This window comes from Anser anser, assembly GCF_964211835.1.
Source record: "Anser anser genome assembly, chromosome: 5".
Lineage (NCBI taxonomy): Eukaryota > Metazoa > Chordata > Aves > Anseriformes > Anatidae > Anser > Anser anser.
In genome coordinates, this window is record NC_139725.1 from 66,079,148 (window position 1) to 66,149,970 (window position 70,823).

The 70,823-nt window shown below is 48.4% G+C and overlaps 3 long non-coding RNA genes across 7 annotated transcripts; 2 read left to right on the forward strand and 1 right to left on the reverse strand.

Moving 5' to 3' along the window:
• Window positions 1–17,530: 17,530 nt before the first annotated feature.
• LOC310900162 lies at window positions 17,531–22,717 on the forward strand. Its single transcript, XR_014584880.1, has 3 exons — window positions 17,531–18,427; window positions 19,524–19,640; window positions 20,051–22,717. It is a non-coding gene; the product is annotated as an uncharacterized lncRNA (long non-coding RNA).
• A 4,360-nt stretch (window positions 22,718–27,077) lies between these two features.
• On the reverse strand, window positions 27,078–35,219 carry LOC310900332. The gene is made up of 2 exons (XR_014585026.1): window positions 32,720–35,219; window positions 27,078–29,262 (listed from the first exon to the last, which is right to left on the reverse strand). It is a non-coding gene; the product is annotated as an uncharacterized lncRNA (long non-coding RNA).
• Window positions 35,220–35,402: 183 nt separating this feature from the next.
• LOC310899827 lies at window positions 35,403–51,265 on the forward strand. 5 transcript variants are annotated; one of them, XR_014584693.1, is made up of 7 exons: window positions 35,403–35,614; window positions 41,760–41,970; window positions 42,538–42,632; window positions 44,787–44,908; window positions 45,626–45,682; window positions 49,006–49,161; window positions 49,787–51,265. It is a non-coding gene; the product is annotated as an uncharacterized lncRNA (long non-coding RNA). The 5 variants fall into 5 exon arrangements; XR_014584694.1 differs by having other exon boundaries at window positions 35,403–35,546; window positions 42,538–43,236; XR_014584695.1 differs by having other exon boundaries at window positions 35,403–35,546.
• The last annotated feature ends 19,558 nt before the right edge of the window (window positions 51,266–70,823 follow it).

Below are 70,823 nucleotides of genomic sequence, written 5' to 3' on the forward strand. Positions count from 1 at the left end.
CTGGGGCTCTCCAAGTTCATCACTTCCAGAGTTAGGCTCTCCGGACAGCTCCCTGCAGACAGCTTTCTTCGGGAAGGAAGTCTGCTAGTTTTCTCTGTGGTCACTGGAAAACATTTTAATAGGACCACTTAGTTGTTATCAGCTTACTGCTCTGTGCCTTATCTCATACGCACAATGACTTTGATCAGTCTTTAGGAAGGCTTTTATCTAGGTAAGTCGCCAGAACTCTAGGTCAATCTCCCACACGGTTTCAGGTAGACTTAGGAAAATGCACGCTAACAGCAATTTCATATCAAAGCAGCTCGGGGATTTTGTCAATGAAGTGCTGCAAAGGTTGCTGTGGATCAATTTTCTTTGGACTTCTGTCATGTTTTGTGCTGTGAAAATGGGATTTGGGGGAACGGCTCGCTACTGGCAGGGGAGGCTGAAATGCCTGAGCCACGAGGAGCTCCCGCAGCAGCTGCAGGCGAGGGGCAGGGAGAAAGAGGCTGGGGAGCCGGGGGCTCGCGCTGCTGGCTCTCGCTGCCGCGCTGGTGCTGGGGAGGCGGCGGTGCTGCGGGGGCACCGGGCTCTGCGGGGGCACCGGGCTCTGCGGGGGCACTGGGCTCTGCTGCCCACCTTCCTCGTGCCCTCGGAGGAGCAGGCGTGTGGGGCTGGTGTCATTGCTTCCTGGGGGGATAGGGAGAGGTTTGGCCGTCCTCTGGGAGGCACACAGCGTTCTGTGGGGGAGAAAACAGCTCTGCAGGTGCTTTCTAGACTCAGAATAAGAGGAAATAGTCTGACCAGCCGTCGCCGAGAGCGATGAACATGCGGCGTTGCCTGCTGGAAAGGAGCTGGAGGCAGCACAGCCTGCCCTCCTGGGCCTCCCCAGCGCCAGTTCGCTCCTGGCCCTGCTAAACTCTGACCTCAAACCAGGGCTGAGTTGCAAAGTCTCTTGAAATGGGGAGCCAGGACGGATGAGAGGTTTGTTTGTTATTGTGTGAAGTCTACTCTTACCTAGGAGACAAACAAAAGGTGGCTTAGCTTCATATTTTTGAGAATGTGAAGTGGTTCGTGTGGCTGTCATTACGACGCGCTTTGAAACGCTCACGTGGGGGATGCCGGGGAAGAGCTTCTGTTCCTCCTCAGCTGCTGAAGCAACGCGGTACAAATGCTGAGGTCTGTGTTCACCAGAATTCATACCTTTGTTATGGACGTCCAGTTTTATTTCTCTGTTGTGGCTCACAAAGCAGATTGAGGAAGGTTTCCAAAGGCACAGTGACGAGGCAGCTGCTGTTTCTGCTCCCCCAGCCCCTCCTGATGGCAGCGCTATCTCCGTGCTTCGGCACGCTCAGCCCCTTCGCCTCCTGCCCCTGCGTGAAGTTGCCTTCGGATGGGGACGTTCTGCTGTGTGCAAGCACATTTGTGCAGACGTGACTACCCCACAGCCTAGACAATGAGAGGAAACAGCCACGGGATATATCAGGAGGGCTGCAGCTTTAGGTAAGAGCAGCACCGACTGCCGTCTGTTTACTGACAGATCTCTCGTTTTATAAATAACTGAAAAATTTTAAACTAAACTTCTTTGAAAACATCATTTTTAACATCCCCATTTCATAGGTTTCAGCTCTCAAGTTGCTCTGAAACAAAGGCACCAGCTGCCCTCGGGTGGCACGGCAGGGTGACAGCCAGCGTGGCACAGCTCGCACGTGTCCCGTGCCCTCCTGCGGGCAGCCGTGTGAGCAGGGAGCTGCGAGTGCTCAGACTCCTGCTGGGTTGGCCACATACATGAAATATAAAAAATTGCTCCTAAGCAGCAAAGGGAGCCATGAGCTGGCTCTGGCTCTGAAAAATGTCCTACATTTGTCTGGGATGAGGAGGGGACGCAGCCTGTGCTGGGAGGGGACTGATCGGTGGCAGCTGAGCGGCCGCGTGCTGCAAAGAGCCCCTGCTCCCCGGCTGGGATGTCTCCTGCTGGCAGTCAGAGCAAGGAGCTCAGGCTGAACCAAGTAAGGAGTGATGGATTAAAGTATCCACGGAATTAGTGCTTTGCACCTGGCAGCTGAAATGTGTTATTTGGCAATGCGGCAGCCTTTGCTTGGAGGGCCCTCTTGCAGCTGAAATCTAGGCACACTCCAGCTTCTGTTGACATGGCAGTGGGAGTCACAGAGTTATTTACTGGGATTTTTACAAAAGTAAGAAGGCTGCATCGCGTCAGCTGGGTATCACAGGGACAAAACACACAGGATGGCAGACCCTGCTCCCCTCTCTGCCTACAAGCACCATTTGAAAACACCCTGCCTTTTTTGAGCATCCCTGCCGTTCCCTCTGCAGACCTGAGCCACGCGTCTAACACGGGTGAGGAGAGGTGGCTGCTGGAGCATGCTCCAAGTTCTCTGGCACCGGGCTGTTTCTCAGCTGCTCCTCCTGCTGAGAGTGAGAGCTGTGTGCTCGATGAGCCCCGAGCTGAGCCCTAACACTGGCATGGATGGAGTGCACGTGCACTCAGGCTTCAGAAGGGTGCACCTGGTAATTCTGCTGGTAAGCGCCCGGGTTAGTGTGAGGAGTGGTGTTTAAGTGGCTCGATATGGTTAGACTGGCATGATAGTACCCCTGCGGAATGGCTTTTTGAAAATTCCCTTTTAATTTTCTGAAATTGCAACGGTTAAATGTTTCTGGAGGGCTGCTCATTTTATTAAATACAGCTGCTGTAATAGCCAATGGTCTTGTACCAAACAACGTGAACAAAAAAAAGCAACCTACATGCTAGTGATTAGAGCAGAAATTCTGCGCTTGTTCTTCTCCTTACTCGTGCTCAGGAGAATGTTGCTTGACAAGAGGTAACAAGCTGTGTGTGAAAGCAGGCGTGACGGGCCCTTGGAAGCGCGTGCTGCAGGGAGGCGCCTCGGAGCCCTGTCCTGCGGAACGGGGAGCTCAGTGTGGCTTCTCGGTGGCCTGCAGGTAAATGAATGCAGAAACCACTCCTGCTGCAGGTGAAGGGGTTACCTGTGCAGGTGGGGGCAAAACGTGCAGCAAGGGGATGCAGCCTGGAAGAAGAGGGTGCGGGTAAGAAAGAGCGGGGGGGGGTAAAATCTCTCTCCCTTCAGGTCTCAAGTTGTAATTTCTATTTTGGAGATGAATGGAGTAGGACTGGGGCACAGGGAAAGGTGGGAGTACCTGCACGTGGGCAGAGTGCTGTGGCTCATGGAAAACAGGTGCCCTTAGAGAGGGAAAGCCACAGGAGGGTGGTTTGAGTCTGTAGCTCTTGCATTTGTCTGTGTAAATCCATCTGGGGATCTAATTCACAGGATACCAAGAAGGTGAAATAGATATCTTACTGGTCTGCTACGGTTACTTAAATTAAAGAATAAGAATTTAGCACTGTTTTGGTGGGGCAACTGTTTTTTTTTTTTTTTATTTTTCTCCATCATACGTTCACCGGATATTCAAAGGGATGGGAGCAATCTCTTCATGTTTCCTTGGACAACGAGGCTCATTTCACTGCTAGGCAAAGCTTCCCATGTTTGTAGGAAAATAACAAACAATTTGTTTCGCAGAGCAAGGTTTTATAGTTGTTTGTTGTAATTGGCACGTGAAGATGTGACAGAAAGGCATCCAACTTTTGCCAATTTGTCTGGCTCTGGCAATTTCTCCTGCGAACTGATTGCTGGCAAAGTGCAGTGTTGCTTTCATTAGCTACCTCTGAACTTTTCTGGATGGAAGTGAGAAAGCAATCACTGTGTGTGCTGGGGGCAGGGCAAGGCAGGAGTTTTGTTTTCTTTTCATAATATTTCATGTGATAGCCCAGACGTGAGGGTGGGAATTACTTTTTTCCCCTCCTATTTCTGAACACAGACTGAATGCAAGATCCCGGAGGCACAGCGGCCCCTAAGCCAGCACAGCCTCTTGCGCTGCAACGAGGTTGGGGAAAGGCCTCAGCTCCCGGGGATGCTGGGCAAGGCTCTGGCGCAGTGGGAAGAAGGACTGTGATGCTCCTAGGAGACAGCCCACGAGCTGTCCAACCGAGGGGTGGTGTCGCCGTGCCAAGGGCTGCGCGTTGGGCACAGGAGGTCCCACGGCATGAACCCCCTGAGGAGCGGCACGCGAAGCCCCGGGAGCTGCGTGTCCCCCGGCTGGAGCCCTCTGTCCCTGTCGTGTCCCCCTGCGACACGATGATTTGCTGTTTGTAAGACCTGGCTTTGGGGCGTGCATGTGAAATGCTCAGCGGAGAGGCGAAAGGATGTCTGTCATGGGCAGGTTCGTGGAGCTGTGCCCGTGGCCAGGGGCTGGAGGTGCGGCTGGCCCCATCGCTCCGAGGATCTTCTGCAGGGGCAGCTACTGCTGGGCTCTTCCCATCCCTGCTGTTGATCCTCCACCTCTAGAAGATGTCAGCCTGGATTAATAAAAAGCACAGCCTGAAACCGAGGTGGGAACCCTTTCTTTGGTTTACAGTAGCTCTTCCAGACTGTATTTTTCATACACTGATTTTGGTCCCCCATGAGCTGCAGATTGCTGCCTGCCGTCAGCCTGTGCTCGATGCCTGCCTGGCCCCTTCCTGCCCTCGCCCTCTTCCCCCTGCACCCTCCAGCACAGCCTCTGTTTTTGGGCCAGGTTGGACCTTCTGCACGGCAGGCTTTGAGGAAAGGGGACAGGAGAGGTCTGGAGCTCCGTGCTGATGGTTGCAGGCTGCCGGGAGCGCTCCCACTCCTTGTGCAGTAATTAGTTCAGCATTTCCTTATGCTCACAACTGTGAACCATATGCTCGGCACTGCTGTATAACGAGCAGCATTCCCAGCTCAGCAAACCGCTGCAGAGCTTCAGAAGGGTGGATGCAGTGCCCGACCCCAGCGCGCTGCTGCCTGCGTGGGCACTGCAGCGAGCGGTGCCCCTCAGTCCCTCTGTCCCAGCCCCTCCGGCCATCCCGGCGGGGCTCTGCCCCAGCTGCTGCTCCTCCTGCGCTCCCTGGGGCTCCCGGGGCGATGTACTGCTGCCGAGTGCCCGGGGCACAGCAGCTCAGGTGCTGAGCGAGGGGCAGAGCTCGAGGACTGGCGGCAGGGGCTGGGAAGAAAAGCTGCACCTGAATCCTGTGACCCGGAACCCAGAAGTCTGCTGCCGAGCTTCAACAACGTGATGCTTACAGCCTTCTTACTGATGTGCCAGCGAAAAACGTTTTGTCTACGACTCGCTGCTCTGCAGATCGTGCTGCCTTGCTCAGGACCCCCGCTCCCACGGGTGGCACTGCCGTGCGAGCGGTGCACAGCAAGTGGCTGGGCACGGGTGCCAGGGGCTTGTAGGCAAAGTGCTGCCCCTGGGCTGGGGCTCGTGCCAAAGGCACCCACCTCTCGCTGCCCGAATCATGTTGTCTGCAGCCGTCAGTGCCTCACCCTGTGCTGTGTGACAGCCACTGCGTGCTGCACGCACGCTTATCGCTTGTCTGGTGATTGCCATCACGCTGTGCAGACCCAGGGGTGGTTCTGTGGGTCTGAGCGGCCACAGCTCTGTGCAGCCACATACTGTCCTGTGGCAGAAAGCTGGGCTGCCCCTGGGAGGCTGGGGAGAGCTCTCAAAGGGAAAAAACATCCTTTTGAAATCACATTTTGAATCCAGAAAGAGCTAGGGAACTGAAAGCACGTGGTGGAAGCTGCTTTGCCCTGGCTGCCATGTGGGTGCAGATAACCCAGCTGTGCCTGCCGCCAGCATCACGAAGGATGTCGTTGCGTGGGGACGAGGTGCTGCAGCGGCTTTGCTGGAGTATCAGGCACAAACACGCTATCCGGCACACAGCGTGAGTGCTTTTGAATATATTTTTGTCTTGAAAAGATGACTGGTTGTGGTCTCTGCTGTAAGAATCTCTGAGCTCTTTAAAAATAAAAAGCCATTACATAATGTTTTATTAAGAGCGCATCAAAGTGTTTGGCAAGTAATAAATTACATGTCACGGTGCTGCCATGATGCAGTCACTGAGATAAAGGTTCACAGATAGCTTCAGCTGCCTTCAAAGCTTTGTTTTCCATCGGCCCCTTGGAGCTGCAGGTCCCCTGGCTCTGCTGCACAACATTTTGCTAGCAGGAGAGGGTAAGCTAGTAAGAAGCAGGATGAAATTCACTGTTCTGAGTGCAGTCTGGGGGTCACTTCACTGAAGTTTTTTCAGAAAAGTGATGGTTTCAGGAAAGGCCTTGTTGCTTTTTAGAAGCTGGATAGGGTTGTGCTCGCTAGTTCATGCTGGTCATCCTACCAGGGCTGTGTTCTTCTGTAGTAAAATTTATTACTAACACAAACACCTGATGGCTGGGCTCTGCTCCACTGAGCAAGCGTGGGTGGTGGGAAAACAGCGGCTGCTCCCACAGGGGGACTGGCAGACACATCTGTCACTCTTCCACTTGGGAGGTTCTTTGAGGAATACTTTGCTTATCTGGGTTATAACTGCCTGTAATTACGGGTGCGTACAAGTGTTAGATAATAAATACCCATTAACCTCCTCCTTGGGAAGATACAAATGCAGCTGGCAGGCAGGGGCAGGCTGAAAGGCAGCGGTCTCCCTGAAGTCTCGTGGTGGGACCCAAACTGGTGGGATCGCTGCTTCAGTGCTGCTGTGATGAACTGTCCTTCCCCCGAGCTTTCTTTCCAGATAGCAAAGCTAACAAAAATCCCGAAAGCTTACAAGGGACAGATATGTAAATATCTTTATCAGTTGCTTCTGACCCCATATTCCTAGGGGTGAGGACAAGCAGAGCCGTACCCGCTCCCTCCGTGCTGTGCCGTGGGTGCCGTTTGTTGTCATCGTGGCAAATTCAGCTGCAGTCTCATCTGCAATAACTGGCTGAATGCTGAAGGGAAAAGGAAGCTGAGTGTCTTTGGCATTTTAGAATAATGTGCCTTTTTTCATCTTGCCTAATTTAATGTGTGGTTCAGATGTTCCTGTCTGAGAGCTGTGATAGATCTTGCCTGTAGTGTGTAAGTGCTATACGGTCTGCGTTGCTCAGAGAGTAGCTTGTAGCTATTCATGCCTTGAAATAAAATATGAGGATGTTTAAATTCTCCCCTTTACATTTTGCACAGCAGTTATTAGTGAAACCAATGTATTTTTTGGCAGTCTTTGCTATTACTTTGTGACTATTTGTGTTTAACTAATAGCCTTTCTTTTCCCCCAAATTTCTCCTCGTATTCGGAGGCTTCAACAATACTCAAAACAGCAGTTTGCTGTAATGGCATGGCCTCATTAGGTTGATACATTTGAACATACATACTAATAAGGCTGTCATAAGGAGAAGGATACTTTATTTTGTTCTTCCCTGGGGTTGCCACTTGAAATAAGACCAATTGCCAATGGTGTGCGGTGCATTTCACCACAAGGAAGAAGGAGGCAAAGGCACCGAGGGCTTCATCGGGCTCTGGAGAAGCTGCATGCTTGCATGAGCAACGCTTCTCCCCCGTCTACCTATCTCACCATTTGCTCTGCATAGAAATGAATTTCACAGGTAGCACTTCTAAATTCATAATTAACTCCAAGTCCATAATTTCCAAGTGTGGGTAGATGAACTGCTGCTCAGCTCAGTGAGCACTAAAAATAGAGCTGCAGAGAAACCCCATGCCAGCTCACGAGCTTGGTTACATTAAATGTTTAATTAACAAAATTTTACTGCATTACTTATGGCTGTTTCTTCAATATATTGCTGTGTTTCATGAATGATACTGAGAAGTCTGCACTTGTTTTGTCATGTTTGTCATAAAGCTTAAATGAGTTTTTTTTTTTTTTTGTAGAACAGACGACATTGAGGGTTTTCTTTCCCTTTTTTTAGTAATGGGCTCTGGAGAAGGTTTTTCTTTCTTTCTCATTATAATGGAGCCTTCTATTTCTTTTGAGGCATTGGCTGTATAAATCTAAAAGCTCTCATAATGCCTCATTTCAGCTTTAATAGTCATCCCGATTTTTTTGTTTGGAAAATACAAGCAACGTGGAATTGCAATTACAGTACAGACGCGTGAGCAGCGTACCAAGCCGCCCATCCCTCGGGAAGCCGCCGGGCTGCACGGCGCAGAGCCCGGCCGGGGGCTCCTGCCCGGGTCACAGCTCCTCACCCCCGCAGAGCCCCACGCGGCGCTGGCTCGGACATCAGCTGCAGCCCTTTTCCTTCCCAAGGCAGGCTTTGGGTTGCTCTTTTGGATATGTGCAGAGCCAAACGAGAGGAAAAAATGCAGTTTGGTTGTGTTCGGGTGAACTCTAGAACTCTATCTGTGTGAGCCTTTTGAAGTCTTGTCCTCTGATTTTTTTATTTTTGTATTTTTTTTCCCCTGAAGCTGTAGAGGACTCCTGCTTATACCTGAAGGACAATTCTTCATTAACAGTAGATATGCCCTCAAGAAAGGCTGACCCTAACAAATAAGAAGCAGTCTGCAGCAGGTCTGTCAGTTTTGGCTTCTTCTCCATTTGTTTCCCAAGCTTTTCGGTGGCTGCCTGCTCCCTGCCGACAGCCCCAGCTACGAGGCTGGCAACCAAGCAGGGCGTTTTGTACAAAAAGAAGTTCTGCCACTGCTGTTGATCCTTCCTCTAATGGGTTTTCATTTGCAGGTAAGAGCTTGAAATTCCCTGCATGACAGGCTAAGAGCTGTGTTCATTGTTGAAGACAGAGATGCATTTCTGCCTTCTCTATGCATTCCCCACGGACGGGAATTTTTCTCCCTATGGCAACAATTTCAGCTCAACGCACCCGCTGAGTGGTTTGGGGGCACTCTGAAGCACCCATTCCATTACTCATTCTGCAGAATTCAATTCAAAGCATTTGTTTTAATTAGATCTTTTTTATTTAATTATTTTTTTTTAATTAGATCAATTGGCATAAGAAATGGAAGAAATAGGAACATTCTTGGCATCAGTGAAATAGATGACGTCCTTCTGCAGCCCGCCTCTCCTGTATGATAAAAATGACTATGTGCTCTGCTTTCCATGGGACTTTGACCTCAAATGCAGTGCAGCTTCAGTGGGGAATTACCTTGACGCACAACAATCAATGTACATATATTTTAGTTACTTAATTTCTGGCAGCATTATGTACTGTTACAAACCTGCTTTGGCCACGTTATTTTCCTTCTGATAGGCGTTGTGATATTGATCTTCACCCTGAGCCGAAGCCGCTCTTTGCTCAGCCACGAGGCTGGCTGCTCCTGTGATGGGGCAGGCCGGGCAGTGGTGCTCAGGGGGCAACCCCGTGCTCCCGCCCCTGCCGTGCTGCAGGCCTGCTTGCCCCACACTGCTCGTGCAGTGCCTGGGGGATGTGGCCGGGACTGGGCTCATCCCGACCCACTCGTCCCTGCCGGTGCTCCCGGGGTGCCGACAAGCAGGACCCCTGTCCCCAAGCAGCTTGCGGGTGCTGCGCTTGCAGCCGGACCTGTCCCCAGTCTGTGTACAGCCATAAACTGCTCACAATAAGCCCACTAACACAGTTTTGCCATTTGTAAGCGGCGTTTCCAAAACCAGCTCCAACCCAGCCCTAAGGCATGGCATGCCACCTTGCCACGGCACTCCCTCGTCGTGCGGGAGGGAGACGGGGCCCTGGGGGTGCACAGGAGTGCCCACCGTGACTCCCCTAGGGGCACTCAGGTGCTTTGTAGGTGATGTGCAGAGCCTGCTTTTCTGGCGAGCCTTCAAACAGCTGTTAGCTTTAACAGGGCTAAAACCTGCTGCAGTTTGGAGCCGTCTCTCCCAGCCGCAGAGGCTGCGAGGAGCGGGGAGCCAGGCTGCCGGCTCCTGCTGCGGCGGGCAGGTAAGCTCGGGGCCGGGAGAAAACACATCGAGCTCATTAATCACTGCTCTGAAAGGTGAACCTGGTTCTGGTGTGCTGTTCAGTCCTGCTGCTGTTTAGGAATACAAATCATGATGGTTAGCAGTTTCCATCTTCAAAACCCTTTATGGACATGAACAAATCCATCCTCATGGCACGGCCTGAGCAGTGCCCGGAGCACTCCCAGGTGCTGGCGAGGTGGTGGCAGCCGCGCTCCCCTTCCTGTCAGGAAACCAGCCCTGGTCTCTGAATTAACTGCAGGTGGCAGGAGTGTGACAAACTCGGTTTTAGGGTGAGTTTCTGATTGCTTTCTGTGGCCAAGGAGGTAAATATTGCTGAAGCAGTTGCTCACAGAAATGCCAGATGCAATGTTTCACCTCAAACCACGAGGACTACAGGGGCAGCAGTGCTTGGCCTCTAAAGATGTGCTGCTTTTCGCCACAATACTGCCAAATACGCGATGTGCTGTCTGTCCGTGCCAGGATGGTGTCGGACTGCCCAGCACACAGCGCGGGGCAGCTGCGGGGCACTGAGACCCCCGGTTCCCGTTGCCCCTTTGGCTGGGCACCGAGCAGGGCGCGGGGGGGAATCACCACCCGCAGCCCCCCGCGCCTGAAGGAGTCCTCCAGACACAGGGGCACAGCAGCTCTCGTGTGAGAGGCACTTGGGTGGTGCGGGTGTTGATGAAAAACATTTTTAAAAAAATTATATTAAAAACTATTATCTCACGTTGCTCATTTTAAGGTAGATGTTGCCTTACACTAGCACGCCGCATTATAATGTGCGGCAGGTATTGCAAGTTGTGTGACAGATGCATTTTGCAACAGGGTTGATTCCTACAAGCTCGCAAAACCATTAATCCATCATCGCTACAAGGGAGCTGAGATATGCTCTCCTTTCTCTGTGCTCAGAGGATCAGAGGATGCTGATTTATTTATTTTTGGCCTTTTTCCAGCTGCTTTAAATCCCTGTGGTATGAAGAGAAAATCTACTTCGTTCTCTTCCTACTTGTGCAGCATGTTCGGAAGGAAGTGGCGCGCAGGGGTCTTATTTCCCGGTGCTGAGACCACCACACACAAGTGCCCCTGTCCCGGTGGCTGTTCCGTGGCTCGGACAGCTTTCTGCCCCGAGGACCAGCAAAGCCCTTGGGCCAGGAACCCATGGAGATGGGTGAGTGCCTGATCACAGGCAGAAACACCTCGTCTAGAATGTCGGTCCTAGGCTGTATTTTTATCCACTTTATAGAAACTGCAAGGGTTTTTTTGAGCTATCTGACGATTAGAGGCTGATCTCAGCAGCTGGGCTCCTGCCTGGGCTCCTGGCCATCCCACCAGGTGCTGGGCGAGGTGCAGCCACACACCTCTAGGTGCATGCGGCGAGCTGGTCCCTCTGCCTGACAGGGGTGGGCAGAGTAATTCACATCTCTAATCTCTTGTTAACCTCTTGAAAAATGAGTGATGAGGGAAAACTGAAAGATGGGGGAAGCAAGGAGAGTCAGCAGCCGATTCCATTTTATTTATTTATTTATTTTCCTGGAGCATCCCTGAATGTTCTTGCCATAAAAGCAGCCCTGAGCAGTGATGCTGTGTACTTAGAGGAATCACCCCGTCTGCCCATGTCACCCCTTCCCAGCCCCGTTGTGCCGGCAGGACAGGGCATGGTGAGTCCTGCTCTCACCCCCGGGGACACGAGCCCCTCGGGCTGTGCGTGAGCGCCGGGTGCCACCCGTCACACCGCTCCCTGATAACGCGCTGCAAGGCAACAGGGGCGTGGGAGAGACAAACAGAAGGTTACAGAAGTCCAGGTAGGTGACATTCGTTGGTCTTTCCTTGTCAAGCAATGCAGTGACTCTATCACAGAAGGCCACCAGGTTGGTCAGGCACGACTTGCCCTTGGTGAAGCCATGCTGGCTGTCTCGGACCCTGGCTTGTCCTGCATGTGCCTTGACATTGCTTCCAGGAGGATCTGTTCCATGATCTTCACAGGCACAGAGGTGAGGCTCACTGGTCTGTAGCTCCTGGGTCCTCCTTTCCACCTCTTTTAAAGATGGGAGTGACGTTTCCCTTTTTCCAGCCACAGGTACCTCACCCGACTGCCAGGACTCTTCAAACAGGATGGAGAGAGGCTTGGCAACTCCGTCGGCTCCCCCAGGACCGTGGGATGCATGGCATCAGGCCCCATGGACTCGTACCTGTTCGGTTTCATCGGGTGGTCTCGAACTTGCTCCTCGCTTACAGTGGGAAGGACTTTGCCCCCTCAGCCCCTGCCTGGAGGTTCTGGACTCAAGAGACGTGGCAAGCCTGGCTGGCAGCGAACAACTTGTTGAGCACCTCAGCCCTCTCCGTGTCTGTTTTATTTACTGCCCTGTTCTGCGCTCTCTTGTTACAGCAGGCGCGAGGACCAACGCCTCCAGCCCCCGCTGCCTCCCTCCTGGGCCCCCAGGCACAGGGGCGGCCTTGGTGCTGGGTCCCTTTTCCCGGGGCTGGCAGTGGGGGCTCTCAGCCTGGGGCAGCTTCTTTTCTATGATAGTATTTTTTTTCTGTGATTTGGTGTGGGTTTTATTCAAGGCTTGCTTTGGTAATATGTTTACAGATTACTATTTTAAAGACTCTCAGCTTGGCTCCTTGTACTTATTTTGTTTTATACACACATGTATTCTGCAGATAACACAGAGGAATTCAGCTCGTTTCATTAAAAGTGAAGGGAAGGAGCCTCGGAGAGGCACAATCTGCACTCAGAAGTAATGAACTTGCTGCGAGCGAGGACAGCTTGTTCTCTCCCCAGTTATTTATTTACTTGCTTGTTTGCACGACGGCAGATGGATATCGGTGTGCGCTGGGCTTGCTTTGCAGAGGAGGTGCAGAAGCTAAACCGCTGCTAAACTATCTGAAAGCAGTTCAAATGAAGAACTTCTCCCCTGATAAGAGGCTAAAAGTATGGCTTAATTAGATGAGCAAAGTAGGAACTGGAGGAGGAGGATGTGGCTGCCTCAGAGAAATGCACTGAGGGCTAAACCCCAGGGAGAGAAAAGCAATATTTAACCTAAAGGACAGTGCTGGCACAGGGACAAATGGATTTAAAATTTCCATGAATAAGTTTAGGCTGGAAAGTAGAAGAAAGTTTCTGCCATTCAGAAGAATAAATTATAGAATAGCTCCCTATAGAAGAAGAGGAAAAAAAAAAAGTAGTTTCTTTTAAGATAAATTTTATGTCTTTATGAAAATTAGCATATGGTATGATCCCATGGAAATATTAAATGTTCTAGGTAAGTCTTTGCACAGGAGATTGACTAAGCATTTGCCATCAAGGATCGGGGGTCCTAAAGAAATACAATACATCACAATTACCCTATATACTCTAGGTTAACAACATTTTCCCAATATGTTATTTTAGCATGAAATTATTTTCAAAAGTATCTTGGAGTACAGCTAAAGTGTGTTCAGTACTCTTTCTTCTTCCTGTGCTTACTTTCACATACATGTACTTTATTCTTTGATTAATAAATTTACTTTGCTATCCGTACACAGTGAAAGTACCCTATTAAAAAAGACTGAATATTTAACTGAAGTTTAAACTTGTCATTCAATGATCTGATAAAAAATGTCATAAGTTATTCAAATTCCAAATTAAATCCCTGGGCAAACATTTCAAAAGAAGTTGCTGATTTGTCAATGTGTACCACCTTATTTGTTGGAAATTTTCAATAACTAAATCATAGTGCTTCTGCAAAAAACACTAAATCGACAAGTTGATAAGGATGGTCTGATGTCCTGAATATTGAGTTATTTCCCAGTGTTCCATTTTTGTTGGTCTGAAATTGTCTCTACCTACCCTCTAAAAATCCATTTTTATTGTGATGGGATTTTATGTTCATATAATTTTGCAGGTTATTTACTGTGAATGAGAAAAGAATGAGTTTTAAAGAGATGTGATGGATAAATGATGCGTACCTCTCCAGCTTGCTATTTTTCTTTTAGTTATAAGTAATATATTCATTCCTTCTTATAAGGCAAAGAAAATTATACAGTAAGAGACAAACCCCAGGAGCACCTCTCTGGGAACCCCTCCGTGCAGCAGCAGCTACGGGCAGGAGGAACACCGGGGCTTCTGCAGTCATGCCTGGTCCACGCTCATGTCTCCCGCTTGCAATTTCATAGTGGTAAAATATTTGCTTTCCAGCTTAGAGGAAGGGAACGGAGATCCACTGCTGTTATCTGCAGAAGTTAAATAAGGATCTCCTTTTAAGTCAGAGCCAAGTTTTAAAATGCTGCAGAAGCCCAGTAAATGGTGGTGGATTGGCTTTTCTGACCCACCGCTCACCAGCTCCTTTTATCTGCTCAGGCTCACACGTCCTAGATCAAGGAGGCAATTTCCTTTACAACAGCCTGGGATGCACAAGCCTCAATACACCAGCAGTCATCTTAGTTTTCGGGATCAGTGGACTACAAAGAGAAAAGAAAGAGAACAATTTAATAACATTTCTTTTCCATAGGCAGCTAAGTCTGGGCACGCAGTCTCTCCCTCTGCTTTCTCTTCCTTAGCATGCACTGCTTATCCCACCAGATGCAGGAAAGCCCCTGAACTAAAACGTAAGTCCAAATAGGAAAGAAGCGAGAGGAAGTCTAAAAAGAGAAAAACCCTTTTCACCCCCTCTAAAATTCATACGAAATGTGTTCAAAGCAATCCACTGGCATCTAGGTTGCTGTATTGTTAGGAGGCTGCATACCACCCCGGAGTCCCTCTTATTTCTAGTCTGTATGTTACACAGCTAAAAAGGCTCTGCATGACAAAAAAGGAGTGTGAAAAAACTGCTTTCAGGCTTAAAAAAAAAAACAACTCGTTTTCTGTTCAGCTTGCTATGGCACTGAACAGCTTCCCTCCCCCCCCCTCCCCCCCCTTTTTTTTGCTGTGACAGCAAAACCCACCTTGTCGGTACTTTTTCTCTCTGGGAGTTAATATTCCAGTCCTGCAGCTCCCTGCAGCAGGCAAGCCTCACGCATTCCCCACGCCTCGTGGAAGGACCTATCCAGGCGGGGAAGGCACGCGCCGCCTGCCAGCCCTTCGCCCCAGCCCGTGCTGTTAGCTTTCCGCCCCACGTTTCCCTGCCGTGGCCCGGCGGCGGGCACATCTGCAGGGCACAGCTGGAGCGCTGCCCGTCCCCAGGGCTCGGAGCCGAGCTGCTCGTGCCGGCTCTCCTGAGCCTGCTGCCACTGCACGGCTGCGCCCTGGGTGCTGCAGCCGCAGCCGGGCCTCGGGGAGCACCCCCGCGTGTCGCTGCTCCCGGGCATGCAGGATGGCAAGTGCTGAGCAAAGCTCTGGTGGTGTCCCATGGGTGTTATTCTTACCGTGCTTGACGTTTATGCACTTTTCCTCTTTTGATGTTGCTCCTGTACAGGAGGTGCTGCTTTGGGCAGTATGAGAGCTTAAGGAAAGCCTCGTCCTCCTTCCACAGAAGTGGATTCAAAGCACCAGTTTGTGCCTCTTCTCAATACAGGAGATGTATTAACAGATATTTAATTTCCTCTCTTACCAGATAACCTGTGTTTTCCCAGTGTTTGCAGAGGGGTGGTTTAGAAGGGGGACATGGCAAGGACCGCAGCCGCCTGGCTGGCTGCAGGCACCAGCTGCGCTGTGGTGCTGGCGCTGCCGTGTGCCGCCGCTCCTGAGCCGCACCGGCACTCCCACCGGCTCTCCCCGACGTGCAGAAACCCACCGATTCTCAATTGCCTCAGCAAAGTACGAATCAAAGTAATCAAGACAGCAGTAAATAGAAAATTGATTTCAGATTTGCCTGCTTTGGGGCTGCCGCGTTTCACTTCCCACAAGTGGGAGCAGGAGCCCCTGAGGGCCGGATGCCACGGGACGCCGGGGGGAGGCAGGACCCCATCCACCTCCCAGCCAGGTCACCAGCTGCTGGGAGAGGGCAGCCACCCCCCGAAACAGCGCTGCGAAGGGAACTTCGGTGACTTGGATGCTTCAAGTAGCAATACTTCTCACAGCAAATAGCGCCAAAGCAGCAGCTTTGCACCTGCAGAGTGACGGGGTGACGCACAGGTCCCCTGATGCCCGTGGTCACAAAGCCTGCCCAGCACGGGGATGGTCGCAGGGCCGAGAGCCAAGCGTGAGCCCGTCCCTTGCAGGCTGCAACCCCCAGCGCCGTGCTGCGCGTTGTGTTGTGCACTGCTTTCCTAAGGACCTGCCGAACAAACTGAGCGCAATGAGAAACATTTTAAACAACTTACTGCACTTCTAATAGCACGTGGCATGAAAAACAGCCTGTTCCGTGAGTAGATACAGGCAGTTAAGGGAGAGACATATTTTCATTTTAATGTGCACTCTTCTCAAGGTGAGTTAATAGAGGCTTTTTATAATGACCTAAATAAAACCTCGATTTCTCATGCCTGTAAGCACTCTGTATTCTTTCTAATTCATTCAGGTTTGTACTGGGGAAATCAGCTGAACCACGAACCAAACACTTTGCAGAGCATTCTCCCGTAATTTCCCCACAAACAGGGAGATGTTTGTACAGTGTGAAATGAGGCAAACTGGAATAGCAGTAACGGCTTGATAAGAAGTTCCTAAGTATTCTCTGCCTTATCTCTGCTATTAGCTAATTTGAGACTGGGCGGTTGCCATGGCGATGTGGAAGCAGGCGGCGGGATCGATGCTGGCTGGGACACGGACGGGGAGAGGACAGAGCACGGGGGCACGGGGCTTTTCTGCCCGCTGCCAGCCCGCGGCCACACGCACGCGGTGGCTGGGCACGTGCCCCTCTAATCGAGGGCGGGTGCCTCCCGCGCAGGTGTGCCCTGCCCCTGGTCCGGCTGGGGCTGCGGGGACGGAGGCAGAGCATCCTCGGCGGAGGCCTCGTGTGCCACGGCAGAAAGCCGATAGCCTGCAGCTGCACGTCTTTTAATTGCTCCTTGGGTAAACGCCCGGAGTCTGGGGGCTCGCTCCCAATAAGTCCAGATTTTCTCCATTTAGCGAATCTCATCCCAATGGTCTCTTCTAAAGCTCATGATTTCCACCCGTGGAGCCACAGGTAAGTGCATCTGCTGTCTTAATGAAAGTACAAACCACAGAAACAATCCCTTCTGGATGAAGAAGAGCCTCTGAGCAGCAGAGCATGCTCTGCTGGCGGAAATATCTAGAATATTGTTTGTAACAGGCAAAGAAATGGAAAAAAAAGTGAGGAAGAGACAGCACAGCAAACAGTAAATCTGCAGCGTGGAGGGCAGGCTGGCTGAGCCCTGGCAGAGCTTGAGGGCTTACCTCACCCAGGGATGCAGTCCGAAAGCTTCTCCGAGAGCTCACAGAAAGGAGATGGCTTTATTTTGTGTGTGAGGGAGGCTGCGGTCTGCAGGAGGTGCCGCTGGTGTTGGTCTGTCAGGGATTCAGTAACAAGCTATCTTCATCAAGCTGAAACCTCTGCAAGGTCACAGGAGTTTTCATCCAGCGTAACAAAATAGACATTTTTCTAGGTACAGAAGTTGAGCTAAGCTTCTCACTTTGAGAACCAACAAGAAGCGTTGGCTTTGACCTGGGAAACATCCTATGAGTCTCCACTGACGCATTCCCAGTTCTAGTAGGCAGGAAAGCTGCATGCTGGAGAGGATGTCCAGTTCAACAGAGTTAAGAAATAACCTCATCCTTGTCCCAAGTACCTACACGAGTGTGGGAGTGCTAACAGCACAGAGTGTTTCCGCCTAGCAGATAAGTGCCTAATGAGATCTGGTGCCTGAAGCTGAAATGAGACAAACTGAGCTCAGAAACAAGAAATCACTGCAGGTCATGAAGTACTGGGACATCTTAACAAGAGCTGAAATGGATTGTGCATCACTGGAAATTAATAAAATCAAGATTGGATGCTTTCTCAAAAGCTACGTGAGAATTAATTGAAGGGAGTTGTATGGTTTGAGTTATCTGTGTTCCCCTGGGCACTGTAAGTCAGGCGTTTTTACCCCACTACAAAATAGCCTGCACGTGCCTCAGAGACCCATGGAGTGCCTCTGGTGCTGGGTCGGGGTGAGGGAGGGGGTGTAAACAGTGGGATAGGGACTGGGGGGCTGGACGTGGTCGTCTGGGTGCCTCAGTGCTCCTGCGTGAGCAAGATGTGGTGGGGGACAGGGGACGGCCAGGGCAGCGACGTGAGCAGGCGGAGGGGCAGCGGCGGTGCTGAGCAGCCCCAGGAGGGGTGCAGGTGGGCAGAGCCCCGGCAGCGAGGAGGGGCAGGCATCACCTCCACCTGCTCTGCTGTGTCCTGGATCAAGCAGAGCAGTTTCTTATGCACTGATATGGCTCAAAGAAAGATGCAGCAGAAAGGAAAGAACAGATGGAAACGGCAGGCTAGGAGGTGTGAAACCCCGTGGTGTCTGGGCATCTAGCTGGGGCCATAGCCTCCTCAGCATCTCCCCCATCACTTTGCTAGTGAAAACGTATGCTTTTTCTCATTATCAGTGCAGCATGAAATGATGGAATGAAGCAGGGCTGGACGTTCAGGTGGAAGGAGCACACCTCGCTCCTGTGCCCACTGCAGGCACAGTGGGAGAGGGGCAGGGCTCGGAGCTGGCATCTGAGCAGCACCCAGACGTTACCGCCAAGCCAGGCACCGCGCCTTCATTACCTGCAATTATCACAGCAGCTTTTCACAGAATCAAAGGCTTCTCCCGGTAAGTACATTGCTGTTGATTTGGTGTCATTAGGCTGTGTTTCAGATGAACTCATTTTAAAGCAGCCCAGGAAGGTTTTGATATTCATCCCGAGGAGGCACCGAGATAGTGAAGGCACTTGCTGACTCAGCTAATTTCTGCTCTCTGCTTTAATCCAGTGCACAGATAAATTATAGGAGGCCTTTGAAATATCTCTCATCCCTGCTAATTGATATGCCTCTCGGATGGCTCTGTGCTTGAGTTTCGCTAATAAGCCAGATACGACCAAGCTCCCTCGCACGAAGGCAGGTAACCTGCCCAGCAGATGCCGAGAGGAGCACGGCCGATGGGCACAGGGACGGGATCGCAGCCGAGGCTCTGCCGGGCTGGGGCTGCAGCGCCTCGGGGCAGCATCCACTCCAAAACCATCGGCTCAAAAGTATTTTTTTTCCCTCTAAAATATTTCTGCAGTTGTTTAAAAAGGGAGCTGGAAGACCGGGTGGAACATCATGGCTGAAATCCTTCCTCCAGCTTGCCCGTGGCCCCTGTGCTGGGGCTGCTGCGGGTGCGAGGGGTGGCTGCAGGAGCTGCTGCCCGGGGAGGAGGCACATGGCTGGGACAGGGATGGCTGCTGGAACTGTTATTCAGGCTTAATTTTATTTTTAAACTGTTCTCCTGGAAGTGGGAGTAAAAAACCTAGGTTGTCTTCATGGCAGGAATCATTCAGTGGAGTCAAGAGCGTCACTGAGCGTGGTGATGCTCAGTGTCCTCCCAGGCTGCAGGGTGGCTGTGGGGCAGCAGCGGTGGCCCGGGGGCAGCAGGGAGATGTGGGGTGAGGCTGAGCCGTGGCGGTGGCTGTCCTCCCCCAGAGCATCCCTGGGACGCGTGGGTCCTGCCCTCCCCTGGGGCTGGGGCTCAGAGCAAAGCCTGTCCCCACCACTCCTGCCCGACCGCTTCCAGCGAGACGTTGCTTCTTCCAACTGGACATTTTTGCATCACTTGAGAGCACCAGGAGATTACAGAATGTCCTTTCCTCTTCAAGGTTTTTTAATTAACATTTCTATTATCGAGCTTAATTAGAACATCTCTGGCTTCCATCTGCTTTTCTCTGTTACAGCCTGCTGAAGACACTTTGGTATGACACGATGCATCATATCATGAGGAATAATAAATGAACATCATTGTGCTCAGATTACACAGCGTGAGCTGAAAGATCAGGCCGTGAGGTCGAGAGGTGACTGCTCATTCTTTTAGCTCCTGGCTTATTTCTGGGTTAGAGTAAAGCTGTGATTGTTTCTGATACTGAAATTATGTGTGCTGTGAGTATTGAGCCAACCAAGCACTGTGAGGAGAGATGCGAGAGATGCTCAGTTGTCCTCTCACTGCTTGTCTGGACGTCAAACGTGCACGAAGCTCATCATCCCTTCCTTTGCTGGAGGTGGATTTCTGTGTTTGTATACAGCACGTGAGTGTGCCCGTATGTAAGTACTGAATCTAATGGCCCCTAAGTAAGCATTTCCTAATTCCTTGCAGCTTGCTGTCAGGGCCCATTATTTGATACATTGGGTTTAATTGATGATCTCTCACACAAAGCGTTTTTTCTCCCTCGCAAACCATAAGCTGCATATCTCTGTTCACTTTCAGAATCTCTCAGCCAAGACAAATGACCCGAGGCGAGGAGGGCAGGCCGTGGTTTTACCGCCCGCCGCCTCCTGGTGTGGAGGGGGCTCGGGGGGAGCTGGGGCCTCACTGCTCCCCTTGGTGACGACGGGGACATCCCCTTGGGACATCAAGCTGACCGTGGCTGATGCAGCGGCTACGCAAACCACCACTTCTCCTGCTCTGAATATTGCGCTGCCAAATGTCTACTTGTTGAGATTGTCTCCTGATAATTCCTTCTGTGTGTATCTTCAGCAGTTCCATATCTTTTGCGTAATTTGTTATAGCAGTAGCAATAATCTATACAGATAAGAGTTCTCTTATCATTAGGAATCATCCTTCAAGGCAAATGAAACGACACCCCGTGGAGGTGAGCTGAAAACCAAGCTCCAGATGAAGGACTTACCGTGGGCTGCCAAAACTTTACGGAATGAACCAAACCCACGCTTCCTGGGCACGAGGGAGAACTGGGGTTTGGGTCTGGGTTTCACATCTCCATCTAATAACTGATTTTTATCATGAGCTGTGAAATAGCCAGCTAGGGAGGTGGGCAGCATCTGCTTAGAGCTGCTGGTGGGACCTTTGGCCTGAAACATGTCTCCTGAAGGTTATCCTGCTGGGTCTGCTGTGCCTGTAATTCACACCGTGCTTTCTAAGCAAAACACTGCGCTGCTCGCCCACTGGGTGCATGCGTCCTCTCCCATGGTATTTGGAGCTGGGCAGGAGGAGAGGGGGATTTTGGTTGCGAGGTCTTTGCCTCTGCAAAACCACTTGTGTGACAGCGAGGCAAGGGCTGGGCTGGGCGGTCAAGTCGCCCAGTAGCTTGGGGGGAGAGTACGGGAGGCTGGTGCTCCACGCTGCACCGCGCTCCATGCGCGTCCTTCAGCCGTCTGTCTGCGCTCTGGCACCAGGAGAAACCAAGGGAGGTATTTCTTTTCTCTTTGGCAGAAATTAATACGCTTAGCAGCGATATCGAATATTCAGTACAGCAAGACAAGGGAAGCACCTTTACACAAGATAAAGCTGTAGCAATAGATGACAAAGATAAGTACAGCGCAGAAGATATTTCTTATTAAAGAGTTGGCCCGCATGATTTGTTTCCTGCATTAGTGATGACGCATGGCTCCTATTCACATTAATAGGCAACCATAAAGTATTTTTGTCAGCTGAGTTTTACCCGGAGTTAAATAAAATATTATAGTTTATGACAGATTTAACAACAGGCTTCAACTTTACAGCATCCTGTTGCTCTTCTATAGCAGACTGAACATATGCTTTTTTTTAAACGCCTCTAACATATTGCATAAGCAATCACATTGTTGTGATAGCGTGACTTTTTAGCTTGATTACACTACAAGATGAGCTTTTAAGCTTTTATGAGAATGCCATAAAAGTCAGCAGCGAGATGAAACGCCGAAACAGAAAGTGAATGCCGGTCCTTGCTGAACGTTACCGGAGACCAGCTGCGAGCTGCTAAGCTCACCACGGCCGTGTCGGACGCGGGGCACAGGGCCCAGTGTGGCGCATCGCCGCCGTGCGCGCGGGGGCTCAGCCACGAGCTGCACGATGCTTGCACCACGGGGGTCACGCTGCTGGCAGGCCCGCTTTCGCTCGGCCTCTCGCAGGGCTTGGCAGGAAAGAAAAATTACAGCCCCTGAATGAGGCTGTCAGGGGAGCGGGGATAAATTAGCCAGCGTTCCCTTCTGGCTTTGAGTCTGTAAGGTAAACTAATATTCTTCAGTTCCGTGTTTTAAGTGCCTACAAAGGGCTCGATGTGTCATCTTCTACGGAGCGAGCCCTGCGAAGGCCACAGGGGTGAGCCTGGGTGTGAGCAGGGGCACAGCTCTCCCCTGGGAGCTCCCAGGGGCAAGGCACCGTCCCCAGGTGGCATTGCAGTGACTGGATTTCCCTAACGGTGTCTGTAGCTGCACGAAGTACTTGGGACACAATTAAAGCACACATAAATAGCGTGCAGGAGAGAAACATTGCGATGTGCTGTTTGCTATGCTGTTGTTTTTCCAGATTTCAGAAACATGCCCTACAGACTGTTTTGATGGAAGCCCCGAACCGCTCTTTCCCTCTGTGCCAGGGCCAACATTGTTCTGCCTTTTCACTTCTCAGAAGCCTTCAGATATGTCAAAATCACATTGATGAATTGCTGCAAAATTTTGAAGCCCAGCATAATTTGCGGTTAACATACTTCCTATTAATGTTTCCTACCCTCGCATTTCAAGTGGAACATTAAAGTTTATGGAGTTCAGAAACAAACTGTTTAATTGCTGGACACAGGATATATTTTGATCTCTTTCAAGAAAAGAAAATGAGTGAAAGCTCTGCTTCATTTGCAATTGAAATTAGTAAGATCAAAGCAAAAATTGGCATATTTAAGCAGCATTAATTCAAAGGAACATTGCTAACAGCTTCTGCTCCCTCCTTTTAGAATATTCCTTTCAAAATATTTAAGGAGCATTAGGCATTTTATTTTTTCACATTCCCTCTTCTGATATTATTTATTGGTATTGTATGACTGATTCCAGGATCCTGAGACATAGGAAATCAAGCAATAGTAACAAACAGCAATGGCTAAAGAAAAGAGGTTGATGGTTGGATGATAAGGGAAAAAAAAATTAAAAAAAAATAGTTAAGTGTTGAAAAAACAGATGTTATAGAAAGGAAGGATCCTGATCCTTCCTAATGAGCTGGAATCACAACAGAAATGATCTAAAATGCACAAAAAAAATCAAACTAACCAAAGATATGACACTAAATATTACAGCAGCAATATAAATCAAGGGGAATAGAAATCCTCACCAGCAGAGAGTTACTGGTGTAGGGACTTTTCAGAAAAGCTAAAATGAATCTTGCGTTGGAGGGAATGTGCATGCAGTAATGAAGGAAACATTTTAAGAAAACAAGAAGAAAGGAAAAGGAGAAAAAAAGACAAGAGCTCATTTATTGTTAAGAATTGATTCAAATGAGAGTGGATAAAGTGATTCTGCGAAGTAACACAGCAACCTGCTCTGTGCCTCAGGGGTGGGTTTGGAGGTGGGTGAAAGAATCCACATTTATCACCCTCCGATGGCTAAGGGAGAATCAAATCAGTAGAAGAGACTTTATCTTCTCAGAGATAAATAAGACAAAAAAAGTTGCAGCAATAATGGCAAGTCAATAATACTTCAGAGCATAGTAGTCAAATGATTTATTTACCTTGCAGTAAGCTGATCAATAGGAGATAATGATATTTTGAGTGTTTGGGTAAGCAAGGAGAAGAGCATTATAAAAATTGGTGTCTTTGAAAAAAAACATGAACGGAACACTTGTAAGTCACTTCACTTTAAATTACTGCATATTTGAAAGAATTAAAAGGTTGGCTGGAGCTATGCTGTCAATGGAGAGACTCAGCTTTGAATTTCAAAGGGACAAACTGAAGAATTCAGTGGGTTTGCTAGTAAAGTTAGGTGGCTTGAAGAACTCAGCTGAATGTGGATAAAAAAAAAAGGTTTGAGTCCACAGTGCCAAAATTATGTGAAACTGGGTCCCAAGGTAACAAATGCAAATCTACCTAAGAAAGGGATTAGGGATAAGCAGCATCTTCAGTGAATGAAGGGAAAAGCCAATGATCAAACGCAGCATTTCTGAGGTCAGGAAACTCAGAGAGAAATGACAGGTTCCTCAAGACAGGCTCAGCTGCATCTCACAAGGGATAGAAAACACTAAGTGTTGATATAAATAAAAAAGTCATTAACATAAAAAGGAATAAAGGAAGAAGTGGAGATTCTGTGTGTGGAGGGTGGACAGAATTTAAAGGTAATTTGCACATTGCCCCAAACAAAGTATATATATTACCTTCATTTTCAATAAGGATGATTTATGTTAAACATAGGGACTAAGGCAATAAAACAGTTGCTACTGTACCAGATGGGATATTATGACTTAAATTGGAGAAGATGGATAATAATGAAAAGCCATAATATGACCAAGGAGATGAATAATTGCCTAAAGGAGAGATGAAAAACACAGTGTTAGTGGGAGTTGTAGGCTGGAGGGAGTTGCCAGTGGATTTTCTGAAGACAAGAGTAGGGACCAATTTTATTTAATATTTTCATTAGCAATGTCAGAACAAAACCCAGAAATATGCCAAGGGAATGTGTCTGTAATGCTGAACTGGGAAGCATCAATACAGCTCTTCTTAGAGAGGAAGAGATGGATGATCTTCAGCACTGGAATAGCAGAAATGGGACAAAATGTACTAGCATCTTAAGAAGTAATAAGAAACACAGACTTAAACTAGAAATCCATCAACCGGGGGGATAAAATGGACATACTGGTAGACCACAAAATAGGCAGGGGTTGGGTCTGGGGAGGCATGTCAGCCCCGTGCCCGGGGGAGCCCCCCGAGCCCAACATCCCCCCGGGACGCCAGGGACGGGCCCTCCACGCACAGAGCTCTGTCGGTGCCGGACAGCCCCCAGCCCAGGCACTTACCAGCTCCTCTGCCGGGAGCTTTTCCTCGTGCTTCGTGCTGGGAAACACCAGCTCGCCTAATGGCTTGATGTTTGTCTTACATAGAATATTGATCTTTATTCTCCGTGTTTCCTCAGGTGGGTGACTAGCAGCTTTCCAAACTGGGTAGCATTTATTCTCCTTATCTCCACAAGACTCCGTGTCTCTTATCCTCACTGCAAATTAGAGCTTTCTCTCCTACCCTCATGTGGTCATTTGTTATAGTGGCCAGTCCTCGTCCCTCATCTGTCCTGAGGATCTGGAGAGCATCAGGCACTGAACCTGGTGCTGGAGTTTCATGCTAGACACAGCTCCGAAACGGGGCAAATTCCTGCTCTTTGCAGAGGCTCTCAGAAGTGAGTGATGTGGCTGCCAAATCTCCCTCAGCCTTACACATCTGAGTACAGCACAGCTGAAAGGTCTTATTCTGCACAGTCTAGTCTGGGCATCTCTTTTCCTTGTCCAACACAAAAATTCACCTCTGCACATATTTTTCATGTATTTAAGTATGGAAGCAGAATCTGGTGAACAGAAATCTGTTGATTTCTGGTGGCTTTATTGCAGCTGCAGGTACCCTCCTGCGAGCAGGCTCACAACACGTGCTTGGTGTTTGGTTAAGAAGCTTTTCTGCAGCTATTGTCTGCCTCTACTTGCGGGGTAATTACCAAGCGCTGCACTCAGTCAGTGTCTCAGTTATCTTTCCACTTGTGTGAATTAGCAAGGAAATCTATGAACAGTAATTGCTGACTTCATCGCCTTCTATCCATGGGTTTCCAGCCCGGTCTGAGAGGTTATGCCAGTATTAGCACCCCTTTGGCTTCTTTTGTGGGTTGGGAAGAGGCAACATCTGTCACCACGGGTGGCACTGCCGGCCCTGGAAATAAAGATGCCCACGTCCCATATCCCCTGACACAGGCTGAGCTTGACTCGTCTGCGCTGGGGCAGCTGGTGCTGCCTGCTGAAGATGGCAGCGCGTCCCCTCCGGGTGCTGTTGCCGTGGGGCAGATCTCTGTGCACGGGGCCTGCCAAAAGGCACCCGGTGCCTCCCCCCCACCCTGGACAACCTCACTTTTGAGGTGCTGTGCCAGAAGCCACAAGCCTGGCGTACTCATGGTGCTGCTGGATGCAGGCAGAGCCACCAGGGTGTCTGGGAGCTGGGGTGGATCCCACCACGGCACCCCCAGTATTTATATTTTTAGCGAAAATTGGGGTGCGCTCCGCTGCGGCACTGGGCCTGGCAGCAGCATGGCCGGAGCTGCTCTGTGCAGGCACAGCACCACCATCCTCACCACGGCAGTGGCAAAGCTGGCCGGAAAACTTCAAGTTTATTAACAACCACAGGTGAAAACTCTGATTAAAGAAATATGATCTCCAGCAAGGGCGGTGTGAGGAGCAGCCACAGGTTCTGGAACAATAACAAATGCAAAACAGGGTCCCCAAAGAAAATGCCTGAAATGATAATCCTGCCTGGTACACATTCTTTGTGGGGATTTGAAAGTAGGTCTGGGTTTTGTTGATATGACAATATCAATCAATCTAATTAGATCTTTTTGCATAATCACATAGCATTTGCATAAAAAATATAGCCAGCCCAGGAGACAGCTAAGAAAAACAAGGGCTGAGGGAAAAACAAAAACTTTTGAATTATAGCTATTTTTTAAAGACTGAGTCAGCTATGCTGGAAAAACTTTTACAAGTTGCAGAACCCGAGTGTCTGGAGTCTAGATCTGAAAGAATGAAGAACAGAAAGTGCCTTTTAAGAATTCAAATAGGAAGAGAAGTCCTGAAAACTTCAAAAGCTTCTCCGTGCTCCTGCGGAAGGACCTAGCTGAGCAATTTCTGGCAGCATGCTTGCATATTGAAAAATGAGAATTTAATTAGGATTTTTAGCCTGATCTTTCAAATTCTCTGAAGAAGTCAGAGAAAAACACTGTTGGATAGAAGCAGAGAGCCTGAGCTGGGCTTTGCTTCGCCTTTTGTGCTTCATGCACGTTGAGCTGTGCTGACACGCAGGACGGAGGGCGCTAGCAGCAGCCCACCTTGCCGCATCGCTTCCCCCTGTTATAAATGACTGAGTCCCAAATAGGATTACAATCAGAGTTTACAATTTATTAAACGAATAGAGGCAAGCAAACAGCGCTGGGTGCGCCGGGAGTCTCTGCTCCACCGGGACGCACACCTGTTACGTAAGGCGGCTGGTTTTTATGCTCCTAGGCTAATACATATTCATTACTACTTCTAGAAGAGGCAGGGTTATTATAATTGGTTTCCCGAATCCGAAGTCCTCCCAGGTGCGCCTGCTTATCAGTCTCTGTTAGTTTCTCGGGGGCCGCTCGGACAGGGAGGCTCATATTCTTCCTCCTTATCTAGTGGTCTCTTGGCCAGCTGTCAGAAGTTACTGCACATTCGTGCAAAGTCAGCAGTTTTTCTCCGAAGAAATCCCTTTGTTCTCTTCTCGCCTAAACCCAGGCCTCAATGTTAACCCTTCAAAACCCCTTAGTGGCACGAATTGCTGGACCATTTCTTACAATTCCTCCCTTTTTTTTTTTTTAATCATCAATTCGTGTCTCTCCTTCAACCTTTGTCAGTAACAATTGGATTTCATCAGTCAGTTCTTGGGGTGTCCACTTCTTAAGCATCATTATCGACACGTCACCTTTTCTCTCCACTGAAGTCATCACAAATTGGGTGCTATTTATTATCTGCCGTATCAACAACGTAAAGCAAGGTATCATACAAGGTATAAACAATAATGTCACTATACCACATAAAAATAAAAACAGCATCCTTTTAACCCATGGTTCACCAGGCAACCATGAAAAGAAATCCCAATCCATACCCTTCCAAGTTTGTACTGGGACGTGGGCTAGCTTTCTAATTTCCTTTGTTATCTGCTTGACCACTTTTCCATTATCATCAGTCTGTAGACAACAATTAGAATCATTCAGTTTTCCACATACTCCCCCTTCTTCTGCTAGTAAATAGTCTAAGACCATTCTATGTTGGAATATAGCATTTCTCATTTGAGTGGATTGGTCAGCCAAAAGATCCAAGGCTGTCGCTGTTTGATTTGTTACAACTTCGAGGATAGCTTGCAACCTAATTATTCGGTTCAAATTATAAATAGGTTCTCGGGCTCCTGATATCAACTCATTTGGGTTCCAGGTAGCTGGCCCATAATGCTGTATGATTCTTTCAGGAGGCCATTCATCCTTTCCCCATTTTTGGGCACTATCCCCGGATAAGGAAGTATCAATAGATCGTTTTACTCTGTTCAGGTCATCATATAATCTTATTCCTAAATGATTTCCTTGTGTTTGTGACAATAAAAAGAACAAGGGTCTTATGTACCCCCCATAGCATATTCCCGACCAGTTTCCAGGTAGCCTCTTGTAAGCATGTTTGCCACACACCCAATAATGTCCCTTTAGGGCCCACGTCCCGTTTGGAAAATGACCATCCCATCCATCTTTACCCTTTGGGGCGTGATAATACAGAGTGTCCTTGTTACCGAGTGGTCCTGTTACAATGTCTGCCCCGTTTGTACTCGTATATGCACGCTTCCAAGCTCCCACGTTGGGTTTCCACTTACAGTCACAATTCAGTTCTCTTTGGCGACCTGTCATATTATAAGCCTTTTTCGCCGTCCAATCTTGAGAGTGTGGGAAGCGCCTTCAATCAGGGGGTTGGGCCCGCTTTCAGAGCTTGTGTTACCATTCAGCCCTTCAGGGTGATCCAGCTCCTGGAAAAACTAATCACAATTTTATTATGGGTTTAAAAGGTTCTCATGTTATTTTTCTCAGGACAAACTGATCTTGGTGTGGGAGAAGTCCGGTCGAGGCACTCTCACTCGGCGGTCAATACCCATAGGGGTTGCCTCCCTCGGTAGACCATACACGCCGCAGTGGAGGGTCCTACCCCGGTCTTGCCTTCTCCCTTTCCTCCCTTCAGCCTTGTCCTCTTTATCCAGTGCCCTTAATTCATGCAGAACCTCATTGCTGGGATATCAGTTCCTCTTTAGTCTCAGTTTCAGTTCCCCAGGAGTGGACTCAACCCTCCAGGCTTCGGTAGTTATTGGTCCTTTTATTCTGGATGCGTGGGTCCAACCCCTTTCTGCTGTTCTCACAGCTGTTTCAGTAGTAAGTAAAACAAGGTACAGTCCCTCCCATCGGGGGTTCAATGATTCTTCTCTCCAGGTTTTTATTAAGACCTTGTCTCCTGGTTGTATTTTATGAATAGCAAATCCTAAAGGTGGTGTCTGAGTCATCATCCCAATTTCTCTTATCTCCTGTAATCTCCTTCCAATGGTAATTATGTATTTCTGGATACTATGATCCTCAACTACATTGTTCCCTAGGGGCATCCCTTGAGAATAAGGCATACCATATAACATTTCATATGATGATAACCAGTCTCACTGTGTGGTTTAGTTCTTATGTTTAAAAGTGCCAATGGTAAGCATTTCGTCCAGGGCAGCTGTGTCTCGATCATTAACTTAGCCAATTGTTGTTTTATTGTTTGATTCATCCTTTCTACTTTCCCTGAGCTTTGTGGGTGCCACGGAGTGTGGTATTCCCACTGAATACCTTTCAAGGGGTACATCCTTCAAATCTTTGTGGCTGGCGTATGTTCGATTATTTCCACACAATTGTGTTCCAACGGTCCTTCTTCTGGAACGGTTCCTAGAAATACTGCTGGATATAACAGGTTAGTCGTTTTCAAGGTTATGTCATCTTGTTCAGTTAGGATTGCCTGATATTTCATCTTCCAGCTGGGTGATAACCAGTGCCCCCCCCCCCCCTTTGTTCCAAAACGGTTGTTACCATATTTGGTCCAAAAACTTCAATATGTTTTCCCATTTGAAGGCAAATAATTTTCTACTATCTTTATCAAGAGGTATGCAAAAGAAGGCATCCTTTAAATCTATCACGGTAAACCATTTATATTTCCCTTTCACAGATGTTAACAATGTGTAAGGATTAGCTACTACCGGGTGAATATTCTTTGTTATTTCATTTATTGCTCTAAGATCTTGTACAAATCTATACTCGCCATTCGGCTTCTTTACTGGAAAAATTGGAGTATTGTATTCCGATTTACATTCTTCCAGAATCTGATATTTGAGAAATTTGTCAATAATTTTCACCATTCCTGTGCCTAGCTTCTATCTTAAGTTGATATTGTTTGATTCAAACAGGTTTGGCTCCTTCCTTTAATTCCACCTTTACCAGTTGTGCCAGTTTCGACTTCCCTGGTACATCTGTTTCCCGTACTGTTGCTATAACTGCATTTTCTACTTCTCTTGGAATATTAACAAAGGGTTTATCTTTGATCATTAGGATTTGTCCTACTTTGGACTCAGGTACCTTCATTATTAATTCTCCATCCTCAAAGGTTATTGTTGCATCTAATTTGGCTAATAGATCCCGTCCCAAGAGTGGCATCGGGCATTCTGGTACATACAAAAATTCATGGGTTAGTTCCTTACCCCCAAAACGCAAATCAAGGGGTTGTAAGAATGGCCTTTCCTCCTCTTTCCCTGTGGCTCCAATTATTGTAGTTGTCTTAGTTCCTAATCGTCCTTTTAAACTATTTAACACTGAATATGTTGCTCCTATTACATTTACAGCCTAATTAACACAGAGAAAGAAGCTCCCATAACCAACAAAAAATTCAAGCCTCTGTCTTCGTTTCCTAGCTTTATTTCAACTAGTGGACCTGCTAGGGTAGATGCCCCAGGTCCCCATCATTCCTGACTGTTGTTTGTCCTGCAGCCTAAGACAATTTCTTTCTGATATCAGGGGCTGATTGCCCTGGAAAGAGGTTAGCCAGTTGCCTCTCTCTCTCTTTTTTTTTTTTTTTTTTTTTTTTTTTTTTTTTTTTAAGCCAGGTCCATTTTTTTTTTTTTCATTGCATTTCAAAGTTGGTCCAGAAATTCAAAAATTCCATAAATTCCATAGGGGTTTCTTTTGGACCTTGTTGGAACAGATTCTCAATTCCCAATAGCCAATTTAACCAGATTTTAGTATTTACATAATTTCCGGGGTGATTAGGGTCTCAGTGAGGGGGTCGGTCAGGGGAATGCAATCGTTGAAAGTTCCCTGAGCGGTCCCATTGGCAATCTGAGCTCACACAGGAACTCAGGTTGTTTCAAGAGTTAGCTGCTTTTCTGTTTCCACGACAACTCTCTCGGACCCATCACGGTCCCCCTGCCCCAGAGGGTTCACACCCGCTATTTAGAGATCTCAGCCTCGGGTTGAGAGGGAACTATTAACATTCCTACATCCTCTTTCCCTGCTCATTCAACTTCAAACAGCTCTGTTAAATACTACATGCCACACAACCTTTAACACCTTCAACAATCCTTTTAACGCTTCCTTTATCTTTCTCCAGCCCGTACTTTTCTAATGCCAACACCAAAGGCTCAGTCAGGGGCCAACTTAATTCCAAACCTTTTCCCTCCAACATGCTGAAACAACATATCACTATACAACATTTCATCCTATTTTCCTTCTCTCCTCAAAAACATTAATTGCAAGACACTGTTATAGTCGATTGATCCATAAAGTGGCCATTTAGTTTATATAGTGGCCACCATTGATTGCAATACTTAGTGAAAGTCCTCTTGCTTTCTGTGCCCCCATTTCTAACAATATCCTTCCAATGTGCCAATATGCACCCAAGGAGTCTTTTTCTTTTTTAGGACGTCTTTTTTTTTTTTTTTTTTTTTTTTGGATTTTCCCCTTTTCCTTGATTTCCCATTCCCTTTTATTTATTTATATTAGTTACTGTCCCTTGTTTCAATTTCCACGCAAACCTTTTTATTGCAGGTTTTTACTATCTTTTCCTAATCTTCTTCCCAAATGTCCCAATTCTCTGGGATTAAACTCTTCTTTCCACATACAAACTTTACTATTTCAGATTATTAATGAGCCCCATTCCAATCATAAATCCGCAGGACTTTGGAAAAACACCTGAAGCACTCAGCCTTCTGTCTTCTAGACAAACAATAACACCTTTTCCACAAAATTTACATTTCAATAAGACCGAATTTCAAGCCAAATGCTAATTTTTCTCATGCACTTTGTTAGTAAGCCTACACAAAACAAGGAATCACTCCTGTATATCCGTCAAGATGGGGGTTTAAAAAGGTATTGAGGCCTAAATAAATTCGCTCTCCCCCTTCTTACCAAATTCCCAGGGCTCAGGCCCGAACCACCAAAGAAGTGACTCTCCGTTCTACCACTTTGATAATCAGTCAGCCCCGCTCCCCCGATACTTGGGAAACTGACCGAACACCACCGCGAATATACCCAAACTTCTAAACTGTTACTTAGATAATGCTCCCACCTTCCTCCTTGACACAGTCAAAACATTTAAGAACAAAACAGGATTACAAGATGCACCACCGGGGGTGGATTGTTAGGATACAGAGGTGGTAGGTTATCCAATGACTCCCATTCATCATCTTTTTCTTTTTCCTTTTTTTTTTATTTTTTATTTTTTTGTTCTCTTCTTCGTCAAACTTCTCGTCTGCTTTTAGTGTAAATATTGAGGCTGGAAAAGGACGTGAGATCCTGATCCATAATCCTGCATAATCACTTTCTTCCTGGCTAAAAGGTTCCTTTGAATTAACATGTATATTTAAGGCCTGGCAAACCCAGTCTTCAAAGGATCCGAAAACGGGCCAAAAGACATGTGGTCTTAAAGGCTCCTTTGGCCATTCTGTCATACAATACTGAACCATTTTTAATTTACTTTTTCCCTTTTCTGGGGCCCCTATCGTTCCAATTTCTAATCATTATCCCTAATGGACTTTCTGGTGGTATGTCTGGTAATTTGCTCCCTTTTCTCTGGTCCCGGGTCTTCAATTTTGTCTGACCCATCTAGGAATTTTACTGTGGCAATTCCTACAGCCCTTGGTTGCCTTAGTGAGAGTGTCTTGCAGGGGGTTTAGGACCTATCACCCACCCACGAATCCTATAGGAATCGCTTCGGTCCTTCACCGGCCAAGTCCCTCGCGGGAGATTGGAACCGCGGTTAGAAGACCTCCACAATCGCTTCGGAACTACGTTCCATCTCAGTCACACTCTCACACACACAGGCAACCGAAACCCACCCAACCGAACGGTATACGCCTTAAATACTTACGACTCCGTCGTCTTCGTTCGGATCTTCGCGCGCAGAATTACGGGCAAAATATAGTGCTGCAGCCGGCAAAGGGAGCTCATAAAAAAATCTAAATCTTTGCTTGCCCTTATTCAGGTTCAAGATGGCATTAGCCCTGACCTGACTCAAACAGGAGCCACCAAATGGTGGGGGCGCCCCTCCTAGATCAAGTCAGAATTCAGGAACCAAGACCATCCCGGACGAGCCCCCAATTGTTATAAATGACTGAGTCCCAAATAGGATTACAATCAGAGTTTACAATTTATTAAACGAATAGAGGCAAGCAAACAGCGCTGGGTGCGCCGGGAGTCTCTGCTCCACCGGGACGCACACCTGTTACGTAAGGCGGCTGGTTTTTATGCTCCTAGGCTAATACATATTCATTACTACTTCTAGAAGAGGCAGGGTTATTATAATTGGTTTCCCGAATCCGAAGTCCTCCCAGGTGCGCCTGCTTATCAGTCTCTGTTAGTTTCTCGGGGGCCGCTCGGACAGGGAGGCTCATATTCTTCCTCCTTATCTAGTGGTCTCTTGGCCAGCTGTCAGAAGTTACTGCACATTCGTGCAAAGTCAGCAGTTTTTCTCCGAAGAAATCCCTTTGTTCTCTTCTCGCCTAAACCCAGGCCTCAATGTTAACCCTTCAAAACCCCTTAGTGGCACGAATTGCTGGACCATTTCTTACACCCCGGTGCTCTCCAGCCTTGCAGATCTTGCTGCGTTATTGGGAAAACAGCTGGGGGGTTCTCAGAAACCTCCTGAAGGCCTGCACGCTGCTGGAAGTCGCTCTGCAGGCACGCCGGGGCTCGGCACAGCCGCGGGGTGCAGCTCCACGTCCCGCTCCCCGCGGGGCAGCCGGGCAAGCAGCCCTGTCCCACACTCGGCTTTCCCTGTCCCACACCCGTGTGTGGGGACAGTGGGAGGATTAACTCCTGGCACCGAGCTGGGTGATGGTACTGAAACCTTTGCAGGCCGGTGTTCAAGTGTAAATATGTGCTTCTCAAACAGGGGCTTTTGTTAAGAGAAAAATTTAATTCGTTTTCCTTAAGAGGGTGTGTATTTGGCAAGTGACCTAGATTTTGATTAATGAAGTGAATAGCATATTTTTCTTCTAGCTGGAAGCTAGGGTTATTTTTGTTTTTCTCTTTAATCCTGAAAATGGGTTAGCCTTTAGGTGGATATACAGACTCAAAAATACCAATCTGATTGTACAATGGGGTTACAGCTTAAGGAATTTAAGCATTTGTATGAATGTTTTTTGTTTTTTTTTTCTTTTTGCCTGCACAAGGCAGATAATTCGTGACAAAAGGACCAGAGACAGAGGCTAGCCTGCATATGCATCAACATCTGCTGGGGGCCTCCAGGTGTGACTTCTGTGCTGTGTCCCCGTGTGGGCAGGTGGCAGGCGGGCAGTATGGGGGTGTCTGAGCCAGCGGGCACCCGAGGGCCTCCCCGCGCACTGCCGGGCATGCAGCTTCGGCCTCCCCGCGGTTACAGCAGCGGGGCGGGGAGATGGGTGCTGGCAAGGACCACTTGGGCCTAGGGTCACTGCGTGTGCAGTTCCTAACTGAGCAAACAGCAGCGAGCAAACTGCCGGAGCCGCCAGGCCGCGGGGCCTGCAGGCTCGCCGTCCTCCAGGCAGCCACCCCCAGGCTGCCCCCGCACAGGGACAGGGTGCCGGGGCTGGGGACACGGCTGCCATTGAGTCACAGCCTTGAACCTCACTTCTCACAGGGTTCCTCGTGCCTCATCCCACCATTTCTTCACCCATCCTCTCCGGCCCACCCCAACTGCGTGGAGCTTTGGGCTCAGCAGCTCAGCAGACGGTTCCCTGCCATGGGGGACACAATCCCCTGCTCGAGCACGTCCCCCGCGAGGGCCTGAAAAGGCTCTAAAAAGCAACAGGCCGAGGGTGGCTGATGTTTGGGTGCTGAGGCAGCAAGTCTGTGATACAGGCACCAAAAGGTTCCTTTAAGTACCACAGGGAAGTTCTTTACTCCTGACTTTTACTACAATGTGATTGAATCTCACACATTTACTGTTCACGGCTGGAAATAAAGGGTGCTGGGGGAGGCTGCAGTGCGAGCTCGGTACAAATCAAGGGAGATGTTTGCTTGGTAACCTAACTCAGGAGCATTAAACAGCTTCTGATTTCTTTTTTTTTTCATTTTCGTAAAAAAGCAAGGGAGGTGATGGCATGTTCTCATATTGGAGGGAATTCTAAAGGTCTCCAACAACAGCTGCACGGAAGCTGGGGATGCTGCATGCAACAAACACAGCGTCCCCTGAGAGCACGCTACGGGCAGCAGCGTCGTCCTTGGGGCTGAGAGCCCCTGGCAGGGGCATCTGACAGAGTTGAGGGCTTGCTCCTAGGAAGACCCCCAAAAAGTGTGGAGGGAAAAAGCAGCACCTGCTCCCCAAGGCCCCACACTAGCTTTCTGCTTGCTTTGGTGCACAGTGTGTGGGGCTGGTGGCAATAACAGCAACCCTGAGCCCCCAGCATGGGGCAGCTCAGTGTGTGTGTGGTGCTCCTGGCTTCCAATTGCCCTGGGCTGCCCCACCTGGGCTCCACCACTGGCCCCAGCTGAGGTCCCACCCACCTTGTCCATGAGCTGAGCTCCATTTAAGCTGCAGCCTGGGCCCCTCACCTGTTTGGAGACCTGCTGTAGGTGTGCCTGCTCTCTGATGGAACCCAGACCTGCATGGCCCTGTCTTTTTGCCACCCTGGGCTCCAGACCTGGCTGGTCACCTTGCCTTGGCTGCTGATGCCCGAGGGCTGCCAGCCCTCATTGCGGTGCTTCTGGGTGTACAGGTTGGTGAGAGCCCTGCTGGTGTTGTGGTCACTATAAGCCCCTGGTTCCTGACCCTGTTCTGTCTGAGGTGTGTTTCACTGAGAAGCTCTTGGTTTTTTTGGTTTATTGTTAGTCCAACTGATAGCTTGAATACTCTTGTACATGCTACTAAAAGATGGTGGAGAAAAAAGCATTTGGTCTTTTTGGGAAATTTTGGTCAGCTCTCATGAAATCTTTGTTGCAAAAGCCTACTTGTAATTTGGCATCTTTTTGTGTAGTCCAATTAAACTTCTATGATAAAAGCCCTCTTTCTGTGGTGCCACAAATAACTTGATAGCAGCTGTGATCCCTTGGGCGATATAAGTCTCCTTCTGGTTCCTGTGTCCCCTTGGCTTCACTGCTGATGGGGAGAAAAACATTTTTGGTGAGAGACAAGGCAAGGAGCCTGCGGTTGGGCTTTGGGGGTACAGTGCTGGTTTGCATATGCACAACACCCAGGTGGCTTTCTGTGCTGGTACAATTCTTACTGCTCCAGTTCAATGGAGTTCTTGAAACCTGTCTTCTAGGTGTAAGAAACTGAGGTCTGCAGACCTCCAGGGCTTGACACAACCAAACACCTCTATTTGGAGGGGACACTGCTCCTTGCTGTGGTGCTCAGCCTGCTCCTGGTTGTGAGGGTTTTGCCTGGGGCTGCAAATAGCCATGGCAGCTGCTTTTGTTGCAAGGATTTCATTAGGACCTGTTTTCCCAATAGCTTTAAAATAAAGGGGATAAAATGCCTCTGCCCAGCACTCTGGGCTGTGCTGTGCTGGCACCTGTGCCCCCTAGGTGTTGCTGCAGAGCAGCTGCTGAGCTGCCCAGGCAATGCCATGCTGCTCGTGGCGTGCTTCCTGTGGCTGGGACAGGCACGCGTGGTTTTCTCGCTCTTGTTTTTCATCTGCTGCTTTTTAGGTCCAGAAGTAGGACAGAACACAGCTTTTCCTGACTCCGCTGGTGGGTGTTTCCAGCAGGCTGACAGCTAGGATAATTTTTCTATTACCTGTGTCTTGATGCAAATTGGAGCTGCAAGCCCAGAAGGGGCGAGGCTCCCTGGCGAGGGAGCAGCCTTTAAAGAAGACTTCTGATAGCAGGGCTGGGTTGGTGACTAGCTCATCCATGCTCTCACTCGTCTCCGGGCCCTGGAGCAGGGAAGAAGACTGAAAAAACTGTGACATGAGCACTGAGAGCATGCAGCACTGAGAGCTGCGGGGGTTCTTCTGAACTTCAAGACTCAGAAAATGCCTGGGAAAAAATATGCCTGTGTGCATGGAGGTGAAAATCTTTTCCCTCCTGAGCATCCAGCATCACTGGTGTTTTATTTGGCGCTTTCTTTATGTAATGCACTTGGCACAGTGCTCTCTTGCTTCCCCATGGAGCTGGTGCTCACATGAGGACGTGGCCAATGGTGTTCTGCTCCTGAAAAGTGTGCGTCTGGAGCTGGGATAAATCTGTGCCCAGTGTTAGTGGTCCTGTGGGGTTGGGTGTCTCTGCACAGAAATGGAGAAAATGCCACAGAAACGGGCATTGTAAAGTGCTGCAAATCCCCAAATGTTAGGCTTTGGCAGTCCATCATCCAGTGTTCAGGGAAATGAGCTGACTTCTGGGACTATAGATAGAACTCTTACAGAACTGTTAATAATTAACTATGCTATATTATTTACAGCATTTTTTACTCACCACACTTCAGAAATACTTGGCTGGAAGTAAAAGTACTCTTGGTGTGACTAAAGTTGTACTGGAGCTGGTGTGGGTGCACTTGCTGCAGCCCACCGAGTTTCCTGGTGGCACTTGACCTCTTTGAGCTGTGAAGTCATTTGGGAAAGTAGTTGTCAGGTTTCAGAGCTGTGCAGTGAACTCTGGCGCTTGGACTGCTCTTCAGAGGGCTTCTTCTGCTGACTCACATGTGATGAGGCCAATGCACTGGCTGGGCAATTGCACTGGAGCAAGAACTATTTTAAAACTGGGTGAACTTGGTGGTGTAGCTGGCCATCTCAGTGCTTTCTGACTGTTGCTTCTACTGCTGGCTCTTCCCAGGAGACCGAATACTTAAATGAGTATTTAATTATGGATGTTCCTACAAGGTCACGATGCAGAACTCTGCAGCCTCCAGGCGAAGGCAGGAGGCCCCAGCCTTTCAGCAACACCTCTGGGAGACGCGAGCAGCCAGCAGCTCGCAGCCAGCTCCCCAGGGCTGGTGGGAGGATGCTGCCACTGCTGTTTCCAAGGGCTCTGAATATACATCATGGAGCCCACCAGCCATGTTCAGGATTTATACGGGTTCAGCAGCTCTTTCCAGAGTTCAGGGAGCAGAAATGATGCGTTCAAAGCCTTTTAAAGTGGTTCTCAGGTGGGGATTATGGCTGCTTTTCTCTGCCCTGCCAAGGGAATGCTGGATGCGGCTGCTTGTCAGGATGCTGAGCTGTTTAAGGTAAAAGCCATTTCCAGCCCTGTGCTGTGACTGCGGAGGTAATTGTGGAGGAAGAGTTTGTCAGGCAGGAGAGGCTTTGGCTGCCTGAACTGGCGAGCTTGTCTAGCATCGGCTGCAGGAGCGTGGATCTGCCCCCTCCCCGGCACAGACCCTTCCTCTCCTTTGGAGGGGGGGACCAGCAGGCAGAAATCATGCAAAACCCCTCAGTGTGTGGGGAAGCGTGGTGTCCGCCTGCCTGGCGTGTGCTCACCACTGAGCTGCTGCAGGAAGCTTTTGTCATGTAGACTGATGAAAGTAATTGCTGATATAGCTCATATAATGTCACCGCTCATCTTGTAGCTTGTAACTTACCTGGCTCCCCGTGCCTCCTGCCTGTGACGGTCCTCCTCCACCTCGCTGCGAGCTCTGTGTCCTCCGCTCTGCGTGCTGTGGCTCAGCTCTGCCACGTCTTGTGCCAGGATTTTTCTTCTTACTGCTTTTAACCCAAATGAGGAGGGTTGAAAGGAAAAAGTGGGGCCTTGGCAATTTGACGGAGCTGCAGGTGGCTCCCCGGTGTGACGTTAGACACTTGTGTTTTCCCTGTGCCTGGCCAAAGCAAGGCAGGAGATGGGGGGGGATGTAAGCCAGACACCCAGCGGTCCCCCCTGCTAGGGGACATCCCTGTGGGGTTCTGGGTTTGGTTCTGGGTTTCCTTCTCCCAGCTCCTCCAGTTGGGTGCTGCCCTGATTGCTGGTGCAGTTTGGATAGAGATAACTGGTTTTAGGTTCCTTATCTCAGTGAGTAAAGAACAAGAACCTGTTAATGGAAAGGAGAGACACTTTTGTCATAACGGGCTGCTTCTGCACCCCTGGGTTGTACAAAAAGCCCCCCACGGAGGACCTGAAGGCCACTAGAGCACCTTTACTTTCCAGGTTGGGGACTTGTATTTGGAAATACTTTCTTTGGCCGCATTTTTAGGCATACAAAACTCTTGTCCTTACAGCTTGCTACGGAACGTAATTCCAGCTGTCTTCAAAGAGATTTTAGCTGTAATGGAAATGAGGAAATAAATTGCCAATTTTATGCATTTTGTTTTTTATTACTGCCAAAGACTAGATGGAATAACTTGTATCATGACATTACCCATATGCTGTGTGGTCACTGTTGACCTCAAGTCTATATAGATAATAGGTGTTATAAAATTCCAAAAGTACTTTACAGCCTTAATATTATATTCCTCTAACAGGAATATTTCAAACTTCACAGTAATAAGTGTTTGGTTTTAAGTATTACTTTCTTTAATGGCAAATGTTTTTATAACTAAGGTCCGGGATAAAGCTACACTGTTGAGAAAGTGCTGGTACATGAATTTCCGCAGAAGACCTTTAGGGTATTCTTTCTCTTTTAAAAAAAAAAAGTCATTCCAGGGAGCTGAAATCTTATTTTAGACAGCAAGTAGAGGAGTGACCCTGCAGCAGATGGCACAAGAACACGCTGCCTGCTGCTGAAGATTTACAGCGCATCCAAAACCCAGCAACAGAAAATGTTTGTAGCTGTCTCTGATTTAAGCTTGATGTGTTGTCTCTGAACTTTTCTAGACTTCAACGCTTTTTGTTTCACAGCATTTGAAACAAATAGCTGTAATAATCTCTCATGAAGGAGACAGTAGAACCGCCACAAGGCATTTAGGTGGGCTGGAGAAATGGTCATTAACGCTAAAGGTCCTTGGTGTTAAACGAGGCCTTCAATCTGTATTTCTTGAACCCAGGGAGTGACCTGACAGACTTATCATTGGGTTTCTGCTTTGTCGGGGCAGGAGGAAGGAGGCTGTGTCTTTCCTTGCCCCCTTCTTCCTCCCCCCAGCGTGCTATCAAATGCAGTGCAAGGCAGAGGTGGTGGTCAGCATGCTGAATGAGGGGATTTAAGTAAGGTCGGTGGTCACCGGCCCTGGCCTGCGAGTGTCCAGCCCTGCTTGAGCTTGGTCGGTGCCAAATGCCACGAGCTGCCCTGGTGCTTCCCCCTTGGTGTCTGGAGTAAGGAGGGAATGGTTGAGGCGAAGAACAGACAGTCTGATGTGAGATGGTTTGATTGTGAGCTGGATGCAGACATAAGAGTGGTCTAGCAAAGCTGACCCACAACTGAGAAGATTGCTTTATTTTTAGATATTACAAAGTTTTGAAGGCAGCGAGGGGCCATGCACCCTGCCTGCAGTCCAGGAGCACATTCACCCTCCCTGAGCAATGATACTGCGTTTCCTCGTATTAGCTTACCTTTGATGTGTTCTTCGCTAAAATGCTCTTGGTTTTTTAGTGAGAAATAGGTTCAGACAAGCTGCAGTGCAGAGGTGCAGTGGCACCATGTGAGCAAGCTCCACCCCAGCCGAGGGAGCACTGGGGCTGGTGGCTGGGCACGTGCCCAGCTGCGCTGTGCAGCTGGCACCTGAGACCTTCCAGCTGCATCAATTTTTTCAGATATTCTGAAAGTTTTACCCAGAGTTCTTTTCCATTAATAAAAATGGAGGGGAATACGTGGCAGGAGGTTAAATGTTTCAAATCACGACCAAAGTGGTGTGAAATATTCCCTGTGTTGCTCAAAGGTAACACCATTTCTGCAGAGAGTCACTGCAGCCACTAACCTATTTGAGCTCAGATATTTGCAATCATATTTTTTAATTAAAAAAACTAAGTTGAGAGGATTACATGACTTAGGGAAAAAAAAGCACTAGAGCTAGAGTATTAAGTCATTATTATTAAAAAAAATGAAGTATCGGTTAGAACTGCGAAGTCTGGTGGGGAAGAAGAAAGGGTGATGGTGTATATAATGTATTTTTTTGAAGGAAAAAAAAGCATCCTTGGTATCATCACTCCAGCCTAATCATTTTCAAGTGCATATATTTTTGATTTAGCTGTTTACATATCTTTTTTTTGGCAGATTTAGCCATGTGCCATGAAAACACACTGGGCACTGCCCTCCTGCTCCCAGCTGCACCACTCAAAGCAGCGGCCGGCTCCAGTGCTGGGGCCTGGGGCGGATCGCTCCCTCCTCTGCCTGCACCCATGGGGTGAGGTTCCTGCTGCCTTCGCTGTGCTGGCGGGAGGGGGGCTTTTAAAACAACCCCCCTAAGGACACGGCTGCGCTCCAAATGCAGAGCCTCTCTGGTCTCCCGGCGATGGTCTCTGCAGAGCCTGGTGGCTGCTGCTCTCCTGGTGAGCACCCACAGCCGGCCTCCTCCTGCAGACCTGCACCAGTGTCTCCTGCTCCTGCCCAGCTGCTTGCTGGTGCTCCTTGAGGAGTTGTGGGGGGGTTCCTGTTAAAACATGGTCAGGTTGAGTGACCCCAAAGCATGAGAAATGGAAGAAAAACCACCACCTGATCAGTGGTGCACCTGGAACCTTATAGCACTGAATTTTTGAGGAGTACGACAAGAATTTGACTAAGAGCACTCGACAAAGAGTCCGGTTTGAAGCCCTGCCGCAGCGCTTGTCTGCTCTGGAGAGTGGCACTGGGGGTCAGTGGTGCCGCAGGAGGGTTTTGTGCTCCTGTTAGCAGATCACAGGGACTTGGAAAAAGCTGCTGGGACTACACTAGGGACTGTTCTATAATTTGTCAGCCGGTGGCTGGTGGTGGCTAAGGCTGTCCTGCCCAAGCTCACCAGAGGCCTGGCTGGCCACGAAGATGCACTGAGAACCCGCCTGCTGCTGCTCTGGGAGAGTGTCCTGTGGTCAATGAATGTACAGCTGCAACTTGATTTTTAAAATTTTTTCTTCCTGTTGCTCCTCGTTTTAAGGAGGAAGACTACATTTTCGATTTTGCAATGTAGATATTTTATTGACTCAAGAGCCAGTGCTGGGAATAGCCAACATCTGTGTGTGTCCATCATACACCTTGGTGTATTCCCACATGAGATTCCCACAGGAGAAATTTTGCAATGTGGAAAAATGGAGTATAAAATAGACTGGGAGCTCAGCAGAATTGAGCCTAAACAAGCTGCTCTACAGGTAGGTGGCTAAAACATTAAGTTCAGTCAAGCTTATCACGTTAGCCCTTACTGTTGTCTGGGTTAGTACACTGTTATGTCCCCATGTATGTGTTTCTTAAGATGTGTACATATGTATACTGTGAGTTAGTTTCAAGATAAATTAGCATAAACTGAAAAACTGCGGCTTCAGGCAAATAGAGAGCTAGGGAAATATTTAGAATAACTAAACAGTGCAAATAGCACGAATACGATGAGAATTAACAAACTTCCTGCATACCAAAGCAAACATATTATCTTACTAATGAGGCATAAGCACCAAATCCTGTCTGCATGTACTTACATGCATGTGTCCATGAAGGTTCACAGGGTGCTTATTAGGAGACGTTTCTTCTCAGAAAGAGCAGTCAGGCGTTGGGACGGGTTGCCCAGGGAGGTGGTGGGGTCACCGTCCCTGGGGGTGCTCAAGGAAAGGTTGGACGTGGTGTTTAGGGACGTGGTTTAGTGGGTGATGGTGGTGGTAGGGGGACGGTTGGACCGGATGATCTTGGAGGGCTTTTCTAACCTGAATGATTCTATGTTCATACAGGTTCATGGGGCCATGACAGCCTTGGGTCAGAACCCCCTGCTGTTTCAACCATGCTTCCCTGGCATAGCTCCACGTGGGGCCTGGGCCCTGGGCTGGCGCGTACCCGGGGCAGGGGATGCCAGGGATGGGCACGGGGCAGCTCCACACGGGGGCCTGGGGTGAGGAACGTGCCCGCAGGGCTGGGCCGAGGCAGCAGGTACCAGCCTTGCAGTGCCCTGCCCGCTCGGCCGGGGGCAGCTCGCTGCAGGCCAGGCCGGTGCTGGGATCGGCGGCAGCGCCTTGCTGCAGTGCTTACGGTCCTCGCTGGTACACACCGTACCTGGCTTCCCTCCTGAAGCTTCCCGTGCCCCTCTCCTGCCTCTCTCTGAGCACAGAACAGTTTGTCCCCAGGGCTGCCTCTTGCACTGCCTGCGTGCGTTTAGGGCACTTTCTCCAGCAAACTCTTCTCCAGCTGCTTCCTGCACCATCCGCGGGTTCTCCTCATCCGGTTGAAATGAGGGCACTGAGGAGCTAACTGCTACTTGTCTCTACCCCCGCAGAGAGTAAAATTGCCTTTTTCATGTTTGCTGCTTCTCTCTTCTTGTTGTCTTTGAGAGCCCTTGTTAAGCCACGATGTCTTAATGTTGGGAAAGAAATTGGCCCAGGAAATGGAAGGTCTTCACAGCAGAGGCCAGGGCCCCCATGTGCAAGGACAGACAGGTACCTGTGGTTTCAGGCTTTGACAACAGAGCCTCAGGGTGATTAATTCTGTGGGGAAGATTAACAAAGTCTTTTACAAAATATTTGTAGAGAAGAACAAGGTTTTAAAATCATATTCTTTACAGATGGAAAAGGTTTCGGAGAAGAATACAGGATAAAGAGTAATGGCTTTAAACTAAGACAGGAGATTTAAGGAATACATGTAAGGAAGAAATCCTTCCCTCTGTGGGCGGTGAGGCCCTGGCGCAGGCTGCCCCGAGGAGCTGTGGCTGCCCCATCCCTGGGGGTGCCCAAGGCCAGGCTGGATGGGGCTGGGGGCAGGGGGCTGGGGGCAGGGGGCCCTGGGCACGGCAGGGGGCTGGAGCCGGGTGGGCTGTGAGGTCCCTTCCAACCCAAACCATCCTGTGGTTCTGTGGTCTCAGGCTGTTGAAGAAGACAGCCTAACTGAGATGGGCTGGCTGCCTGACCTTTGTGCTGGCGTTGAAGTCCACTCCTGTTTCCCCAAAGCTGAACACAGACTGCTATGGCAGAGATGACTGCTGGCAGTCAGAGGATGAATTGTTCCCTTGATTATCTGTGTCTTTATTTTTCAAACAACAGTCAGTTATTTGGCCTCTTCCCAGAGCAGGGCAATTGCGGTAACTAACCACATGGAGCACTCAGAATCAGAAGATATGTTCCAGGTTTGTGTGACAAACAGTGAGGCACTGTTATTTGTGTCACAGATTCAAGACAACGAATTTGCATTTTCCTGTTCTTCGTAAATACAGTAGAAAAATAGGAAAAAAAAATGGAGAGGGGAAAAGAAACCAAGCAGGGTGTGGAAGCAGACTGAGGCACACATCACCTGCAGCACTGCAGACAGTGATGCTGTGGGAAATGCCTCTCCTCCCCAGTTTGATGAAGACCCAACTAATGCCACATTAGGTTTTGAGGTTTCAGGCTCTAACAGGATATGCAACTGTGATGCTAAAACTAATCCTCTCCAGCTGTCCTTCTGCTGGTGTCACTACCTGCTAACAACCATGAGAGCTTGCATAGAGCAGGGCAGCTTAGTGCTTTTTTCCTCTACCAATTAAATTAACATCTTTGACATCTCAGCTTTTGGCAGTGGTTTTTGGTCTCATGATTTTTGTTTACTGCATGCCATTGCGGTACAGCTCAGCCGCTGCTTTTGCGATCAAACTTTCAGCTCACTGTTAAATTTGACCTTTTTTGGAGTTGTGGTGTCTGTGGGTGAGCTCCCAGCCTTGGCAGTGCAGGCTCTGGCAGCTCGCCCCACTGGTGGCTCTGTGGGCAGGTGGGGGGCTCAGGCCCCGCATTTCTATGGGGCAGGAACTGTGAGACCAAGTGGGGTTGCTTTGGGGGCTTTGGAAGCTCGGGGAGCTGCTGGGAGGGTCTGGGCTCCTTCCGAGAGCCTGCACAGTGGACAACCTGGCTTATCTTGGGCTGTCCCAAAGTCCTCCCTCAAATCCCATGTCTAGTCACAGCCCTGCTGTCTCAGTAATCCTTGGGGACGCTTCTTAATTTCTGTTTGATTTTGGTTTTAGGCTGGAGCCCTGCCACAGCTGCTGGAATTACATATTTGGAAAGTGCAGCAGAAAAATTGACATTGAATGTTTGAGAGGGAAGCAGATGTATCTCCTTCATTAAGGAAAGAGATGATTCAAAGGTGGGTAATACATTTAAATAACAATTGAAAGGAAGCACTGCCAAAACAGCGGGAGACCTTTGGGTAAAATTATACGTGGAAAAATGTTTCCTGCCTGAAAGTGCAGATCTGCGTGAGTCGTCAGGGCTGGGTGCTGCAGGGAACCCAAGGGCACCAGACAGCTTAACCCCCAGAAATAACTTCTGCATATAGATTTTTCAGTTCTATATTGTTCCATTGAAGTTAATGATAATCGAGAATTTCTTTTTTCTGCTTAATGTACATTGGCCTCTCCACTCATTAAACCCAAAATCACACCACATCATTTAAAATTGTATCCAGAAATGATTTCCTCTCTCTGCTAAAGTCTCTGCTGAATGTCCACTATGTAGATCTGAAATTCAATTACCTCTCCCTGGCAGCTGGGGAGATGAGGGCTGGAGAGAGAGGAAGCATTTTGTTCAAATTTATTGTGGAACTAAATCAATCTCCATATGAAAAGACTTATATCTTAGTTGATGTAGGCTGTTTTCAGCCCAGTATCAATAAATTGTAGGTCAATAAATGGAAAGCACCGAGCTGCTTTTTGGCCAAGCTCTGCCTTCTCTGAACCCCCTCCATTTCTGGTTTTCAGCACCATTGTTGCATAGGTTCAAATTTTTCTTTCTTGGCCTGAAATATCTCACCTACCAGTGCTGACCGAGCAGTTCCATTTCTGGTATCTGTGTTTGCTTTAAGGGATGGACTCGGGAATTTGAGGCTGTGCTTGTGGACGATGGAGTGAGCATGGGGAAGGTGAGAAGTGGCTGTGCGTGGTCGCTGCTGCTGGGGATGTGTGCGCTTCTCCCCGCACTGGCACTGAACTTCGAGCCCTTGCCATGGGGACCACCCCAGCCCAAGAATGAACAGTTTACCAGGCTTTCTGCCCCCAGCCACGGTGGTGGCAAGGCAGTGGAAGGCCTTTCTTGTGCCCCCAGCCCCAGGGGTACATGACCGAGGGGTTTGGGAGTGCCTCGGCCTGTGAGGGGCCTGCTCCTGCACTCCCCTACACGCACAGACGATCAAAGACACATTCAGGCAAGCAGCGCCATGCTGACATCTGTTTCTCTGTAATAATCCTGTGCTATGTAATAATAAACCTGCTGCACTCCAAATCCACCAGGAAGAAAGCCGCTTATTAATGCAGACAAGTGCACAGTCGTTGCCTTGTTCCTCTCTGCAGAACTTTAAGTGTTTTGAAGCCTGTCTCATCAGCTGTTGAGGAGCAGACAGATTTGCATCCCTCGGCTTTCTGGCAGCGAGGCAGGGCAGCTCCTCCGCTGAGCACAGCCCGCAGGAGAACCTAGTGGGGGATGTAAGGCTTTAACCTGGGCCAACCGCTCGGTTAGCTTGAACTAGTGGGACGCTTTAGTGTATCAATAGTGAGTTTTTGGAGTGCATCTCCTACTTGGTATGTGTGAAATAATGCACACAAGTCTGCTCAACCTAGTGAATAATTTATCATGGGCAGTTCAAGTGTGGGGCCAGGGCCTCCCACTCCCTACGCCCCCGCACCGGGACATGGAACAGCTCAGATGGGGCTCTCCTTTAAGGCCTTTCAGGTATTTTTAAGGTGCTGGTTGTCACCAAAGGTGCCAGGGAATGGCTGGGCTCGGGGCCAGCTCCGGCTGCCTGCCCAGCATGGAGGTGTTGGTGCACGTGGGAGATGCTGAAGTTTAATGGCTCGGGTTGTTAAATGCTGCCCTGGGAAGGGGGAAGAGCGGCCATCCCAGAGTTCTCTGTATTTTTTTCTCCTTAAGGCTTCAGAAACACGTTTGCCTGTTGTCCTGGTTCCAGTTAGGACAGAGTTAAGTAGCTCATAGTAGCTGGTAGGGTGCTATGTTTTGGATTAGGATGAGAAGAGCGCTGATAACATGCTGATGTTGTAATTGTTGCAGAGCAGTGTTTACACCAGGCCAAGGACTTTTTGGCTTCTTGCTCTGTCCTGCCAGCGAGCAGGCTAGGGGTGCAGCAGGAGCTGGGAGGGGACAGACCCAGGACAGCTGACCCAAACTGGCCAAAGGGGTATTCCATACCATCTGATGTCATGCTAAACAATATATAGGGGTGGCTGGCCGGGGTGGGGGGGCCGGCTGCTCGGGAATAGGCTGGGCATCGGTCAGCGGGTGGTGAGCAATTGCATTGTGCGTCACTTGTTTTCTTACACATTATTATTGTTAATACTATTACCATTATCACTATTATTATTATTATTGTTATTATTATTTTCCTGTCTTAATAAACTGTCTTTATCTCAACTCACAGGCTTCACTTTCCTGTTTCTCTCCCCCATCCCAGAGAGGGAGGGGGGAGGGTGAGCGAACAGCTGTGTGGTGTTTAGCTGCCAGCCGGGTTAAACCACAACACCTGTAAAACTGCTCTGAGTTATGAAATCTGAACTCTCCATCAGACCAGAAGTCTGGGGCTCCTTTAACAAAACAAACCCCACAAACAAATGACAAAGCACCTGGAGAGGGTTTTGTTCTTTCTGAGGGTTTTGATCGGGAGCGCTGGAGCAGGGGCCCCTCATGCCTGGCAGGACCCCGTGGAGCGAGCAGCGTGCTGAGTGCTTGTCACTGCTTCGCCGACCATGCGGTGGGAACCTGCAGGAGAAAGGTGGGGGGGTGAGGTGGGGATGTGGTACTGGGGTCCTGCTGTGCCCACCTGGCTGGAAGGGGGTACCCATCCTGCTCCCACTCAAGGCAGATGCAGGGGGAGGCAGTGCTGGAGGCGGCTGACAGCTGGAGGATGCTGTAAGAGCTGTCCTGGGTGACGGCAGAGCCCTCTGGTAAGATAAAAACGCTGTGTGGCAGGAGCTGAGATCACAAGTGCAGCACAAATTCTACTTCTGCATGCAGGGCTTTCTTAAAATCGAGGCTTAAAGGCAGAAACATGGATCTGCAGTTCCCTTTGCAGGTCTCCCTGGGTTTATCCCATTTAACCTTAAATTAGACTGAAGAATTGTGCCTTCTGCCCTCCTGGGGCATCATCCAGGAGCAGTCCTGGGCTGCTGCTGGCAGGAGGCGGCTCCCTGCAGAGGGACATGTCTCCAGCCTGGTGCTGGTGGTCCTGCGGCACTGCCTGCTCCATCTGAGTTTGCTTCAGGTGGGCACTGCCGTGCTGGTACCCGAGCACCCAGACCTCTTCGCCCAGCTCGCCAAGGCATCCAAAAAGCACATTGTGGGTCGATTTCCAGGAATTAATGAACTTTTCCATGGTTTAACCAAATAGCTATGATGCATGTGCTAAAATCTGAGGTCCTTATTTTTGGTGTAAGTGGTAAGGAAAGGAAGCAATAGTGCTGGAAAATTACTTTTAGGGTATTGCTAAAATTTCCCCTTTTTATGAAAACCTGTGAATGTGTCAAAGGGCAAAGATGGAGCAACCCCAGTGTCTGCACTCAGACAATGAAGAATGGAACAGTCTGGAAATTACTGTCTGCATTACATTTCAGACAATTGCTAAATAAATTAAAGAGTTTAGAGAATAATGTAAATTATGTGGGGGGAAATAAATATCCCTTGCATGCGTACTAAGCCTGTGCTAGAAAGCTGTAGCAGCACTAAGTGGATTTGTAGTGACTTTCTTCTAATGAAGTGAATTAGAGAAAAGCTGTTGAAGTCATTGGTGTTACTTTGATAAATCTGGTGTCCCTGAGAGCTTCGGGCAGGGTGATATATTGCGTGTCTGTCAGATGGCTGGCCTGTCTTACCCCGAATCGCGGGCTGCTGAAGGTCCCGTTGGCCAAGGTTGGTGCTGGTGTGCTGGGAAGGTGCATCAAAGCTCCTCCAGAAAGTGAAGCATTCCTGTTTAGAAGAAACCTTGGATTTTTGATGTAATCATTTTTAATGCATTTGTACATTAAAATGCATGCCCTCTCCTCTGAGGCAGTTGTGCGGTCAGTGTCACCCGCTGCCCTCTGGCGTTCCCGTAAGTGCGGTAGGTGTGACTTTTCCTTTGCAACTCTCTTTTTCTAGAGAATACTCCTTCATCCTCAAGGATGAAAAAAAATGCTTAAAAATAGTGGCCAAAGAAATAGCTAAAGGAAGTGGTTTGAAGTAGCATTTTTCTTGTTATAGATGGGTCTGGAAAAAGCTCTTCAGCCAGATGCTAAATCTCCAATTCAACATGATGGGGTGAGGCCGCACAGGACTGGATTCAGGCACTAGCTCTGATATGGGCCCTTGGGTTACCTCACTGGAGAGAGGATTTCTCAAGTCCCACGTGTCATACCAGTAAGCCTAATTTTCCCTTTCCTTTTCCTTTATTTTTTTCTCACATGGACTTGATATCCTTCATTTTTCTTAGCAAGTTGTAAATTATGGAGACTTCTGTCTCATTTTGGCCAGATGCATCTGGCCAGGGTAGAGAGCCCTTCATGGGGTGGCTCCCCTGTGGGCATCCCAAATAGCCATCTCTGCTGGGAGCATCTTTCACGTGTTCAGGAGGAAACCAGTGGTCTGTTTGCTGTGGGAAATGCTTGCTGAAATCTAACAGACCTTGCTAGCTGTACATGGTTTCAAACATTCTGTCCTGCTAATAACAAAATGCAGGCAAGTTAAAAATGTAAAAATGGCCTGCACATATGGCTGCGCTAGTACAAAAAGACAAGCAGCTTGTAACATATGACACGGATGCTGTTTTATTTTATTGTAGAGAAATGAAACTTTTTCTAAATAGAAAGGGGGATGAATCATTCTTGTTGGATTCATCATAGTCATTTATGTTCCAAATACTTACCTTCCCCACCGTGGCTGCCTCAGGTTACATCAGGAATGTAAAGGTTTTAAATGCCATTTTGTTGTCAGCTACTTGTTTTATTTTAAAAATAGCCCTAGATGTCCTTACTATTCTGTGTAGGTGAATGGAAAACTGCAAATTCTGTGGCTGATTATGCAGATTGCTGTGACCTGATGAAAGTTGATTGTCTCGCTGCAGCAGCAGAACGGAGCAGGAAGGTTTGGAGTATTGCAATGCACGAGGAAGGATCCTGGGTGCACGTTACTGAGCAAGCATGACAGGAGCAGGTCTGGCAGTTGCATCTCTGATTTGTTTCTCCTCTTAAATCGGTGATTTTTTTGACTAACCTTGGTGAATTTCCATTCCTTATTTTGCCTGTCCTGGTGATCATGCGCCTTGGGACCATGATTTCTGTGGGCTCTGTGCACAGTGCTGAGGGCTGTGGGTACCCACAAGGACTCTGCCCACTCCCTGTGGTGCTTCTCGAATGGCCGCTGCGTGACAGCATTTCCTTGCTGTTAGGTGTAGGACAATAGCAAACCTTTCAAACAGAGGTTGGTCACTATTCCAGCATGCCTGGAAGTGACGTGACATCTCTGTGGCCTGAGAGCTGAGTGACAAGGGCAGATCTGCGTGTGGGCTTGTGTCGCCGGCAGGGACTGACCTGGGCACGTTTGCAGATGGCAAAGCAAAGCCTACGTGGCCCACCTTGGCAGGGCTTGGGGAAGCTCTGAGGTGAGATAAAGGGTACAGAGGAGCAGCAGCAGCAGGTATAGGAAACACCACCTGGGGTTGCTGGGGAGGAAGGCACACCCCAGGCAGCTCAACATCGATGTCCGTGGTGGGCGGTGAAAGAAGGGAAGAGCAACTGACAAATTAAATGGGATGGAAAATCTGATTAACGCGTATCTTTTCATGAAATAACTTCTTCCTGGTTTCAGAAGCACAGCAGATTACAGACAGCTGTTGCAGTAAATTGTCTCAAATGACTAAATGCAGAACCACGGGGAGGGCTGGTGCAGGGCGTGCGGGGGCTGCAGGATGGGCTGGTGCGGCATGGGGGCACGGGGGTGCGTGGGGAGCTGTGGCACAAATTGCAAAGGCTGGAGAGGATCCGTGATGCTTTAAGCCAGTGTGACCTGGCCTCTAACAGCGTTTGTCATGCAGTGGTGTGCTGGGCTCAGAGAGCAGCTGGCAGCCAAGCAGTGGGCCCTGCTGCACGGGCACGGAGCGCAGCGCGGGGCTGCGGGCTGACACCTTTCCCTCTTAGAGCCACGCACTCAGGTGGGCTCTCTCTGGACAGTCTTGCTCCACCAGGTATTCGCTGCCATTTATTACTGTCTTTTTGATATGTGTCCTGCAATTCAGATGTGTATATAATGGGGATGATATACAGTTGTACTTCAGACTGAATGCGAGCCATCTGTCAAAAACAAAAGCTAAATTCTGTGTAATAAAAGCCACAAAATGATTGATATTTCACATTAAAGGGAGAGCTGAAAAAAGCAATTTTGTTTATGGGCAAACCTGTGTCTGGCACATTTTTCATGTCATATAAAGATGGAAATCTCACCTTATGGCTATAGATTGCAGCTATATTTCAGTCTTTATAATTGTGGACAGATATGCATGTGCTTCCACATAAAGAGAGAGAATTCTCCGTGTATCATTGATAATGAGTCCATCTGAACACACCTTTTGCTGCTTCCCGAAGGTGCAGTATTTCCCATTTGCTGCCCTGAGAAGAATGTGCTTCTCCAGATAGACCAGTAATTTGATTGGTTTGTGGAACTTCTTGCTACTGTCAGCTTACTTCTAATCAGTTCTGGGTATCTACAGATCCAGGGGACGGAGGCGAAGAAGGGAGCAGCTGGGCTGGGGAAGGGACAGGGGCAGCAGGTCATACATCCCCACCTTATGTCAGAGCGTACATGTGAAGTACTAAAGAGACAGCTCTGAGTACCTCTGAGTTGTGCAAAAGCTTTAATTATTGACTAGAGTGTTTTGTAAACATTTTTTATGTGAAGCCACAAAGCCACCCTGGAGCTGTCTGAGGGGCATCATCTCTGGAAGATGTGCCCATGTGTCCAGGGAGCCTCGGGCTGACTTCTGCATTGAACGGACAGCAGTCCTGGCAGATCCCTGCTGCTTGTCGCAGCACCCTCTGCATGTTTCTGCCCCTCCTCATAAAGGGTGGCTGTGCTCTGACCCCACAGCTCCTCCTTGGATGGCTCTGGCCTGGTGATAGGGCTGGAGTAAGGTTTCCTTACCTGCGGTGCAGGGCCAATGCATTCATCAGACAGAAGGGGAGGTGGATGCACTTCTCCTGCCCCTGAGCAACCGGCGCAGCCCTGGTAGGTTTGGATAGCATGTCTCTGCCTGGTTGCCACACACAGCTGCTCCATGGGGCGTCCCACAGCCAGCACATCTGCTCTCCTGGCAGCCTGGCTGGGGTCAGAGCATGCTGAAGTCAGCCCCGCTTGTGGCAGGGTTGGCCTAGGTGGGGCCTCCAGAGCTCCCTTCCCACCTGCGCTACAATATACCTTCGGTTTAAGCATGTTGCTTTCTCCTCCCTATCACCATCAGATAAAAACTCTAATGGCCACCCTTGTAAAAGTCAGCCAGCAAATACTGTCATAGAAGGAGTCATGTAAAATAAAATATTAAATATTTTTTTCCCAAAAAGAAGAAAAAAAGGGAAATAATAAAGGCCAGAGATTGTAAGAATCGACACAAGTTTCAGAAAGCTATATTAGAAATATATTACAGCTGTTTTGTAGCCATGAGCAGCAAGGTGAAGATTTTAAGCACGAGGGTTCTTATAAATATGTTTAGCAGTTTGAAGGCTTTTTTTGATCTCTTTATAAGTGTAAACAGTGCGATTGGAAGTTCAGAAACCCGGTTTGTTCTGGAAGAGATGATTCGATCTTCAGCAGGGAACCAGCCAGGAGACTGATCAGGAATGTGATGGTATGTGAATCTGTACAGTGGTTGCATTGGCATCGTGGTGCAAGTTAGATGTTGTTAGAATACTTCAAGAGTTTTCTAAAAAGCTTCTGTGCAGACCAAGATGGGCAAAACGTTCATTTTGATGGCCAGTCCCGCTGACTGTGCAGAAGAAGATAAATATTTTTTCCTCCTTGGTTTCAGGGGACATGTCTTCCATGTTCTGATACTAACCCATCCCCAAATCCTTTTATTTTCTTTGCCCAGTTGTTTCAAATTTACTTCTTGTTAATGCTTTCCAAAAACTTAAGTCACCTCTCTCTTACAACAACATTATGAAACCAAACCACAACTGTCCTGCACAGCAGCAGTATGCAAGCAGCACTGCGCTTCAACAGTTGAACTCTGGATTTGTATGTGAGCAGCTTAGCAATGGGAATATATATCATAAGTAGGATTTTCATGTCTTCAGTGATATTAAACAAAAGACTGTTTCCAGGTGACCCTTACCTACTTCATAAGCAAGTCTCACTTTCTCTCACCTCTCTCCCTGTTCCCACAGAAGCGCTGTGTTAGCAAGGCACTGCGGCAGGAGGAGCGCTTTGTGATGAGGTGCAAGGTTTGATCTCTTCAGATTCACAAAGAGCTTGGTGAGAGAAAGTCCCTCTTCCCAGCACAAAATGCTAACCTTACAGGAGGAAACACAAGCCCTGCTGTGCCGTGGGTGGTGCGTGGCATGCACGTGTCTGAGTTGGGCTTGCTGGTGGGACGCAGCTGGGGCCCCAGCTCCTGCTGTGCACGTGGGGTCATGGCCACTGGGGCTGGGGGCACAGAGCATGGGACATGGAAATTCCCATGGACCCCTCTACTGGGTCCATTGGGTTTGGAATCCAGCCCCTCTATTTGTTTTCAAATGTAAGTTGTTTTTTTTTCCATGCTGACACCTCTCCTGGAACTCACCAAGCTGAAAATCCATTTTTATTTCTTTTGCTATTGAAGTTTAAAGAGGGAAATCCTGACCTTATTTCAGCACATCCCATTACCTAACTGGATATGCTTTGGCAGCCAGGGTGCTGCGCTTAGCGACCAGGCCAGCAGTAGGAAATATTCCACCTCTCTTCAGGATTACAGCCTCCCAGACCAGGAAGAAATGATATTTTAACTGGGTAAGAGTGAGAGAAAAATAATGAGATGAACATGCCTGGAATTTACATTTAATTGAAATCCAGCTGAAATTATTTCCCCATTTGTCTAGATGTGCTCTGGTCATTTTTTCAGCCATTGGGTGTTTTCTCAGTGGTGACTCTAACACAAAGCACGTTGAAGCTCAGCAGTGCTGCTCTGGCTGAATGGTTTTGCCACCAAAGAATGAAGATGTCTTTGGACTTTGTGACATTAAGCAAAAACAAAGGACATGTTTTGGGGTTTGAAGTTTTGATATGTGAAGTTTTTCACTCAAACCATATGCTTTGAGGTTTAGTTCTTTGGACATCTGTACAAAAAGCTGCATCATTTCTGGAACTCAGTTTTCAAAGTGGTTGCTTTAGTTTTGATGGAAAAAAAACAAACAAAAATCCCCAAAACTACGAGTTTTATTGTAAAGGACTCTGTGGCAGATCCTACTGGGACCAGCTGATGTCTGTGGGGTGCTACACAGGGCCATTTTAATATCAAGAAGCCAGTGAAAGCACCTGCACTCTTCTGAGATTTTATTTAATCTCGAGGATGTTTCACACCATGTCTGTGTGCTCTCCCCATACGCTGTGATGCTCTGAGCGGCGGGGGCAGCCCAAGGCGATGCCACCAGCAGTGGGGCGAGAGGTGGCTGCTGGGGCACATCCTGCCGGGCACAGCCATGCTCACAGCCTCGTTCAGGCTGCCGGCCGCTTGTGTATGCACGAGGCAATGCGACCTGCACAGTGCACGTCTCCCACCCAGGTTTCTGCTCCCGATGCGGTGCAGGGACTGATTTGACTAGCTTGATCACAGAGCGAGTTCCCAGGGGAGGATAAAACCTGTCAGAGCAGTCAGGAGACTGACTTACAAAGCAAACAATTGCGGTTTTAAATCTGAAATCAAGAGATTGATCGACAAGGAGGACAGTTTCCAAATGCTGACCCTGTGAGCTCCCGGCGGGGTTGTGGGCTGCCCCAGGGCTGGGCACTTGGTGGCGATGGCAGCCAGTGACAGCCCTGCCCTATGCAGGACGTGCCACCGCTGTGCCCGGCCACCAGGCAGCCCCTGCGGCATCTGCTGTGCTTCTAGGAAATGATGGCTTTCAGGAAAATGGAGTTTTCTGCTCCCTGGAGGCATTAAGCATGCAAATACAAAGCTGCCTCTGGGGTCTTGTAGACTGTGTTTCTGCCTGCTGTTGTTTCCCCTGTTTCTTGCTCTCAGCAGGGGAAATATGTGCACTCAGGCAGAAGCAGGGCCCTGCAAAGTCACCATGCTCCTGTTTAAGCTTGTCACCCAGACACACGTGGAAGCAGTTGCTGCTTGAAGCCTGGGGATGAATTTGTGCATCCAGTGGGGCCATGCTGAAATGTTTTGGGAGCACCATTGCCCGCTGCTGCTCTCCTCATGCTGGGCTGGGGACATGAACCCCTGTCACTGCCGGTGCCACCAGTATCCCTGTGGCACTGGCGCTGGTGAGCTGCAGTGCCATGGGCAAGGTGGATGCTCCTGCAGGCAAAACCACTTTCTGATCATTGCACACAAGTGTGCTAAGAAGAATGGGGAGCTGCTCGTGCTTCCCTGTTAAAGATATGGCCATGATTTGGGGTGGAAAAGAGAACACTGAACTTCCCTGTACCTTCAGGAAAGATGTGCCTCCTTCCCCTTCAAGTGATGTAATCACCAGCTTATTGGTTTTATTAAAGTAGTTCCAGTTTTGAGCTGAAGAACAGCAACTTGGATAGTTTTCACTCAACTAAGAATGGAAAACAGACACAATGGGGAGAGATACTGCCAGCAAAAGTGTTTAATGTTAATGCTTTATTTCAGTAATAACTTCTTATTGTTAGTGAAATAGTGTGAAATAAGTCAAGATGAGATGATATTTTTTGTAGCTTGAAAATGGATGACCACAGGCAATGGATTGCATGGAGCTGTGCAGTGCAGCACGATGCTAAACGCTGCCGTGCCAAAGTTGTGTGCAATTAAGTACTTATCAAACGCTACCACGGAAGACAAATGAACTCTGTGTGCTGCTAATAACTGCTCGAGGGGAGTGAGAGAGCTCAGCTCTGGGAGCTGATGGGGCCGGAGGGGGCAATCTGGCTGTGCTGGCAGCAGGCAGTGCCCCCACATGCAGCCCCCTCCTGCTGTGCCGCACAGCCGCTAGCCCAAACGTGCACGGAGAGCCGAGGGCACCTGCTAAGCTGATTGCCAGCCTTCTGCATGTACCTTTATTCAGACAGAGCGAGGAGCAGTCTGAGAACAGGAGACGGATTTGCTCTCTGCACGTCCTCTCCATCCATAAACTTTTGCTGCCCAGCCTCCCAGAAGAGTGAGTGCAGAGCCCTGGCTGCGAGGGCCTCGGGCTGTGGAGAGGAGGTGGGCACAGACATTTCGGCGAGGGAGAGGTGCCGTTCTGTCCGTGGGCTGCAGCGTGTTTTCCTGGCTCGTGCCAGACGCAGCTGAGGCGGGACCATATTGTCTGTCGCGCCTGTGGCAGCTTTCTGTCGCACGTGGGAAGCTCTGCCAACCACTTCTATTTTCGTTGCCCAGGCAAACCAGTCTCTGCATTCACAGGACAGTTTCCATGACAAAGGAGGTAGCTCTGTAGCACTGCAAATATTTGTTTTATGGCCATGTGCTCGCTGAGGGCCGTGGGCCTTCCCCTCTGATCAGCACGGGGTGCCAGCGGGGCGTGGGGCCGCCATGTCGGAGCCTCGGCCTAGTGGCGTGGCTGTCTGCTTCGTAACAGCCAGCGCCGCTTCTAATCAAAACAGAGTCTGGAACGTAAATATTTTACTCACAGAAAATTGTCAGACCAGGCTTAGCAAATGCTGCTGGAAATCTATGAGCTTTAAATAACTTCCACATGTGAATACAGGCCCTATTTATTAGTAGAAAAAAGCGATTAATGCTTTTGGTCAACACATCTAATTCAGTCTTACGCATCCCATCTGTCACCAAGTCACTCTGAGATTGTTAAATGCGTGAGCAGTGGCATTTCATACATTTTAAATGCAGTCTGTGGGAAGTGTTTGCAAATTGGAGCTGTGGAGATAACAGGAGGAGGCGAGGCAGTGCCCCCGGCCCCGCTCACTTGTCTGGGCCGTACGCGGCTGGGACGCTGCCCCACCGGGTGCTCGGGCAGGGGCTGCGTGCTCCGCTAACAGCTCCCCGAGGAGATGTGTGGCAGCGAGGGATGGGAGAGATGCGAGTTACACGGGGTGCTGCAGGGCTGGGAGCGCAGGGGGCAACTGGGGGGTCCCCGCTGGGCCCTGGGGTGCCTGGGGGCATGGGGCAGCACCCTGGGGTGAGCTGGGAGCAAGCACCGGGGATGGCAGGAGTGAGTGAAAACGTTTGGAGGGAGGTCTAGAAATTGGCTAGCTAGGAGTGAGGTGGAATTGAAGGCAAATGCTCTTATTTATTCATTCATTCATTTAATTATTTTTATTCTTTGGTGGAATGCAGTTTGTTTAGGGATGTTTTCAAAGATTCATTTGATGCCCTCATTTTTTTTTTAATTTTTTATTTTCCTAATAGAAACAATCCAGAATACTTCAGATTTGGAAAGATACTCATTATCATAATGTCCTGCAGTGCTTTTCTAATTAGTAGTCAATGTTAGTTCAAGACCGTAACTATCCTGGCAGGACTAAATCACATTTTCACTATAGCTAAACATGTATTTAGCAAGTGAATTTTAAATCTTTATCTGCAGTGCCTTCTCTGTCATAATCTTTATACATCTAGTTTTGTAATAAATTAGAACTGGGATAGCTGTGGAGTGAAATCCAGCGGCAGCTGTATCTCAGTTCAGATTTGCATGCCCCTTGGGTGTTTTGCTTCACCAGGAGTTCTTTTTCAAAGCCTTTTCTGAATTGAAAATTAAAAAAAAAAAAAAAAAAAAGATGAGACAAGAGCACATCTCCTTTGTGCAGTGTGTGCTTTCATACCCTAATCGTTCCATAGATAAAACATTAGGCTGGCTCCCTGATGCCACAGCCTAAGATCAGTCCAAAATATTCAAAGATACCATATGTCTGAGACATGAATTGTTTCCTTTAACTTAAAATGCAGAAACTCTGGCAAAGTAAGAGCAGGTCAGGCAGCCACAACCTCATGGGATGGCGAGGGGCGTCTTGTGGCAGGAAGACAGCTCCAGGTAGAAGACGGGGAAGATTCCTGCTGCTTCCCTGCGGGTGGTGGGCTCCCGGGGCTGGTTTCCCACAGCTGAATCGCCGAGGTGGGATTTGAGTTTCCTCTCTGAGGAGCACCCAGCAGAGACGCCTCGGCTGTGGTTCCTCTGCCACTGGGGGAAGCAACGCCGGGCCCGGAGCTGCTGCAGGGAAGCGTGGGCTGAGCTGGGCACCGGGAGCAGTGCCCGGGTTCCCAGCACAGGCGGAGATCCTACAGCCTGGGTTTGCAGCTCTGTGCAACAGCAGCGTGTTTGGTGGTGTGGTACGGGGGGAGAGCGGCTGGCACAGCGCTTTGCTTTCCGCAGCTGGTAAGGACACGCTCTGCTAGGGCTTGTGCCTGGTGCTGTGCTTGTGGCTGCCTGGTGCTTGTGGCTGTCACGGAGAATTTCACTGCGTGGTTGGTACAGCTGGTTGTCTGATCACTAGTCTAAAGAAACCCTGAGGTTTCTTTTTTCACTTTTTATAATTTGCTCCCTTTTTTTTTTTTCTGGGCCTAGATGTCATATAAATGGGATTAAAAAAAAAAAAAAAAGATGAAGTTACTAGCCTGAACAGTTGCATGCTATTAGTATTCAGTATCTCTTCATGACACTTCAGTATAATAACTACTGCTGGGGATGTGACCAACATCAAAAAATTATAATTTTGTTGCACACAGAAATATTCACAAGGCTGAGGTGCTTTTTTTAGTCTGAGAGGTTTCTTGCCTAGGCTTTGGGGCGGGAACTTGGAGAGGTTCATGCCTGCCCTCCCCCATGGACTGGGAGCTTGAAGGCTTTTGACACCGCAGAGGATTCCCTGGGCAGCAGCGTGCCGGTGGCTCCCGTCCCCCCGGCCAGGAGACGGCCCCTGCAGTAGGGCGGGTGGGCGCGGGTCTGGCCCGGGAAGGGGCCAGGAGAGCAGGGAGGAGCCCTAGCCTCACTGTCCTGTAGCCTGTGTTAGCGCTACCGACCTCTCATTCTGTTCTGTGTATCAAACATTTGGACAGCATCACAGAGATTTTGTGAAGCTACTTGTGAAGTGGTCCCTGAGATGTATTCAAAAAACTTACCATTTTTTTGGGGGTGTGTAAATAGTTCAGTTTTAATCTGGAAATAGCAATAATTTGTAGCATTTTGTAGTTATTTGCCGTAAATATTTTCAGCATAAATTAGTTTAGAAACAGGATTATAGAACATGATCAAAATTAAATGCATGATTGCTACAAAAGCCTCCCTGCTAGATGTAATAATCCAGCTCTGGATTTGTGATGTGCATGTGCCCAGCAATAGAAAAGAAGGGACTTGTTCTTCCATGAGTGTTTTGGCTTTTCCTTATGGCTCCAGTGCAAATAAATTTGAACTGAACTGATCAGTGGGGAAAGGAAGGAGAACCCTAAAATGAAGTAGGAGGAAATAAACTGGTTCAGGTAATGTTAGGCAGAAACATCTCCTCTGAGTCTGAGTGGCTTTGAACCTTTAGAGGTTAGAAAAACATCCACGATGTATCCCATTATCTGCTTCTCTCGCTTTCCTTTCCAGCCCGTCTTTTAAAGAGTTTGCCGTGAAATGACAGCAGCAAGCACAAATGTCTGGTAACAAGGCCCATCATAAACATGAAGGCAAGAAAGTGTCTCCAAGAATAAGATTTCCAGATTCCTTGCATCTCTCTGAAGTCCGTGAAGGGATTTGATTCTGCCTTCTGGTCTCAGCCAGAAGCTGGTAGCTCCTTGGAAGATAAGCCTGCACTTTCATTTCTGTTCAGACGCGCTCGGCTCCGCAGCTGCCTGGAGCCCGGGCAGCCCCTGGGGGAGGCTCGGCGGCTGCGGGGCAGCAGCTCAGGACCCCCCGCACGGCTCCCCGTGGCCTGGGCACGAGCTCATTACGTGCAGACCTCGGTGTCGGGCAAGGAGGGGGCATGCCTTCTGTGTGAGTAAAGCCAAGCGTGTAACACTGCTAAGGCTAATATCTGAGGTCTACTCGTTTTTAGTTTGTATCTAATTGCTACAGAGACAAAGAACGGTGCCGCAGTTAAACTGTTATGTTTTCCTCCTGCTGCTCTGGGTGCTGAGGTCTCACTGGTGTCACGCGAGGGCCAGACCTTTGCTGGGAGGAACACAATGCGCTTTGCGTGGGTGCACATCTGTCATCGCCACGTGGGGACGGCGGCTGTGCCTCTGGGTCTTGGCGTTTTGTTGGTCACAAAAGGAAGCAGCTACGTTTCTGTAAACAGGCCCTTGGCATGGTTGGCTGCGGGCTATTTCCTGGCGGTTGTCCTCATGGGGGACCCTCCTGGGAAGGGTGAAGAAGCCATGTCCCAGGGTCCGCAAAACCAGCCTCAGCCCTCAGAACATACAGCCCTTGCACATCATATCTGACAGTTTCCTGGTGGCTCTAAGGAAGCTGTGATGCAGTCATCAATGCGCCTTGTAAAAACTGCCAGTACCTTCATACATCTATGTACCCTTCTCTTTAAAGCAAAACCAAAAAAATCACCACAGCTTTTATAAGGTGACTGAAGAAGGAATTCAGCGAATTATGGGTTCTTCTCAAGCTGCTTTTTGACTACATTTCATAACTGTTTCTAATGTTAAATCATAGTTCTAGCATAAAATATATTGTTATTTACAGGAGAAAAAAAGAAGTAACATAGACTTGTGGTCTTTTTGTTAATGAAATGAATGAATGAATGGCTTGTAGTCTCATGAAGCTATTACAAAAGGTAGCGGAAACAGTACTGTGAAAAGCACGAATGTATTACAGCCTGCTGCACACCCACAAGTATTTTATAATAATGTGAGGAGAAGAGGCTGGGGCAGGAACGAGCCAGCTGGGGACTTCTCTAGCTTTGTGAAGCTAAACTGACTAGAATGAGGCACCTTTCACGAGGATGGAGCATTTGTTTCTGTTAATTGGGTAGAGGCAGTATAAGGATGTGTTCATTGTTGGACTTGGACGTGTACAGCCTGAATGTTGCAGATTTTTTGCCATTAGTCAGGGGAATGACAGTTGTAATAACACCCATTGTTTTACTAAGATACTTGTAAAATCCCTGAGACACTGCTGATAATGACTTCTTCTTAATAAGGGAGAGATGAAAAGTGAGTAAATAGAATTAAGTATCCTACATGAATATGTGACCACATATAGATTTAACTGAGTATAGAAGGGAAACAATTAGAGATATAAAGGAGCAACTCAGAACTTCCTCCAAAGAGACATTTGTACCAAGGGCTCATCCTGCTGCCTTGCAAGATCAAATGCTTATCCAAATGAGAGACAACAAACTGGTAGGAAGCAAAACTGAACCTGGCTTCATAGTTTTGGCCACATAACTTTGTGACTTCTTGAAATAGTTTTACATGATCAGGTAGCTGTAAACCTAAGAAAAACAGTAGGAAAACTGAGTCAGGATCAATTCTGTTTTGAAATCTTTGGAGCATTGTTTGATAAATATTTGTTGTGGGTTTTATAATATACACGTTTTATTGAAACAAAGATCTGATTTGTCTCTGTCTAGTCCCAAATTTACACTCTTTCAGAATATTACTCTTTGGGGAATTTGAATCTTTTCATGTTTCATTCTAATTAAAGATTAAAACAAACACCAAGATCTTCCAGAAAAACGTGCCTCGGCCCCATCTGTGAGATAACTGCTGTGAGCTCAGCGCACCACACAGAATGAGCCCTGGTCACCGGGACCCTTACACAGCATTTCGTCATGGAATTGACGGACACTGGTAGAATGGTTGAAACATTTCAGCAACCAGGCTGGGAGGGTAATTCTCAATATGATCAGAAAAAAGTAAAGTAAAACAGTAGGCTGTGACTGAAACTCATGCAGATGGAAAAAGCTTTACATAGGCTTCTGTGGTTTAGAAGAGACTCCACTTTAGTAAAAGAGTATATAGCCTCTGTAAAGCATGGGGGATCAGTTGTTCAGGCTGGAAGTTCTGCTGTTTGTACTTCATCAGATAAACCTTAAGAAAGGGCTAGCAGATGTTCTCAAGGGCTAGTAGATGTTCCCAGAACAGACTATAATTGATGTAACCACACCCTGCGGAGAGCAGCCACTGCTGGACAAAAACAAGTGCACTGAAGTCCCGGTTTAGGATGTCCAAACTACAGTGAGCCTTTTGCAAAGCTCATCTATAAGGATGAGCATCATCTGAGGTGGCTGAAGTGTGGTGTCCGCTGTGGGTGACTGTTCAGCACGATCGTGTGGGCTGCATGAGCCATGCACTAAACCCAGACATATTTAGCCCCAGCGATGCCCATCAGGGAGCACCCATCTCCCACCTTTCTAGGCAGAGTGCCCATGTTGGAGTGGGTGGAACAAATCTCCCTTTTTCAGTTCCTCTGCATCTGGCTGGACTGGCGCTTTCACCAGCAGCTTGAAGGGCTTGAATCCCTTCTCAAGCCTTAATTCTAGACCTGAGTTGCTCTAAAAACCTTTTTAGGTGTTTCAGCTCCTCTTTTTGTTTATATTTTTCCCCCATGTTCTTTTTCTCCTTTAATGACTTCCTCAAAGCAGATGGTCTTCAAACTCTCTCTCTTTCAAGAGATATATTCTGTCATCTAAAAGAGAATTTTTCTCATCTGAAGAGTGTTCAAGAAGACTTTATTGCTTTGGGGAGGAAAATATACCCAGAAAATGCACACTTTGCAGGGACTTTAATCCTCAGGCCTGCAGCAAGAAGAAGAGGCTGTGGTTGCTAATATTTATGAAGCTGTCCCATTTTTCTGCCTTAGATCTGAGAAATATTGAATTTTGGGGATCTATATCTGTGTTCAATCCAGACTCCTTCTGGATAGGAGTCTTTGGATATGAGTCTTTTGGTCATGTCTGTGGTAACAAAAGGGGACTTTTCCTCTCTTGGGTGGCACAAGAAAGTAGCTTCTGCATCTCTGTTCCCTCCTTACTTCTGATCTTCCAGCCTGAAGTAGTTTGACGTGTCCTGAGAGGATCTGGGCATGAAAGCAAAATCCTTGTGTCAACTCCTCCACGCCTTGTAGACTGAAGGGAGTTGGGCTTCTTCATCAAAGTCTTCCTCATCTTGAGATCATTCTCACACCTCCAAGCCTGCCTGCCCCACCAGGTGGGACATGTGCTGGTACAAGTCTCAGTTTCTCTCCTCCAGTGCAATAGCAAGGCCAAAGGATGTCCTCTTTCCTTCCACCTCGACCTTGCCCTTTTCGCAATGGGATCAGTGCATCCTCTGACAGGAGCATGCCCCTCTTTCTCAGTGTCCTTGGCCGTTCTGGAGGCAGAGCTCCAAGCCCAACAGGTGTGCCTGAAACCTGAGTCAAGAGGCCTTTTGTTCACCATCCCACTTTCCTGCCTCAAGAAGCTGCCAGAGACTGTTTTCTTCTTGGTCTGAAGATGAAGACTGCAAAGTCTCGTTGTCAGAGGGTCTTAGGGTTTCTACCAGCCTCTGCAAGGAAGGTGAGCGCCCAGCCCCGCTGCAGCGTGCACCACGTCCTCCTCTCAGTGACAGTCGCTGCGCCTGCCTCTCCAGCTTGCCTCTCTTCAAGCCCAGCCACCCATAGCCAGACGGGTTTCCCTGAGGCATCCCTGCCTTTTGTGGGGCTCCTGTTCAGCAAGTGGCTCACTCTGCCAGATTCTGGTATCGGGCATAGTTTTTCTTCTTTCACACATGAATTAGTTAATACTTACACCATCTTCAGATGGTTTGTCTACTAATGAGATTAGCAAGGAATACACAAGGGAGGATGCTCAGAGAAAGAAACAGTTGCACACTTCCAGCATATATTTACGTCTTTTAGTTTGATGTGTGCATCTCTGATTTCACCAGGAAAATTGCAAAAGCACCCTTAGATAATTTGACATTAGGGAACCCTGATGACGTCGTTTTTCAATGCACAGTCTCCAGATGCATGTCTTGTTGACTGCAACGGTGTAGATTGCTTCTTATAATCCAGTCCATCATTTTGATGAGCTCCAAACAGCCCTGGGAGATGTCAGTCTGCTCTCCTGTGCTTTAATTCCTCTCTCAGCAGCCATTTCAACATATTTTTTAATTGTGCAGGCATGCCAAGATGCAATATGTGCTTTACAATCCTGTCTGCTGAGTACTGCAGCTGCCCCCAGCTTCTCTGCCTCTTGCCTTTCCAACCCTTTTCTAGGGCCAATCTCAGAATAATCTGCCAGAGCTCTTACTGCTGTACACTCAGGGAATTTGTCCTTCAGTAGTGGAAAATGCTCAGGAACTCGTGGGAAAACACATTGTGGACTGGTAAGCAAACACTGCCTGCGAAGCCCCCGCTGTTTCCTGAGAAACACAGGCAACCTTATGGTGGTATTGGGGCCGACCCCAGCCTTGTTTTTCCCCAGTGGTGTTTCAGATCCAGCAAATAGCTGCAGCACAGTTCCCTTCCAAGTTATGCCTCTTATCAGGACAGCAGCAATAGCAGGTGCCGGCACAGCGAGATGGGCACAAGCTCAGATCCTCTTGTGCCTCGAGGCGGTTCGTCTGCTAAGAAGGCTTGTTAACATGCAGACGTCTTGGAAGCGTGAGCTGGCTGGGAAGCACGCTTTGTGTCAGCAGCTTCGTGTTCAGGTGGAGGCTGACACTGCCAATATGGTGCTTTACACGTACACTGCGCAGCGAGCGGGGTAACCTGCAGCAGATCCATTTGCTGCCTGGTTCCATTTCAAAAGCTTTAAATGGCTTGGCAGACAAGTTGAACTGTGTTAGGTAGTTAAATTGCACGTGGGAGAACTGAGGTGATAATCTAAGGGTAATTCCTGCAATTTGGGTTTTAATTTAATGTTGATATCTGTACAGCCCAGCGGACCAAGAAGGTTTCATGCTGACATCAGGCTGACTTCAGGCTGGAGGATCTAGTAATCCTTTCAGAGGAGGTTGAGAAGATCCATCAATCTTTTTGTCCTATCCCTTTCATTGCAAGTGTGTTGTAGAAGGTAAGTCAGAGTTCATTCTATATCAAAGCTTTAGTTGTCTGCAAGGATCAAGAACAGGGTGGCTTCAGGACCAGAACCTTTTCTCAGATCTAGACACCAGGAAGAGGCTCTTCACCGAGAGGGTGGTTGCACACTGGAACAGGCTCCCCAGGGAAGTAGTCACTGCACCAAGCCTGTCTGAATTTAAGAAGCGTTTGGACTGTGCACTTAGTCACATGGTCTAAAATTTTGGGTAGACCTGTGCGGTGCCAGGAGTTGGACTTGATGATCCTTATGGGTCCCTTCCAACTCGGGATATTCTATGATTCCATGATTCTGTGTCTCGGTTTTGGTACTCAGTTTCTGCTCAGCATTCATCACATCATGGTGCTTGTGTTGTTCTCAGGGTTAGAGTGGACTGCTCTTTACCACCAAGAGACACTCTATTTCATTGATTAATCTTCTAGCCTTCTGCAACATCTTTCTGGGAATTGAGATGCTCCCGCATGAAATGTCCTGAGGATGTGTGTTTTGAAGGGGAATGCAACCTTAACTGCAGTGCACAAAATACAAAGGAAATGTTAATAGTTATATCGCCTGGAGCCTATTTGTATATTCACAGTGGACTGGGGATATTTTCTTGCAGCCTGGCGCTTCTCGGTGCACGTGTCTGAATTCCTGGTACGTGTCTTCTCTGTGCTCGCCCATTTGTCTCTCTGACATGACAGCTATGGAAGTTCCTGGATCCAGGCATATTTTGGGTGAATCTCACTGCACGTGAAGTCATCTGTCATTTCACTTAATCTGTTTGATAAAGAAGCATTGTCCTTACTTGCATCCGGCAATGAGCAGAAGCTGTTACTAATCTCTATTAAGTGAACTGCTGGCTGTAACTGCATCAGAATATTTTAATCCATCTTCCTGGAAAATATAATCTGTGATCACTCTGGGTTTGCCAATTTTCGTGAATGCAGAAGTTTCTTATCTGCTCACTGTGGTATTTAAATTCAACCCAACCCTCCTCTAACTGCTTCAGCAATAGGTTTTGCATGCAACAATAAGCTTCACTCAGAAAACAAATGATACAACTATGAGAAAAAAATGTGAAAATAGGTTTCTAAATGCGTATGCACAACTACTTATGTCAAAAGAGTTTATCAGTTTGTCCAATCATTTCAGCAAGTACCACATAGCTTATCTTCAGCTAGATAGCAGAGCATATATTTCAAATACTCATCTAGAGCATAACAATTGGTAAGCTGTTGTTAAAAACACATTTTCCCATGATCATGGATATTCATTGAGCAGACAGACTAGCGTCACTGGGTTGCTTGGTATAAACTGGTTGCTCTAATAGGTATGATTATGTATGTATATATGCACAGTTTGATAATAGGACTGAAATGTTTGTGTCGTGATTGAACGACTTTTTTCCTGTTTAAATATTGCCAGATGGTTTCTTCTGGTCAGTGATAGCTGTAACTTCTGAAGGTTAAAGTGAAGTTATGTTTTTCTTGAGAAGGAAGAAATTTAACTTTCATTTGAAAAACTGTGTGGCTGTGGAAAGCCTACTCGGGATCTGGGAAGAGAAACTTAACTTGGAGGGGAGTTTTAGGGATATAAGGTACTGGAAATTAAAGAAGTCGGATTATCAGCTCTACTGCTGTTCCTATGAATATAAACCTGTATGTTTTCTGCACTTCCAAAAGCCCAAAGCTTTCTTTTGTACTTCATACAAAAGCAAAAGATAGTATAGAATATTATAAAAACAGAGATCTTAATTACTTGAGAGTCCTGTCTGCTTACTGATGCATAAAAAGTTCTTATTGAGGATTTATATCTTAGTCATGCCAGTTTAGTTTTATTTTATATCATGTTTTCCTACAATAATTGCATTCCGAGGAGTTTTCTGCATGGCATTTTGTCCCCTATTCTCAAATATCACTGCCTAAAAATCAGTAAATAATCTAAAAAAACAAGTCATCTGCTTGTAATTTAGCCTGATATAATGGTGTAAGACTGCTGATCATATATCCATGGAAATCTGTGGGTTAGACCAGTAGCACAGATTAGGAGTCATGGTGATCGCTGGATAACATCAATGTCCCTCTTGTAAATGTATCTCATATTTCCTGTTTCTTCTGACTCAGGTGTTAATCTCAAGATGGGGACTTGCAGTCCCATGTTTGTAATCCTTGTTTCCAACCATGTAACATCTACAAAAACAGCTTTGATGAAAGAGAGGCATCTGAGGCACTCTGGCACGCTCCAAGCATGGGGCAGGACTGACAAGTCTCCCTGGGAAAGGAGCCGAGGCTGAGAGCACCTGCAGCACCTCCTGGGGAGGAGCCCTCCTGGGGCTGGGGGATGCTCTGCTCTTTGTAGTTACCCCTGCAAAGTGCTAAATGAATTGGGATGCTTGAACTGGGTTTTGGAGGGTCAGAAATTGGAGTTGGTTTTTTTTGTTTTGTTTTGTTTTTTACAAAATCAGTACCTACCCCTTGGATGGGGCATTGGCCTGTCACTGTGTTAGCAGCACTGACTGATCACAGTGTGGATGCCTTCCAATTATTAGATTCCTGAATCCCAAAAGTGCTTTCTGTGCCAGTTTTTAGGAGTGCATTTAAATGCATTTATTGCCATCGGTTCTGTTAAGTGCTCTGCTGGCTGCTTTTTGTGAAAGCAAGAACAGCACTGGTCATTTTGCTGTGGTTTGGTTGTGGTAAAGGCCCCTACGTTTAGCGGGTGAAGCTTTTCATTAGGCTGTTACGGGAATATTGTGAAAAAGATGTTATTTGCTAGCTGACCTGCCTCGCTGAGAGGAATAGGAGGTAAATGTGAAATGAAAGGAAACAAGCCGCAGCGTGAATCCTTATAGCTGTGCCTTCCGCACACCAGCTGCTCATGACAGCCGTGGTCTGGGAAGGGGTTTCATTTCTTAGCACTTGTGTAGCTATTGCTCTACTGCAGATCTGTGGTTCCAGCACCGGGGATTTTGTGGTAGGTCTCCATCGGCATCTCGGGAGTGCAGACCGTACCAGACCTGGTCAGACACAGCTGGCTGAGCCCTGCTCTGGCAGCATCCTGCGGCAGATGCTGCTAAATCTGTAGCTCAGGGGCTTCTGGAGCGTGGCAACATTTTTGTCTTTTAAAGTTTTTGGTAGGTCCCTCTTTAGTGAGTTTATATTACACTATACATATACATAGCTGTCATATATATATATGTGTCATATATATATGTCATATATGTCATATATGTCATATATGTCATATGCATAGCTGTCATATATTATCATATATACATAGCTGTCTTGGAACCTAATTGGCTTTCTGACCCAAAGTAAGTGCTTGTTGTCCAGCTCCTAGCAGCCTGCTCTACCACAGCCCTCCCTCGTGGATACAGACACAAACGGGTACGAGCGGCCCATTTCCCCAGTGGGACGTGTTTCTGGACATCCAAGGGATTCTCCAGCATCGAGGCAGATCAGGTCAGTTGGAATCGGCCCTGCCCCGCTATGTGCGATGTGTGCTTCTGACAAAGGGATCCTCCAGGTGGTGACCTTGTGTCGGGGCAAGGGGATGCGAACTCCTGGATGAGCAGAAGCGGCTTCCAAAGGACAGGATGAGCAAGCGTTGTGTTTGTCTGGGACGGGAAGGGATGGGGCAAGTGGTGACCTTCAGAAGGAGTGCGAGGGGCTTTCTGAAGGTGACAGATCACAAGCCCTCCACGCGGGGCACACAGGCTGCTGCCAGGCCTGTGTGGCTGCTGCCAGACTGCGGGTCCTCACCCAGGGCTGGGTGTGTGCGGGACACCAGCCTCCTGCCTGCCCCTGGGTGCACGTGTCAGCTCCTGGACAATGCTGTTAGCTCCTCTGTGAAGGCTTCTGAGTCCAACCTGCTCTTCCAAGGGGTGGAGGTGCTGGGTGGGAGAAACGTCATTACTGCAGCTCTACTGCGCTGCTCGCCTGTGTCTGTAGGAAAGGGCCCCTCGTGTCCCCTCAGGTCATGACGTTCTGCTGCTCAAGCTGAAGAAGCAAGTTTCCTTGCCCCAGACCAGTGGGGCTTGAACGTATCAGTGGGTGGGAACCCCAAAAGGGGTTGTACCTGGGTGGCAGAGCTGGAGCCTCTGGTTGTGTCATGCGGGTCTGCGTCACTTGGTGTTTTCCTCCAAATTTCGTGATAAATTCCTGAATCACCCATTCCGAGAAGGCCACCGAGTTTAAATCCCTGGGAGTTCAATGCTGGAGTACTTTGAATACAGGCAGGTGAGAGGGCTCAGTAGGGCTGGTGATGCTCAGAGCCATGCTGAGACACACATCTCTTCCGAGAAGTTTCAGTTGCTAATTGTTTGCTAAATATTCTAATTCATTTATAAATCACGTTGCCATGGTAACCATAATTTCTATGCATTACGAATATCAGACACCTCTCGAATCAATTTGTTTTCCCTTGTTGCCATAGCGACAGACATTTTGTCAGAATTATTTAGGTAGAGAGAAATTTGGAGACTTTTGCAGAGCCAGAGCTGCAGGAGGAGCCCTGCAGGGAGCCCAGCCTCGCCCCGGGCCGCTCCTCTCCTCCCGTTCCTTGCTGCCCTGCTGCTGCTGCGTGTGGTCCCCAGCACCAACCAAGTGTTCGCAGGCTTGCAGGCAAGCTGCCCCCTCAGCTACCACCCCATTTTCATCCTCCCCACTTCCACACTCCAGCATGTCGCCCATCCACCCCAACCGTTGCCTGTCGCCCAGCCTGGCTTGGGGCCTCGTCCCGCCTGGCAGCTTGCAGAGCCTTTCGTCTCTGCGGTCTCTGATGGTTCCTTCATGGAGATCTGCCCCTCTGCTCCTGCTTCAGCCTTCCTGACCCCTGCTTTTTAGAGCAATGTCTAATAAATCAGGTTGAGATGCCTCCCACAAGTGTTTACCTGGTATAGCCACCAGTGGTGCAGACGAAGCGTGCTTTGAAAAGTCTCAGCATTTCACTTAATTGCCTAAGGGGCAGCGGAGGTCTTTGGAAGCTCTGGCTGGCTGTATCTTTCATATAATCTATTTTTTGTCCAGAGCTGGTGTTGCTTCACAGTGGCATTTCAATGAATATCTCCCCACTCAACCTTTCAAACCATTTTGGGGCACTCCGCCTTCTCTGCTCAGCTCAGCTGATCGGCTGTCAGGATCCACCTTTATGAGCGAGGCGGGCTCTTAAACATTGCTGCTGCAGCCGCTGTTACTCTTAGTTCTTAGGACTGTGTGAAATGCTTGGAGAGCAAGAAAAGTCACACACACACACACACACAAATGTCTAAGCACTGATGGTTTAGATCACCCACATAGTCCAAATTCCTTGAATCTTTCATACGGAGAACAGTAATGTCATGCCATAGATGATGTGGACCTCATCCCATAGAATCTATCCGCCTTTGGCAATCTAGGAAATAAAAAATATTTGAAGGGATCTGTTATTGAACATGTGAGTGCTCAAATTGTAGGTGAGCTTTGGAAAATATTAATCTTCTGAACAAGAGTTAGGGATTTCTGCTGCAGGCTCAGAGGCTCCAGCAGCAGCCCAGGGCCATGCTCCTGTGTGCTGTGTTTCTGCTGCCACTGGATATTTGTGCTCACTCCCCAGGCTGCAATCAGAGAACCTGTTATCTCCCTGCAAAATAATATGCAATGCTTCTTGTACTGGAAATGTCCAGGCAGAGGAACCAGAACACTGGAGCAGCAAGTTGACGTCTGGCACACTGACTGAGGAAATCACCTAGCAGCAGACAAATGTTCCTCTGCAGCAGCTGTTTCATAAATCCACCCATCCACTCTGTATGTACATGCCTGCACAGTGCCTGTGGGTGTAATCCTGGACTTCAGAGCAATGCTGCTGAATGTATGGGTATCAGCAAGTTAGGAGGGAACATCTCCTGAAGATAACATATTTTTCCATATAGA